The sequence below is a fragment of the Haemorhous mexicanus genome, chromosome 2 (genome assembly GCF_027477595.1).
Source record: "Haemorhous mexicanus isolate bHaeMex1 chromosome 2, bHaeMex1.pri, whole genome shotgun sequence".
In the NCBI taxonomy this organism is placed as follows: Eukaryota; Metazoa; Chordata; class Aves; order Passeriformes; family Fringillidae; genus Haemorhous; species Haemorhous mexicanus.
This window is the reverse complement of record NC_082342.1, coordinates 14,860,163-14,918,952: the sequence shown is the minus strand read 5'-3', so window position 1 is coordinate 14,918,952 and position 58,790 is coordinate 14,860,163. Positions and strand designations below refer to the sequence as shown.

Genomic DNA, 58,790 nt, shown 5'->3' with positions numbered 1-58,790 from the left:
AGCCAATATTAAAAACGAATTTTTCACACTTACTTATGCTAATTTCTTCTGCTTGTTTATGCAAAACAAATTCCTTGTTTTGAAAGGGTTAAGGCATTGTGTGTAGTCATTCTTGGGCAAGAATAAGATACACGGTAACCAATATAGAAGCTAGATGAAATTTAGCAAGATATAGGGAACAAAACTTGAAAAAAAATGGATGGCAAAGCTTGCTAAAACCAGTGAGGAAATCACTGAAACAGCAAACAAGAGACAAGCATGCCTTGAGGAGAAGGGTGAAAAGGGCACGGCAAGGAAGAAGTCCAGCCTTCATCAAAGGAGCACCAAGGAAGATGTGGAGCCCTCCTCAGTGCGACCACCAGGGTGCCCCATGCCTGCAGGGGGGGCTTTACGTATGCTAACAAAATGATGAGTTCTAAGAAATAGTTTGCCTAACCACACCTTTTCTAAGGAAAACAATGAATATGCATGAATTATAACCATATACTGTAATCTGCTGTGTACCGGTGTGTGTGTATGAGGGGGAGATATTCCCTGCACAGCCGGCACACTGAATAAAGCAAATACCCACTTCTTGGACTTTGTCTTGGAAATGTCTCTTGGCCCTGTTTGGGGCGATTCAATTTCCAGGCACAAAATATTCAATAGCTCTTTTTAATGCCTAGAATTTCATGTTGGGTTTGGTTGGTTCCCTCCCCTCCACCAGTGATTCCTAGATGACTTATGGTCCCTTGTTTCCTCAAGACTCTTATAAATCCTAATCTGAATTATTTAACCCCCATTCACACCCCCTTTCCTCCACTGACTTTTATATTTTCTTTCCTTTACCTTGATTTGTTTATTTTCTGCTCTGTCATTCCATTAACTTCATTTCTCTTTCTACCCTTATGAATCTTTCATAATTTACCCCACTTTGCTCTGGCAAGGGGCAGGTTTTCCTGCTGGTGGAGTCAATTTTTGTGGCATATCTAGGTTACTGTCAGGACTTCTTTCCTGTGTAAAATGTCTTTCATTTTGTATGAATCTGCTTTAATATTTTATCCTACATCAAAGAAGTATAATGAAGTGGCTTTTCCTGAAATGGCTTTTCCATGTTGAGGTAAAGGAGCAGAGATGGGCTGGAAGGTATTATGCCCAGATAGTTCAGGGGAAGGAGAAGGCTGGAACAGCTGAGAAGATGCTCATGTTAGGGGTCTGGATTAGAAGAGAAAGGAATGGATCCACCAGTACTTTGCCTTATAGTGGAGCACATCAAAAGGCTAAGAACAAAATTATCCCTATCCCAGCCAAAAGCAGGTCAGACGTGAACCACTGAAATACTTTCACTGATGACCTTTGTCTCAGAGCTAAGCAGCACAGAGATGAACTACTTTAAAGACAAAGACCCAAAACATCTTTGCCAGAAAATCTTATTCACACATCTCAGGATTCCAAAACCACTCGGGATTCCATTACTTACCTTTCCTGAGCTGCGTATTTCCCCAAGCTGGTCCAAAACGGATCACAAGATGTAAATGAGGCTTATGACCCTCATTCATAGTGATGGGAGATCTGCTGTAGTCCTGGTGATCTAGGGATACCTATGAGGCAAGGTTGGTAGTTGTCTTATCTTTTATTGGAAGAGTGTATTTGATCTGGCTGAGATGGAGTTCATTTTTCCGTAGCAGCCTTCACAGCGCTGTGTTTTGCATTGGTAGAGAGAAAGGTGCTGATAACACAGAAGTGTTTTGGCTACTTCTGAGCAGTGCTATCTCTTTAACATTCCTCGTCAATGGGCTGGGAGTGGGCAAGATCCTGGAAGGGGGCAGAACCAGGCCAGCTGATCCAAATTAACCAAAGGGATATTCCACACCGTATGCTGTTAGCTCAGAAAAAAAAAGCTAAGGGAGGGAGGAAGAACAGGGGGTATTCCTTATCTTACAATGTTTGCCTTCCAGAGCAACTGCTATGCATGCTAAAGTCCTGCTTCTGGGAAAGTGACTGACCACTGGAAGTAGAGATTTAACTTTCTTCCCCTTTGCTTATGTGCAAAAAAAAATTTGCTTTCTTTTTGCTTTAGTAAACTGCCTTATCTCAGCCTACTAGTTGTCTTTTTGTCTTATTTTCCCCCTCCTGTCCCTCTGGGAAGGGGAGTGGTAGAGCGGCTTGCTGAGCACCTGGCATCCAGCCAAAGTCAACCCACTACAAAGAGGAACAAGGGTTTGAGAGGACACTTTCTTAGGATCAGAACTGCTGCACCAAATTGAATTGAGGATGTTGGTCCAGACCCTTCCAGTGTTCTTGGAAGGATTGATTAAGAAATCATATGCACACATGCAATATTTTAACAGGGACAACCAATTATAAGGCACAAGAAAAATACTCTTAATTTTCAGGATAGTGAGGTCTGGGCCCAGGCTGCCCACAGAAGCTGTGGTCGCCCCATCCCTGGAAGTATTCAAGACCAGGTTGGATGGGGCTTGGAGCACCTTGGTCTAGTGGAAAGCATCTCTGCTCATGGATGAGAACATGGCACTGGAGAGAGATAAAGATCTATATCAGTTTGGTCCAAGATAGTTGATAGAAGGTAGCTTGAAGAATGCTGTGTCAGCAATAACATACAGAGGGTTATGACTTTGGATCCTGAAAAAACCAACAGACTGCTGTGAGGGGATGTCATGGGTTTTTAAGGCTGCCCAGCCACAAAAACCTTAGGATGCACTCAGAATTGCAAAGCAAGTTAATTTTATTAGTCACAGCAGCAATTAATGCATACTGACCCCTGGATTATGTAGATGCCACTGAGCACAAGAAGGAGATGGAGCATGGATTCTGAGTGGGAGGGGTAGGAAGGCAGTGCACTTTCAAGGCATCCCCTGGATGAAGACGGCATGCATCTTACCTTCCTTGCTTCTCCACTCCAGGACCACACCTTACATCTCCTCCTCAGGAGTGGCCAGTTCCAACATCATCTCATGCAGGGCCAGTGCATACAATGAGGTTACAACAGTCCATGATACCACCTCCATGCCAACAACAGCTTTATTGTGTATTATTCCCCTTTCACAGGTTGAATCCCACTCCCACCAGGTGACCAATGCATAGTTTCAGACACAGGGGGTGTTGGGAGAGACGTGAGCTGTGTGGGTAGTGGCACGTGGAGAGGGCCTGCCTGTGTGTTCTCCTATGTACATAGACCCCCATGTCTAAAGGAGACTTGGTGTCTGGAGACACAAGTTGTCTTTGTATTTCACTTTTAAGTACAAAGCAAAGTTTCTGGCTATAAATCTTAATCACATCCCACAACCCTTGTTATTCTGCCTCTACTCTCTTCTTTCTTATCTATCATCCCACTCTCCCACTGCTGCTGATGGAACTTGCTGCTGGTTGAAGAAAGCTCTGGAGAAGAAAAGCAGGTCAGGAAAAAGTGGCTTCCCAGCTGCAGGTTCCTGGTGAGCCATGGAAGTTATCCACAGTAGGAGTCAGTGCTTTAGAGAGCAAACCTGCTCTTCCCCACTGTCCCTGCAGAGTCTCGCTCTGATGTGCGTTTAGACCCTGTCACACTTACAGGCCTTGTAGAAACCGCTTTCCATGCCATGCCTGGAAAGTGCTTCTGTGGATCTGTGTGAGGTGATTCCCAGAAAGTTTTCTGGAGAAAGAGAAGACGACAGAAATGAGTCCTACAGGAAGCTGGGGCAAAGCAGTATCCACTTGCAGTAAATTTGCAAGTCCAAGGTAGAATAGGGAAGCAATTTCCATTTTCTCCATCTTTCTAACATGTCCAGGAAGGGAAATGAAGGGCACAGGTGCTTTTTTTATTTCTGTTTCAGGATACAGCAAAGCCTTCAAGAGAGGTCTTCTGTGCTGGCTGATTGTGGACAACCTTGCTAGGATCTGTTATCCTGGCATGGGTCATCCAGCCACCTGCATTGTTCCCTTCAGCTCAGCTGTCTTTTAGCAAGAGAAACAGTCACTGTACTGGAAAATGCTCCTGATATTTTTAATAAATAAAATGTTAGAGATGCAAAAAAGCTTCTCCAAATATACTAGAAATGTTTATAACTCCTAGACGTTGCAAAAAAAGGCAGTGGCTGAAAGGCACATTACTCAATCAGCTTGATCTTATTGCCAGATAAATCCCTGTTACAATTAGAACACCAAATGTTAATTCCATTTGCACTATTGTGTTTACTTTCATTTGCTTTGATGCTGGCAGCATCCTCCCTGTCTCTGATTATTCTTGCAGTGTTTCTCTCTGATCTGAGTTTGCAGTGGTGTGGAACCTGCGATGACCCTCCTGCCCAGCAGGGGCTTTCATCTCCAGGATTTTTGTTCTAGCTCTGATCCCACCAAAATTATTTTAGGGCATGCCTGGATCTTGCCTTTCTCGGTGGTTCTCACCCCTCAAAATGTTGGTCCTCAAAAAAAACAGGAATTCTCCCTCTGGACACTGCTGCAGCATCAAGAGCCCAGCGCTGCCCTGCCTGCATCCAGAAATGCGGGAGGGACAAAGCCCCCTTGCTGGGTGGGCTGAGCAGCAAGGGGCCAAGGGGAGGGGGAGGGAGCAGCCCACTGTGCTTACAGGTGCTTCAGCAGGAACAGCCTTCCAGGGAATGCTGCTTCACTGCCTCTAGGTCACTGTCCTTGAGGATTCTAGAATGACACAAACAGATTTAGTTACACCAGCTGCTTCATGGGAGGAAATGGAATTTTCATAGGATGTCCTGCAGCAGCTTTACTGGAACATCTCTTTGGGTCACTGCAGGGATTGTCCCTGCTCATGCCTTGAGCAGGCAGTTGTTCCTGGATGGTGGCAGCTGACCATAAACTCATCCCTAGGGTAGCAGACACAGGGAAGATCCAGTAGGATGGAAGACAACTCACAGATCATGGCAATTCTTGCCATACCAGGAAACCCTGGGGGTTCACAACCTCCTTGCTGAGCAGTCCAGCTTTCAATTCACATGGAAGTGGGTTGCATGGGTGCTCAAAAACCAGACAAAAGGATGGGAAATACTTGAAGTCCTGACATTTTAGATGCTGGAGGGTACATACAAGGTCTCAGTCCTCTGGTACTCCTTCCGTGTTTGCTTTCCAAAAGCAGAAATAGAGTTGGCAGTTGTCAAGATCCAGTAAATAAAGTTCTAAGAAATGCCTCTGCTCAAAGTAACACAAAAATGAGACCATATGCCAGTGACAACAGTTTGGATTTTATTTGATAGTAAATATGAGAGAGAGAGAGAGAAGGAAAGAAAAGAAATAAAAAATGGGGGTTGGGGGGCAGGGGACAGAAAGGAAGTGACAGGGACAGAGTAAGGAAATACCACTGCTCTGTGGATCCCAACAACGTTTTGTTGATCCTCTCCAGATGGTTGTATTGGTGGTGAAGGTCTCCCCAGAATGCACAGAATCTGATGGGTTAATTTACACTCAGGCTGGGTAGGAGAACCCAGGCACCTCCCTAGGGCAGGGGGGAATTTGCCATTGTCCCTTACAACAGACTCTGGGTTCGTTGCATGACATGCAACAAAGTCCTGTGGTGAAAGGCTTCAGAAGTGACTCTGGTGGGGGCACTTCAGGGGTCTTTGATGGATTATGGCACTCCCTCAGCTGCCTCTCACATGAATGTCCCATGGATCTTACCTGTGGGGTTGGGGGTTCCACAGCTGGGCCAGTTTGTGTAAGGAAGGATGGGTGTTCACTGCCTCTGACCAGTGGTTACACCCAAAACCTCCTGTCCTCCCCTCATTTCGGGGGGAGTCAGTGAAAACCTGGCTTTGGCAGGCTGTGGTCTCCCCCACCCCAAACTCAGCCAGGGAAGAATCTCTGTTGAATTTGGCTTTCTTGTGGATGCATTCCCCTCCTTCAGCCTTGTTTGTTTTTTCCTAGGCCTGTGATGATTAAAAAATGGGTTTTCCCTTTACCTAGTCTTAGTAGTTTAACTTATAGGTCAAAGTCCCAGTCAGGTATCTTCAGGAAGGCTTCTTCGGTTCTAGCTTCTTTATAGAGTTTTTGTTATAATGAGCATAACTTTATATCAGTGTTTGAGGCCTGAAGGATTTCAGTCTCTGACATCAGTGAAATCTCTACAATGAAATTATTTACACTGCCACCCCTCAGGAAAACGCTTTTCCCTGCAAATTCTGCTGCTGAGATAGAAACAGGGTTTGCCTGGAAATACCATAGCATGGCCAGCCTGGTTTCTCCCTAGTAGTGCAGCACAAGCCTCCCAGAACTACCAAGTCTTCTGCCACGTCTCCCAGCTGTCCCAGAAGGAGTTAGCAGCAAGACCAAGCCGAGGAGAGGAATTTGAAGGGGATCTGTGGGGTGGTGGGAATTGACGATTGGAGAGATGGGGAAGATGAGTCAAGGGATCAGCTGGAAATACATTTAGGATAATTGAAAACTGCAGATGAGTTGAGGGGCCAGCTGGGAATATAACTGGGATAGTAGAAGATTGCATATTTAGTTAAGATTTTAAAATTAGTTAAGAAGCTAAGGTAGTAAAATAAGTGGCAAGAATCAAGTACCTTTGTTAAAGAATGACAATTACATTAGGAAAGAGAAGCTAGGAGTGACAGGGATACATGAAGGGATAGATGAGTTGTGAAGGAGCAGAGACCACAGAAACACCTTGCCTTAAGAATAATCAAACAGTTAGGAGAGGCTTGAACCATGACCAGCAGATCAAAAAGTCCTGCCAGCTGGCCATGGGTGAAGAGTTCACAGTGAGGAAGACAGCTTTCTTCCTCCCATACACCCACTCCCTTATTTCAAAATCCCAGTGACCCAATTAAGGGAGTACATTTGCGCAGCCACAATGGATATTCAGCTGATTACAATACAAGGGCGGGTAGGTAATGATAATGTATTATGTGTCCTTAGAAACTGCTTGGGTGTGTAAAACCTTTTCTGTATAAACAGAGAGCAGGAGTCTGTGACTCCTTGCACATGTACTTGGAAATTATTCCACGTGTCCAGCGTGTTGCAATAAATACCCTTCTTTTCAACTTTAATTAGTTGAAGAGTCATCTGTCTGTACATCAAAGACTTTGAGATGGTCAAAGAATCCAAATTTATTGTGGAGTACAAATGCTTATATACTATTTTAGGAAGGCTGGTAATGTTTTACAACGACGATTTGGTTAATCATCACATAAACAAATTTATACATTTTACAACATCTCTTGCTTGCAGAGCTTGATGTAATTTTTCTTTTCTGGTAAGTCCGTCTGATTTAATCTTCTTGCAATCTTGAAAGCTGTCTGTTCATGCCAAGGCATTTTGTTGCCTTGGCAGCAAATCTCTTATGCTAACCAGGTCCAAAGTCCATCATCTGTCTTGTGTATCCCAATAGGCAGGTACTCACAAGATGGTGAGATCCCACATCCACTGGTGGCTGGGGGCACAGGGGTCAGGCCAGCATGGCAGCAGTCCAGCAGCTGACACCATGGGGAGACCAGGGCTGGTGGAAGGGCTTCCAGGAGTGCCTTGGGCACGGGTCCACTGCCAATAGCAAGGCCAGAGGGACCAGAACACACATGGGATGTGTGAGCAGGTGTGAACAATGACTGCCTGTAGTCACCTGGTGACAGAGGAGGCAGAGCTGGGGCATTGCTGTGGCGGTCATAGCTTGGGGGTGGAATGTCCGTCACCAAGAGACTATTTCATACTCATAGAACCACAGCATAAGATCCTACAATAGTCTGGCTTAAGAAGAATTGTCCAATTCCACCCCCCTTCCTTGGGAAGGAACACCTTCCACCAGACCAGGTTGCTCCAAGCCCCATCCAGTTTGGCTGCGAACACTTCCAGGGATGGGGCAATCACAGCTTCTCTGAGTACCTTTGACAGGTCTTCACCACCTTCATACTGAAAAATAAAGATAAAACACAGCAGGACCTTTTCCCAGAACCTTTTCCAAACAAATGTCTCTGAAAGTCTTCTTTGGGGATACAAGCCTATTCCACCTTCTCTTGCACTTTATTCTTTATTGCACTCTGTTCCTTCAAGCCTTAAATCCAACCATCAGTGCCAGCTCCACATGTTTTGGTCCAACTTTATCCCTTTCAACCGAAAATCCACCTCCTCAAATCTATCCTCAGCACCAAATCCAATCCCCAGATCCACCCTCCTCAGACTCAAATCCACACTTCAGCACCAAATCTACTCCCAAATTCCTCCCCAGCTCCAAATCTACCCACAGTCTCAAACCTACTCCCCAGTACAAAGCTGTCCTTAAATCTGAATCCCCTATCCCTCCAAGCTCCAAATACACTTCTTTAATCCCAAATACACATCCTGAGCCCCAAATCCACCCTGTCCCATTGGCCACTCCTCCCTCCCAGCCCCTCACAGTAGCCTGTCCCACCCCAAAAAGCAGACATGTTGGCAGTAGCAGGTTTATTCTCCAGTTTTCTTTCAGAGGAGTAGGGCAGCCATGGTCAGCAAGAGGCTGGAGCAGGAAGGGAACTGTCACCGGTGTCAAATGGTGCAGTTCCCCTCTCCATAGCGCCGGCACTTCATCACCTTCAGGTAGGTCTCCACTTTGTGCAGGTCCTTCTTGAAGCAGGAGAGCAAGCCATAGTTCTGGAGTAGCGCGTCCTCACTGCGCAGGTGGATGTCAAATTTCTCGTACACGGCTTTGAGGATCTGGGGACCCCGGGGGCTTCGGTCCTGCAGCTCCTGCAAGAGGATTGCAAGGTGCTGAGGGCCTGGGAATGACATGGGTCACAATAACCTCATGCAGTGCCCCAGGCTGGGGCAGAGTGGCTGGGAATGGCCCTGAGAGTACTGGTTGCCAGTGGCTGAACATGAGCCCATGTGTGCCCAGGTGGGCAAGAAGGCAATGGCACCTGGCTTGTGTTAGCCATGGTGTGTTCAGCAGGAACAGCCCCCAGGTCCTGGGCACTGCTGGAGTACCTCCAGTCCTGGGGGAGTTATGGGCCCCTCCTGGCAAGAAAGACATCGAGGTGCTTGAGCATGTCCAGAGAAGGGAACGGAGCTGGGGAAGGGTCTGGAGCACCAGGAGCAGCTGAAGTAGCTGGGGAGGCTCAGACTAGAGAAAAGAAGGCTCTGGGTGGACCTTCTCTCTCTCCTTAACTCCCTGATAGAGTGTGGAGTCAGGTGGGGGTCAGGCTCTGTTCCCAGGGAACAAGTGACAGGACATGACATAACCTCAAGCTGTGCCAGAGGTGTTTCAGGTTGAACATCAGGAAGAATTTCTTCACAGAAAGGATTGTTAAACATTGGAAGGGACTACACGGGGAGGTGATGAAGTCACTGTCCCTGGAAGTGTTCATGTGAATGGCTGTGACATGGCACTCAGTCCTCTGGTCTGGCTGACAAGGCAGTGGTCAGTCTGGGACTTGGTGACCTTGGAGGTCTTTTCCAACATCAATGATTTTATGATCTTCCACAGGCCCAGTGCCACAGTTCCCCCTGAACATTAAAGGAGGTCAGGGGTTTCTCCCTCCACTCTTAAAGAATATTTTTAACATATTTTTGAATGTATGTGTTTGCAGGAAGAGCAGTGATGCAGGGGTGATGCTACAGTGAGAAGGGAGCTGGACACAGGGCTGCAGGGAGCGAGGAGCGTGTCTTTGGAGTCCTAAAATAAAGAGTAAGTTGCAGGGTCTCTCTGTACCTCCTCCAGTCAAGGAGACAGAGCCAGGCAAATAATTCTCTCTTTTCTCCCACTCTGCCAGAAAACAAAGCTCTAACCCAGACCCAAGCCATGTACATCTGGAGCTGAGAGCTGCACTCCTCCTGCCCTGCTGTAGTCAGCAGCTGCCACATACAGGAAAGCTTTGGTTAAGAAAAAGGAGCCATAAATGGGTGAAATATGATTGTTTGGCTGATTTCTGTGTACCATTTCCTAATGCCCAAGCACACACCAAACGGGGACCAAAATCATAGAATCGTGAAGTCACAAACTGGTTTGGGTTGGAAGGGACCTTAAACACCATCTCATTTGAAGCTTCCCTGCCATGGGCCAGGACACCTTCCACTAGACCAGGTTGCTCCAAGCCCCATTTAACCTGGTCTTGAACACTTTAGGAATGGGCAGCCAAAGCTTCTCTGGGCAACATGTGCCGTGGCCTCACCACCCTCACAGTAAAGAATTTCTTACCCACACAAAAATCTGGATGTGGTACTGTTACCTATCCCTTTCTCCTGCTGAAGGGCCACGACAGAAGTCTCTGTTTACTCTCTGAGTCTGACTTTCAGAGACATTTTAATGCTGGAAGATATAAACAATATTCCAGACTCATTTCTCACAGCTGCAGGTCTCAGAGCTCTAGCTACAGGGTGAGCCTGCCAGATAAACTTAATTATGGAATACACATAACTGAAAAGGTGTCCTAGCAGGTAATACACAACTTCATTTAAAGCAACAAAGCAAAAATTAAGTAGATTATAAAGGGGACTTAGAGCAAAGTTAGAGAGTGACTTTTTACATGGACAGAGACAGGACAAGGGGGAATGGTTTTTACTAAAAGAGGAGAGATTTAGATTAGGTATTAGGAAGAAATTCTTCCCTATGAGGGCAGTGAGGCCCTGGCACAGGTTGTCCAGAGAACCTGTGGCTGTCCCATCCCTGGAAGTGTTCAAACCCCAGCTGGACAGGGCTTGGAGCAATCTGGTCTAGTGCAAGGTGTCCCTGCTCATGGTGTGGGATTGGAACGAGATAAGATTTAAGGTCCCTTCCAACCCAGACCATCTTGTGAATCTGTGATTAGTTCTTCCTTGAAGAGGGTCACCCCACAGCTTTCAGCTCTGGATGCTGTATTGATGTATGAGGGAAACACCAGAGTGCAGGTTTCCATCTGTACACAGATGTTTTTATAAAATATTGTGAATCATCACAAAATTTGCCACATTTCAAAGTATTTTGCATGGAGATGTAGCAAACATTATTTTGCTGTTAGAACAACTGAATATTTTTTGTTGCTGGGTTTGGGAAGACTTTGTGTGTGAATTGTTCTGATTCCTGAGCAGTAGCGCTTTGCGATGGGTGTTAACATCTGTTCTGTGTTTTCTTATCCTCCCTAGTAATGAAACCCAATGTGCAGTATCAGGATCTCATTATCTAAAGGTAAACAAAGTCCTAAGGATGCCACTGGTCTTCAGAGTGGAAGGTGGTGAGATTTCTGAAGGATCCATGAGATATGAGTGCCCTCTGTGTGGGAGATCTCTGCAATTCTATAGTCATGCTACATGCTGCAACTTACCCTCATCAGAGCTTGGATCCCTTCTTCCAGGTCCTTTAGTTTTTCATACACTCTGTCTGAGGTGCCAAAAACCAGATTGTTTGTGAACATCTTGCTTAGGTACTGCACCGGGGTCAGCCAGGACTGGATGAGAACCAGGGAAAACTGAAGAAGCTCGATGTCCTGAAATTAGGACAAGAAAGGGTCAAAGCTGTTCAGGGGTATTTGTAAGCATGTCCTGCTCCCTCTGGAACACCTGGAGATGTGCCACCACTCCTACAGCTTCAGCAGACACAAAGTTTTCAGGCTGAAGAGCACCACACAGACCTGTGTCCTGTGCAAACAATAGTTTTTCTCATGCTTGGGGTGGGAATGTGATTTACAGGGTAGCCCAGAAAAGTATTTCTTTCTTTATGCAGGGTTCAAGTAATCAAAAAGGGAGGAGGGGGATGAAGCACTCAAGTGTGCACAGATGAAAACATTCTGTTCCTGCAGTGAAGCACAGCGGGGCTCTTCAGGCAGGTCTGTGCTTGCCCTGAGGGTGAAAAAAACTTACTGATTTCTGCTGAGCATCATCCTTCTTCATGGGAGCAGGGATGGTTTCCGAGTAACAAAATGCTACCTGGGAATTCTTGTTTGTGTGTCTTTGGTCCTCTGGAATATAGGTGCGTTCCTATGGAGACATCCCAAATACACACAGATCTATTGCCCATGTCCTGGAGAAAACTCAGACACTTCCCAAGCTGTTCTGAATGCTTTCTCCTTGTAAGAAATAAATGACAAGGTGCCTTTGGATAGGGTTGGCAGGTAGGAATATTGTGTTGGCACAATAGCTACTGGGCCTACAGGTCTTCCTAAGCCAAGGTGTTGGGGTGGACAAAAACCACATCTAAATTAGGTTCTCCCAAGAAGCAAATGACCCCAAAGGACAGCTCATGCCAGCTCCTGTCAGTGGAAGAAACTAGATAGTTTAGTTTTAAGTACTCAGACTCTTCCCAGGGCCAGAGGTGACTAACAGAGGAAAGTCTTGTCACATATGTGTGCCATGTCCCAGCTGATCCTGTGCAGCCATAGTCCTGAGAAGGGATCAGAGCAGGGGGGCAGAGGGCTAAGAGGAGGAAACAGGATCCAGTCTAATGGGATAACCTGTGCTATCCTGCTTACACCCTCTCTCCTCATCAAAAGAGGACAAAGGAAACACCAATAGATGAAAGGTGTCTGTTACACAGTCCTGAAGCCATCAAACTAAAGCAGAGGAGATGACCAGAGAGCACAGCACTTACGAACTCCTTGTACGTCTCGGCAGCCAGGAGGTGCAGGTGCTGAGCCCTCAGCACAGCGTTGGCAAACAGGCTGGAAAGGGGCACGGTCGGGAAGGCAGCAGCTTGCTGTGGCCACTGCAGTCCCAGAGTGATCATGGCAATGGTGAGAGAAGAGAACCATGACCCTGCAGCAAAGTACAGCAGAAGGTGTTAGCCGTCCTCAGGAAACTGGGTTGAGGAGGGAGTGGCACCAGGGAATTAATTCCCAGTCTTTTCTGTCCATGCTGTCTGAAGGCCCATCTTCCTTGGTGCCTCTTGGCACCAAGAGTAAGCTTAGCCTTCTCCAAAATTCTTTGAAACCTTTTCCCCAAGACCTGCCCCCACCAAGAGCTTGTGCTTCTCCTAGTGTTACCAGCAGTCTGTTCCTGAGTGGAGTCGTGGTTGATCCATAAAAACTAGTATGTGTCCCAATGTTTTTCCCTGATACACTCATGGTTTTCCTTTTCTCTTGAGTCCTTGCCCATGTGAAAAGAGCATGGTGCACTCTGGTTACATGAGCAAGCAGGGGATGGTGAGTGCCAGTGAAGGCCTGGGAGCACCTCACTGGTACATGGTTTATGCTGTACTGCTGATGTGATGCTGGCTGTCTGCCTCGCTGGGGTGAGAGATGGTGACATTACCTGTGCTCTGACTGGCTCTCTGGGATATGACTGCAGGATTTGGTGATCTTTGTCAACCTTAAATGTTTTCAGCCTTTGACACTTGGCTCACACTAGTGTCTGTCTGCTGCAAAGACCACAAACTTAATCTCAGACAAATACCCCTTGGAGGAGAAATGCCCTGGAGCCTGTAGGACTTGGCCTATTTAGACTACAGATTAATTCATGAATTAAAGTCACATTGCAGGGAAAGGTATTCTTTTTCATTGGTTTATAAATTGCCATACTTCAAGTTAGGGCTGTCACAGAGTGTGTGTATCCCACCACATACCACCCCATCATCATCTCCTCTCGCCCTACACACATGGCAGCACTGACAAATCCTTTAAAACTGTAATAAAAAGTACCTGGAGCCATTTCTGCCTGGTGAGTTGCTCAGGTGTTGCTTGACAGTGAATATTTCGTCCTTTCATCTGTCCAGGGGAACTGTTGAGCCACCCTTTATAAAGCAGGGAGTCTGTTTAAAATGGATCTGTGTGTCTACGACCACAACAACTGTGCATCTTCTCCGTGCATAAATGCACAGCTGTTCACAGTGGTGTTGCCTCATTGCAGTAATTTATACACAAATGTATAAGTTGGAAAGGTTGTTTGCCTCAGGATAAAATCAGTGCTCAATGATTTTGCCGTATCCTGCTTTTATCACAAACAGAAGTTTTCTGGTCATTGGAAGACCCATCCCAAGTCACATCAATGCTTTTATATGGTGGAATTTGCTTTGTCCACCTGCTTTTTCCTGTCTGGCTCTGCAGCCTTGGCTCGCAGTTCACAGGCCCGACTGGCCATTTTGGGAGATTTCTGACTTAAACCAAATAGCAAGCTGTGCCAGGGGAGGTTCAGGTTGGATATAAGGGAAAATGACTTCCTCAAAAGGGTTGTACAGCCCCGGCACAGGCTGTCATGGGTAGTGGTGGAGTCCCCATTCCTGAAGGGATTCAGAAGCTTTGTTTATGTGGCACTTGGGGACATAGGTTAGTGGTGGGCTTGGCAGTGCTGGGGGAACAGTTTGATTCTGAGATCTCAGAGGGCTTTTCCAACCTAAACAATTCTGTGATCCTATGTTTTCCCCTTTATTGTTAGTGGGGATAGAGCTGGATGGATGTTGTCAGATTAATCCTATTTCTTTCAATTTCTACAGAAATAGAAAATATTCAGCAAATAGTATTGCTGAGCTGGTTTGCTGTGGGTGTGACAAAGCTGTCATGCCTAGGCGCTTGTTTGGGTTCCAGCCTACCCACTGCAAATCCAGCTGCCAGAGCTCTGGGAAGTTTCTCTCATTCTCAGTCTGTGAGAAGATCTGGTTATGAATATCTTCCTGCTCCTAAACAGACTAAGCAGAGGGTTCCTGTGGAAAGGAGGTAGAAGAGATAGGGAAGAAAAGGTGGGGAAGAGAATCTTAGAATCATGGCATAGTTTGGGTTGGAAGAGACCTTAAAGCTCATCTCATTCCAAGCCCCTGCCATGGCACACCTTTCACTAGGCCAGGCTGCTCCAAGCCCAGTCCAGCCCGGCCCCACAGCACACCTACACTCTCTTTTGAGCAAAATGAAACAGAACCTCAGTTGGCCAACTACAAGGAGGGGGGGTCTTAAAGGCTTTTTACTCCCCATAAGGCATTGACTACCCCAAACCACACTGATTTGAACTCTTTTTGGGAGTTCAGGGTCTATTTGTATCTGATCAAGTGGGATTTATCTTCCCCAGACCCTGTTTTTGCCATGCCTCCCACTGTGGGTCCAGTTTCCAAGAGGCAGCATCATCCCTGGTGCAGCTGGAGCGTAGGGTGGAGAGGTGGTTAATAAACATGCTGTGGAGAGTATGGTCTGTTCTGAAAAGCCCCTGGGGTGGAGATGTGGTGGTGTCACAAGGTAAATGTCAGTCCTTGGACAAGTGGGAATGGCTATCAGGTAACCCGTCATCCAAGAGCCAGCAACATCTGGTTGTGTTTTTCTAGTCCAGATTATGTTTAAATATATCAATATTTGTCAGAGATGAGCAGAGCAGCAGCACCTCAGCACAACCCACGCACTGCTGCCTGTGAAGGATGATAATGTACCACTGCAGCACCTTGTACCCATGTTCTGCCACTGCAGCACCTTGCACCCATGTTCTGCCACTGCAGCACCTTGCACCCATGTTCTGCCACTGCAGCACCTTGTACCCATGTTCTGCCACTGCAGCACCTTGCACCCATGTTCTGCCACTGCAGCACCTTGCACCCATGTTCTGCTGCCTCTCGCTGTCTCTGGCTGGCTCTCTAGTTTTGTTAGTGAAAGCCTGGAGCTAAGTCAACATTTCTTATGTTGTAGCCAAGCATGGAGATGCTTGGATGATCAGCCTGTGCAATTCCCCTAAGCCTTGGGTTGTCCCCAGTAATTTCTGGGCATTAAATGAGAAAGAAGCATTGTGGGGAGAGGGTGTGACTGAAGTGTTGGGCTGGGCACACCACTGGCAAAACTATAGTTGCATAAGCTCTTATATCTCAATTTAGCATTTTTCTAGATTTCAGACACAGGCATTAGCAACCTAAAGCAGTATCGCTTAAAATCACGTGTCATTTCCAAGTTCCTTTTCTTTTCTGAAAGAGAGAAAAACCCCACCTCTCTTCAGCATGTTCACACATCCACCCACCTTACCCTGAGCATCAACTACTATAACAAGTTTCACTAAAGAAGTGAAGTAATTCTCCTTGCAGGTTTATGTGCTTCCTAATTCATACCCCCTTTTGGGGTGGCTGTGTGGAGAGGACCTTCCCAGCCTGGCCTTACCTTCCTACACCAACTTTTCTTACCTGGACCTTCCTGGGTAAGCACAGCTGGTAAATCCTAACCAAGGAGCCACTGCCAGTCCACAGCCTGGGCTCTGTACATTGGAGGGCAATGACAAGACTGACAGAGGATTGAAGGGGCAGTTGATACCTCTTCTAGCTCACTGCTCAGAAGGTAAATTCCTTCTGGAATTTATGGATGTTGCTTCCTGGAGGTAGGACTGCACAATTTCGCTGAACCCATTTGGAAAGATTTTAGAAACATAAATTCATAGAATGACGAGGATTGAAGGGGACCTTGAAAATTATCTTGTTACAAGTCTTTCCACTAGACCAGGTGGCTCCAGGCCCCATCCATTTTGGCCTGGAACACTTCCAACCAACAGCTTCTCTGGGAAATCTCTGCCAGGGCCTCACCACCCTCACAAACAAGAATTTCTTCCCAATACATCATCCAACTCAGCCCTCTGTCAGTGTGAAGCCATTCCCCCTTGTCCTGTCAGTGTGAAACCATTCCCCCTTGTTCTGTCACTATACTGCCTTGTAAATGGTCTCTCTCCATCTTTCTTGTAGTCTCTTTTATGCTAAAAAGGTCCAGGACTGCAACTCAGTCTGTGCAAAACCAGCCACCCTTCTTCAAGCAGCTCTGATTCCAGTTTCCAACATGTGGAAATGTATTTTACAATTATTTTTTCTGAAAACCCTCCTGTTTTCTGCATCCATAAATGTTGGTTGGGGTTTTTAGCCTGCTTCCTTACTAAACCAATCTAAAACACGCTGTTTTTCTGCTTTACCAGTCAGGCTGGAGGTCTCCTGCTCATGCTCATTTGCCACATGGACCATTAGCTCTCCCCTGGTTCTGCAATTGTTTTTCCATAATAATCACCCGTAAGAAAAATCATATAGAGAAAAGTGTGCAAAAGCAGTCAGTAAGACTTCTATTTATGAAGTGTAATTTCCATGTGACTGGCTTGGGGCTGCAGCACAGGAACCAGACAAAGGGATTTCAGGTCCCAGGAATAATCCTACCCATGTCCTGGGGAATGTCACTGTCATTGCCCATGCCTCAGTTTCTCCATTAGTAAAATGATGGTCCTGACACTCATTAGCCACACAACTGGAAAGCAGGTAATGATTGCAGAGACACAGGTAGATTAAAAAGAAATCTCATCTCTTCTGCTGAAAACAAAGAAAAGTCAGTAAATTTTGCCCCTTTCCAGTGATTTTTTTAAATAAGTCTTTTAAATTGAAATGCAGCAACAGCAAGTTTTCCAGGAACAGGCAGCAGCAGGGAATACAAATGGACTCTGGGAAGAGAAATTCATTCCCATTTTTTTAGCCTCTTCCTCCACCAGTGGATCTGGCATCATCATGTGTCTCCCAGCATGAGCTGCCACTCAGGAACCATCAGCCTTAACCTTCCTGGGCTGAACTGCTTGGTCAGTGTCTCTCCAAATGAATGCACTGTCCTAGGGGATGCCAGTGGGGTGGAGAGGGAAGGTGCTGAGGTCAAATCCCAGCTCTAGCAGTGCCATAGTGTCATGGAGATTCCCAAAACAGCTTCTGCTGAAGCGTTTTCTGTAGGGTGTGGAGAGGAGCCATCCCAAGGTGCACAGTATGAGGAGGACCAGAGCCTCTCTGCTCTGGGGATAGACTGTGAGAGGTGGAATTGTTCAGCCTGGAGAAGAGGAGGCTCTGGGGACAACTTAGAGGCCCTTCCAGTGCCTAAAGGGGCTCCAAGAGACCTGGAGAAGCCCTTTGGACAAGGGCATCGAGTGACAAGACAAGGGGGAATGGCTTCATGCTGACAGAAGGCAGGGTTAGATGGGATACTGGGAAGAAATTCCTGTCTGTCATGGTGGTGAGGCCTTGGCACAGATTTCCCAGAGGAGCTGTGGCTGCCCCATCTCTGGAAGTGTTCCAGGCCAAACTGGATGGGGCTTGAGGTAATCTCCAATAGCGAAAGGTGTCCCTGCCCATGGCAGGGGTGTGGAGGATGATGTTTTTTAAGGTCCCTTCCAACCCAAACCATTCTGTGATTCTGTGGCTTAGAGTGTTCAGCACAAGATGTCACAGATCTGCTGACTGCTGGGTGCTCAGTTTTGGCTTCATCTTGGTGGCTTCCATTCCAAAAAAGGCACTTTCCACTCCAGTGGTGCTACTGGGGGTGGTCAGCAAATAGAGAGACTGCCAGAATGGTTCAACTGCAATTTTATAAGCCTGAAAAAGGGCTTACTCAGTTTGTAATTTAATTTTGGGAAAGTCATCTTACTGCCTGCCTCAGTTTCCCCATGTATGAAAGGGGGTTTTGAAGAGGAGTCATTTTCAGAAACATTCCCCACTGCTTCAGCTCCCAGCTGTCAGAGTAAGGAAAAACCATTTTCCTAGGATGCTCAAGAGGTGAATAGGACCAGTTCTGAGATAGAAAGGATATTGTGTGACCACGTACCTGACTCCTGTGCACTTCTCAACCCATTTACAACAACAAGCTCAGAGGTAGTCATATATTACCCTTTTATTATAATGTATATTTTTGGGGAAAACCCACAAAAGTCAAAGATTTGGTCCTTCAAACTGTGTTCTGGGTAGACTGCTTCTTGGCATTAGGGTTGTGACTCCTTTCCTTTTTGTTGCTATGGTTCACTAATGCATATTCATGGTCTAATATCTGCTTGGTTTTGTGTTCTGATTTTCTTCTTGCTTCCCTGCATCACTGCTTTCAATCTGACTCCATCTCATCAGACAAATTAAATATGAAATGCTGGCAAATGTTTTCAAGTGAATTAAAAATTTGATTTATTTAGTGTTTCTGCTGCTTCAAGAAAGGCCATATATTCTCCTGATACTATGGGGAAATTGCTTTGAATTTATGAGGAAGCCAGGCTAACTTTATGATTATTGACTATTTCCATTAGCAAGACTCTCTGCTATGAAAAACTATGAGATTTTTCTTCTTCTTTGCTTAGGGAGAAGCTTGAATGAAAACCCTGGGCTGTTTAGAACTTGACATACACAAAATTTGGCCCTTCCTGACTCCTCGGGGCTCTCATGCACCCGCCAGATCCCGTGCAGCAAGAACTCTCAGTTACTGATCTCTTAAGGCATTATTTATTTGTTACATTTAAATCCTTAGCTGAGATTTCCAGGACCTTTAATTGTCTTAATTTTTGCTGTGAGTTTCAACCCATTCCCCAGGAAGAGGCAAGGAAAACACCCTGTTTTACTGCCTTACTCTTCAACCACTGTTTTCTGAGCTAATTTCCTCTCTCTTCCTTGCACATCAATATTTCAATGTGCAGCTCTAATTTCAGTACTAAAATCTTGCAACTACAACCACTAGTCTCCACAGGGAAAAGCTATCTGAATTTGCATGACACTGGCAAATTCTTGGGGCAAACCCACAAGATTTGCATTGGTTATTGCATCATTCAGTGGGGAAACCTGGCTGCTAAATTCTTCTAAGATGCCATCTTGAAGGAACCATGGAATCACAGAATGGTTTGGGTGAGAAGGGACATGACAGTTCATCTCATTCCAATCCCTGCCATGGACAGGAGCACCTTCCATTAGACCAGGTTGGTCCAGGCCCTGACCACCTGGTCTCAATACTTCCATCTCTGGAAGTATTCCATGCCATGGACATGTCATACTCCCACTGTGAATCCCAAATGCATGGCTCATTTCCTCTGGACATGACAACTAAATTGCTTGGGGACTTCATGCCCCTGGCTTCTCCCACCTATTGATCCCTCTTTTAAGTCCTGACTGTGACACTCAGGCTCGGTGGTAGAAGATGCTTCGTTCCAAATGTTCTGTAAGGGCATTAGGGATTTTCCAGATGTTTTTTAATCTTAAGAGCATCCAAGCAATTTGGAAATACACTGTACTTTGTATCTGCTGTTTGGCAATCAATGAAATCGTCTGGATGAATTTGGGGAGAATAAACAGAATATTCCCCCTTGGGCGAAATAAGGTTATTGCTCTAGAAAAGCAAAATTATACGGTGATGACTATAAAAAAGTAATTAAATAGGGATAATTGGTATAATTCTGCATCAGCTTTCAGATACTGATGATAGTCAGGACCAGCTGTTGATGATGTCTCCAGGCTTCAGCTATGTATTAATACACAACACACGTGGTTTCTGTTCTGTGAAACACCTCATGGCTTTATAGCTCACTCGTGGTCTATTGACCACAGGTTAACACTGGACCAGTGCAGCAGAGCCTGTGCTTTACCACATGAGACACTTCTGCTCACATCTGCTTATTATTTCTGGGGTAATTTCATTGATGATGTGTCAGAACAGAGTCATAAAGCCATCCAAATGCTATTGAGCACAGCCGACACCTTTACAATGCTTTTTGCAAGTTGATCACTCACAGCTTTAATGACTGAAATGGTCATTGCTTTTATAGTTAGGATTTCCTCTCCCTTTGAAGGAGATCCTGAGTTGCTTCTACCCCCACAAGAGAAGGCAAAAGGGAAGCATTGACCTAGCAGAGGCTTAGGGAAAACCAATAATCTAATTCTGAAATTTTTCCAGAAGAAACATATTTATTACATGACAAAGCAAGGCAGGATTTTCCCAAAAGTGAACTTGGCCCTTGGGGCAACCCCAAGTTGGGAGCTGCTGGTGACTTGTTTGTGCATCCAACATCTTGTAAATGTCAGACAGTGAGCAAATGTACAGACGCAGACTGCTGGACCTCTGCCTGCATTTGCAATTTTAAGGATACTCATAGCTGTAGGGAAAAGAGGACAGCACATTTTCAAGAAATTCCTATTGGAAAGCACAGCAAGAATAGACTGAAATACAACCTGGGTAAAGCTACAGAGTCCAGGACTGGTGGTTTTAAGATGACACCCAATGGTGTGGAGCAAGACTGCAGCTAAGGTGTTCTGGCCACCAGGCCAGGAATTTCCTTAAATGTACAAACTGTTCTTAAAAGATACCAGATTTAACTGGAACATCAAAATAAATTTTTTTTAAAAGTGAATGCAGGTGTAATTTCAGCCTGTGGTTGGTCTGGAACTGCCAGTTCTTTCCATCTTCAGAGATGTTCATGGTGGTTTTGTAGTGATTTTTATTATATTATATTATGTTTTATTTTATTTTATTTTATTTTATTTTATTTTATTTTATTTTATTTTATTTTATTTTATTTTATTTTATTTTATTTTATTTTATTTTATTTATTTATTTTTATTTGATTCATCAGAACATTTAAAAGACCTAGGCAGGAACAATGGTCCTCACACTGTCCAATGGGGATAGATGGTCACCCTCTAGTACAAAACAGGGATTCCTGCTCCAGAAAGGCTATAAGCAAGGAGAGAACAAGTAACCACTTGTGCATGATTTAGAAAAAAAAAGTAGGGGAAAATAATGAACCATTAAAAAACATCAAGAGGGACAATATTTGGGCAACCTTGTCTAGTAGAAGGTGTCCCTGCCCATGGTAGGGAGGTAGAACAAGGTCTTTAAGGTCTCTTTTAACCAAAATCACTTAGTTGCTCTGCAAATACTTCCATCAGTAACAGCTGTAATATATGAGCCCGGGGAGATTTTTACATGCATGGGAATGTCAGCATTCAAAGTTGATTTTCCAGATCAGGGAACAAACTGGACAGAGGCACGGGGGACCCAAGCAGAGGTTAAACCCATAAGTGACACTTTTGAATCTATCTAGGGCTTTCATGGGGAGTTCTTAGTGGCCAGCTGGATTCCACAGTCCCCTGTCTGCTGCACAAACATACCATGGGCCAAGTAGAGGTTGTCAGCATTTGTGTGGCATATTGAGATGTTTAGATAAGAGGATTTTGGAGCCCTTTAAGATTTTTGAGAACTAGAGAAAATGTTTTCATTCTGAGGCTATGTCCCTCAGTTTCCTATTTGAGTTGTATTGTGATGAGCTGAAGTAGAATTCTTTTCCCCACTTTTTCTTTCTCACAGAGAAATTCCTGACCTCCTCCAAGTCCGAGACGGGATCATTCTTTGAGCTGTATAGCCTGATTTCACCTGTGTCCCCAGGAAGCTATTTGTGTGCTCCCATCCCAGCCAGGCAGGCAATTTCCAATAATGCAGATTTTTACCCCAGAAAACCCCAGGTTTATTTGACAAAAAGAGAAGCTTAGCATTCAAGTCCACTTTGACAAAGGGAAAGGAATGGAAGGCAAGGCAAGGTTGCGGGAGGCAAGGAAAGCAAGTCAAATGAGAACAAAAAGAGTAAGAAAGTACAGGTGGGAGATAAGACAGCAAGGCAATGCAAGGCAAAGGAGTGGTAGGAGAGGTGAGGGAAGGATGCCACAGTGTCAGTAAGGCAATTCAAAGTTGGGGCCAGCAGGTCAAAGGAGGAGCAAGCAAGGCAAGGCGGGGCAGGCAAAAAGAAGTAGAGAAGTCAAGCTGGGGGTCAGGTGAGGAAGCCAACTGGGGGAATGTTAGGCAGTGCAAGTAGAGGAAAAGTGTAAGTATGCAAGGTAAGGGACGTGCTAGATAAGCAAGGCAGTGAGTGTCCTAAGAGGAAGAGGCAATGCACAGTGGGGTGAAGAAAAAAGTGGTAGACAAGCCATGGTGGGGGATAGGTGAGCAAGTCAATGCAAAGCAATGGAGTGCATCAAAGAGCACAGAAAAGACACAGAGGGTTTAGTAAGGGAATGCAGGCTTGGGATAAACAAATTTAGACAAACCTAGAGAGGTGCAGGCAAAGCAAGACCAGGGAAGAAAGGGCTAGGAAGGTCGAGGTGGGGGAAAGTCTCTTGAGAGATAGAATTCGGCATGTGCTTTCCACTCCTCAGAGGTGGTCTTCTGAAATTCTGGCAGTGCCCTTACTTTGGACAAGGTAAGCGCTCTCCAAGCTCGGTCTTGGTATGCAGCTGATAAAGGCCCGGGGGCAGGGAATGCTCAGTAACAAGTGTTCTGGCACCTCCGCATGGGATCAGTCCCTGGAGGCTGAGTGTTTAGGAGGAGGGTATGCCATTTCTTTTGAGAAGGGCTTTTGAGAAGTTCCTCTCTTTGATGGATGCAGTTGGATGGGTTTAGTTGAAGTTGTAGGTGGCAAGAGCTTTTTCAGCTGACATATTTGTGAGCTGAGTTTTTTGCCCAGTATGTTCAAGTTTGTAACTGACTTTGAGAGAGTGGAAAGATTTATTAGCCCAAAGGAGTTCCTGTTGCCGTTTGCTGTGGTGCAAATACGAGTCTGCACTTGGAAGGGGAAGATCAGCGAACTCTTTTTGTCCTGACACAGTTGGAGAGCAGTGACATTTTCAACCTGGATCTACACTGGGCGTGGATTAGAGCTAGGTGAGGTGCATGTCCTTTTTTAAATTCTTTTTCTTTTCAAGTCAACAGCGTCATCGTGTGGCTGTTTTTATGAGTGCTCACGGAGCCCAGGAAAAAGCCAAGTGTTTATTTGTCCCGTTAGTGTGGGAGCAGTTAGGGTAAGATCTCTGTTGTGGATCCCGGCTCTTTTGAGACTGAAAGAACGTGACTGCGTGTAGCGCTGGGAAGGAAAACGAATCCGTTTATTGTTGGCTGTGCAGCTGGTAGGCTGCAAAATAAAGAGAATTCTAGCTCGGCTGATTTTTTCCTAGGACTTTTTTCTGTGGGACCAGCTGCTGAACATTTCTACTTCTGTAACTGCTCTTTGGCCTGAGATTTGGATTGTTTGTCCTTGGTGCCCAGCTAGAGAAGGAATTGTTTTGTCTACCTACACTATGAAGAGAGCTTACTATCCCTTATTACGAAGCTCAGAACTGCACATTACAGCAGTACAGAATCTGAAAAATATAAAAGCTAAAACCCAAGGCATCAGGCCTACCAACTGAATTCACCGTGGCAGTCGTAAGGATTAAAATTCAGCAAGAGCTACTTGTGCTGCTACTTATGCCTCTTCCAACCCCTCTGTGGAAACAACCGTGCCTACCTTTAGGCTCCAAGATCCAGAGAACACAATGGTAAATGCAGTGGAGAAGGGAAGAACAGGTGAGTTTGGTGTGGTTTACATGGGACACGCGGAAGGTGCAGCCCTGCACTGGCTTTTACTTCCAGAGCCTTCTTCTATTAGAGTAGCTGCTGGATGCTTGCAACAAAGACATGAGAGTGAAAAAAATGTGACAGCAGGTCTGTCTGGGAAAGAAGATTCATTGTATGTTTCTATGTCAGCCTTCCCCTCGGAGCAGCCAACAGCAGGAAACCTTTTGCAAGCGAAAAAACCTGTGGATGTTTTTCATTTTTTGTGTGCATATTTCAGCCTTCCAAAGCACATTCTTCAACCTGCAGCTCTTCATGCGAAGTCAGAGCTAACCCTTCTGATTTGTGAGATCACAAAGCAAATATTTTGGCCTCTGGGCCCCATCTGTGGAAATTTTTACACGGGGCTGAGTTATGGCAGCATTTAAATAGTTATCAAAAATCACTCCTGAAGAGCACTTAGGAGCATTGTTCTGGCCTGGTCACGGAACATATTCATTGCTGGGCAGTATGGACGAGCCCATCTGAGGTTTGGGAAGATGCCGTGGCCCCACGGCAGCCGAGTGCTCCCAACCTGGGCTGGCAGCACCTTCAGCAGCACGGACCCAGCCGGGCACGGCCACTCGCCTGCCCTTACAAACACGCCATGCCTCTGATCTCCAGTCACAAACAACCTGTGAAAAGTGCATATTATATGGCTCTACGCAGGTATTTACTATATGTATTTTGTTGTATTGATTAGTAGTGTTGTGTTAACATTTTAATAGTATGATAAATTAGTTTTGTAGTTAAAAGGTAGCTTTAGTAGTTAAAATAGGAACCATGTAAGTGGGATCGTTTTTAAAGAAAGAAATGTGGTACTTGCACCAGATAGCAGCCACAGGACACCTAAATCTTTCCGAGAAAAAGAATTTATTGCTCTCTTATCAGAAGAAGCTGACTTCTTCCCGCCTCGCTCAGGATCCAAGACGCCGTTAGGATTAAGAGGAAGAAGTTGACGATGACCAGACAGAATCCTTTGTTTGAATGGAATTTATGCATCATGTATGGATATTCAACGGGCTATTGTTTTTAAGGGTTAATCCTCTGTTAACGGGTGTCCTTTTTTGTGCTTATGCTGCACAGGAGAAGGTACCTGGACGTCCCTAACTCTTTGTTTCTGTTGTCTCATATTGTCCTAAATCCTAATTGTCCAAATTATTATTACTCTAATTGCATTACTACTTTTATGACCATTTTATTGCCATTAAACTTTTAAAATTTTAAAAACAAGTGAATGGCGTTTTTTCACACAACCACAGTTTCAATCCCACTTTAAAGACAATCTCCATTTAAACCACGGCAGGAGCCCCCTCGAAGACCGCATGACCAAGGCGGCGCAAACAACGCCCGGCTTTCACAGCCCTCCGGTGTGACACCGGTGCCGGTCACCCCGCGGCTGCCGAGCAGGACAGAGGCGGCGGGAAGGCAGAAAAGAGAAAACCCGAGTTAAGACACAGGAGGCGCCGGCCCCGCTCGGGGCGGTCGCAGAGCTCAGGGGCCCTGCCCGGCCCCGCCTGCCCTCCTCCCCCGCCATGAGGGCTGGCCCGCCCCCGCCATGAGGCGCACGGTGCCTCCGTGCTGCAGCCGGCATGGAGCGGCGCGGCAGGACGGAGAGGTTCCCCGCCTTGGGGGTATTGTTTCCCCCTGTCCTCCTCCTCCTTCTGGCAGGTCAGCGGGACCGGCGTGGGGCGTGGGGCGGGGGACGGGCGCGGAGCTGCGGGCAGCGGGTGTGAGCGGGGCCGGCGGTTTAGGTCCGACGTGGAAGCTTTTCCTCGTCCGCGATTGAATTGGCATAGGAGTGGGAAGGGGGTCCCCGAGGTGTCCCAGCAGAGCGGGAGCCCCTGTCTGGCTGCAGGGGGAGTAAACCTCGAGGAGACAGCACTGAGAGAGGACCTCATTAACGTGTGTAAATATCTGAAGGGGGTGTGCCAAGAGGATGGAGCACAGGCTCGGTGGTATTGAGCAGTGAAGCGGGGGGGCAACGTGCAGAAGCTGATGCACAGGAAGTTACACGTGATCTTGAGGAAGAACTTTACTATGAGGATGTCCACACACTGGAACAGATGGCCCAGAGTGATTGTGGAGTCTCCCTGAATAGAGATACTCAGGAACCGACTGGATGCAATGCCGTGCCGCGTGTGCTCTAGGAAGATTCAGGTTGGACCACTGTGGTCCCTTCCCACCTGACCCGTTCTATGATTCTGTCATTCTGTGAATCCACTCGTGTAGGATAGACCTGTAATGTGCAGGGTGAAGGCACCTTGGTGCTCTCCCGCCAGGGCAGAGCCTGGAGGTGTGCTGGCATGGCACAGCTGGAGCCATGAGTAGCCATGCCAAAAAAGAGGTGACATAGCAAAAGCCTGGAGCTGCTGGCACAGGGGTGTGCTAAAACCTTGGTATGGGGTGTCCTGAGATGGCAGCCCTGCCAAAGCCCTGGTATGGGGTGTCCTGAGATGGCAGCCCTGCCAAAGCCTTGGTATGGGGTGTCCTGAGATGGCAGCCCTGCCAAAGCCCTGGTATGGGGTGTCCTGAGATGGCGGCCCTGCCAAAGCCTTGGTATGGGGTGTCCTGAGATGGCAGCCCTGCCAAAGCCTTGGTATGGGGTGTCCTGAGATGGCAGCCCTGCCAAAGCCTTGGTATGGGGTGTCCTGAGATGGCAGCCCTGCCAAAGCCTTGGTATGGGGTGTCCTGAGATGGCAGCCCTGCCAAAGCCTTGGTATGGGGTGTCCTGTGTGGCAGTCCTGCATTGCTGCTTCCTATAGAAGTGCCTGTGCTACCCATGGCCTGCTGTTCTCCTTTTGGAGATGGTGTCCTGCTGGCTCCGATTCACTCATTGGTGGGGCTGGTTTGGCAGGATGATGGGGTTGATTGTTCTGTTTTTTTCATGTGTTTCTTTAATCCAGAGGTCATCTCACAGGATTAGGGTGTGTCTGTCTGGGCTGACCTATGTGCTGTGTTGCACATCCCTCTCCAGCCCTCGCTTGGTGCTCATTTTCAAGCGGAGACCAAGTGTGAGCAGGTTCAGAGAGCTGACCTGCTAAAATCCTGTGAGCAGTCAGGCTGTGAGATGGGTCAGCAGCATGAGTCAGTGAGCAAAGGAGTCTCAGGGCAAGGTGGGAACTTTCACCTACCTGGGGCAGGAATGGGAACGTGGCAGAACCTGAGGTGAGGTAGGGCTGCCCAGATCCCAGAACACCAACCAAAAGGATTGGCACAGATGAAAGGCAGTAATGGCAATGGAAGAATTAGAACCTCTCCAGTCAGTTGCAGCCTGGGAAAGGGGAGCTATAGTGCATTGGAAATGCAGAAGCATGGTTTGCCATCTTTGATTTCAAGTCTCTGCCAGTGCAGTATGTGTCCAAATAGGTCATCAGGGGTGGTGGTGTATGGAACACAGAGTCCCTCTGAATTTATCCAGGCTGCAGCTGAAGCCTTGACTGTGGGGACAGTGATCCCCAAGAATGTTTTTACTGTGCAGTGGCAGTACAGTGTTATCTTCTTGGTGGAACCTGACTTAGGGCTTTGAAAACACTAAATGTCATGTCAGCACAAGAGGTAGATACTGTTAAAATAGCTTCTCGTAGGAATAAAAAGATAAATGCTCTCCCGTGTTTCTTAATTGTAAAGAGCTCTCTTATTGTTGTTTCACAGATTGCTTTGTCCAGCAGAGCATTTTGGCTGGGAGCACTTGAGGCTTCAAGTGTCCTCAGGGGGGCAGAGAGGGGACTGCTGGCCCCTGTGCCAGGCACTGCCCTGCCACACTCCCCCTGGTGTTGGAGCACAGTGAGGGGAGCTGCTGCCAGATGGCAAGGGTTGAGGGAGCCCCATGCTGGGACTGGGCAGGGACTGGGAGAAATAGCCTGTTCTCAGACAGCTTCCTTCTCTCCTGCCACCCTCCAGATCAAAAAGACAGGCAGCCCAGACTCGGGTTTCTTCTGGACTCCTTGCTGGGATGGAAAAAGTTAGTCTGTAGTATCTTAGTATTTCAAAATGTTCTTTTTCACTTTAAAGGGTTAACTATAAGGAGGAACTGATATGGCCAGCTACAGAATACCCATATAGAGAGCACCTAAGTCTGAAATGCAGAATGAGTGGGAATGGGCTGCCATTAGGATTACAGTCAGATCACACCTCAAGGGCAGTGCTGTGATTGTATGAAACTGTTAGACTGCATTTTCTTCAAAGCTGTGCTGTACAAGATTTTGATGTTTGACATCATGAGTGTTATTTTTATTCAGCAGAAGATTGTTTGGCTCAGTGTGATAATGACTGCAAGGCTTACTGCTGTGATGGGACTACTCCCTACTGCTGTTCATATTATGCCTACATTGGGAATGTCTTTTCGTGAGTATATTTGCACTTAAAAAAAAAAAAGGTGTGCTGTGTTCATGAAGTCAGTGTAAGTTTGCTGTGGCAAAACTGTTTTGGCAATAAACTGAGGCAGTGTTTTGGTTTTTTTGGTTTCAGTTTGGTTTGTTTTTTTCCTTGCTGGTAACAATCTTTGGTATTCCTTTGAGGTCTCATGTTACATGTATTTTTGAAACATACCAGAAAGCTTGGTAAAATTTTAGGTTCTGTCCTTAGTTTGTGTACAATAATATAATTTATGGAGCTAAGCTTTAGAGATAGAGAGAACTTTGTTTCAAGCTCGAGCTGAAAAGATCTGTGAATACAAATCTTGTATGTTTTGTTGAAATGGTTTCTCACTCTGAGTGGATAGTGATTGAGTAGTAATTCAGATTACTTGGATTTGAAATTCATATTGCTTTGAGTACTTTTTTTTTTCCATTTTCACTTTTATTTACTTGTTTGTTTTTGTTAAATGGTGTTTTGTCTGTTGGTGGAATTTATTGAACAGATTCTAGGTGAGAATAATCTGACCCTTTAACAATGTTGTATGAATACCATGTTTCACAGTGCTTTAAAAAACAGGGCAAATGAAATGAAGTGGTTACAAATATTTTCTATCTAGAGAAAAATACATGAATAAACTGTTGATTAAAAAACATAGGCTCTAGTGCAGCTGTGTGTCTTTGCAATGGTGAGGAAGAAAAGAAGCTTGCCTGCTAATGGACCTGACTCTGGCCTTAACTGAAGTCACATGTGAAAAACGCCAGTCACTTGTTTTTAAAATTTTAAAAGATTAATAGTAATAAAATGGTTATTAAAATGGTAATACAATTAGAGTAATAATAATTTGGACAATTTGAATTAAAACAATATGAGCCAATAGAAACAAAGAGTTACAGACATCCAGGGTACCTTTTTCTGGGCAAAATAAGCCTGAAAAAGGACACATGGTTAACAGAGGATTAACCCTTAAAGACAGTATTGCCTGTTGCATATTCAAACATCTCATACATGATGCATAAATTCCATTCAAACAAAGGATTCTGTCTGGTCAGTGTCAACTTCTTCCTCTGAATCCTAACAGCGTCTTCAGGGCTGAGCGAGGCGGGAAGAAGTTCATTTCTTCTGATAACGGGGCAATGAATTGTCTTTCTCTGAAAGATTTAGGTGTCCTGTGGCTGCTGTCTCCATGCGAGTTCCTTTCTTTAGGAAAAAAGTATCCTACATAGCATAGCTTCTATTTTAACATTATGTTATAACCTAAAACTATATTTAACACACTACTTAAGAGAATTAATACAGCATTACTTTCTAACACAACACATATAATATTCATTTTAATATTTGTGAAAAGCCAATCATAAAATACGCATTTTTCACATCACGTCTCACAAGTTGTACATTCATGTGCAAGGGCAAACCTAAATGAAACATAAAATGTGGTTCTTCAAGATAGGGCATCTTATTTTCTATTGCATCAATTACACTAGTAATTTCCTTAGCCTTTAGCATACAGTCTGTGACTTATTTTTGGTTTGTGAGAAATGGCCACTCACTTTTAATAATTGTAGAAAGTTTTATTAAACCTTATCAAAAAATACAACAGAAGACTGAACAGAGAAAATGTTACAGTGCTAGGAGCAAAGGATTTTTCCCACCATATGCTCGCCCACACAATGAAGGTTTTGCCTTTTAACCCTTTAGCCCCTCCCAGGGTTCTGTCCATCAACCCCTTCTTTGCTGTCCAGTGGTGGAGATCTCTTCCTCAAATCCTGGTCGGAGGTCAGGTGTCACCATAGTGACCAGCCAACCCTCCCAGATGTCCCAACTCCAGCTGCTCCTTGATAACCACTCAAAGGGGTACAACATAACTATAAATCTATAAAACTTTTCTTAACCTATATCCATGATATTTGTCTGTTAATTGCGAGAGTCAATCAGTGCATTACTCATCTATCACAGGTTTATATTCTTGACTAAAACCAGAGAATATAAAAATGACATGGCATATGGACTGCCTGGTACTTGGGGAAGACTGAGTGGGAAGGTGGTAGTTGCTTTTTTTTTTAGAAAGACTCCTCTGATGCAAGTTTTGTTTCAGCCATGGTACCTGGGGAATATTCCAGTGTTCCCATACGTTTATTTTATAGCACTTTGAAGGAGTAGGCACAGTGATGGTATTTTAATACAGAATTGATCCACAGTTTTTAAAACAGATCACATGCTACCCGGGCTTAAGTAAATAAAATTATGGTAGAATGCCAGAATCCTTCATTCATCTGGAAATGACAAAGCATGTATTTAAGCTGGGTGTTGTAGAATGACAAGAGATTTTTTTTTCCTGATTACAGAATGAATGTTTGCTTTGATTTGTTTTTCTATTTTTTCGTTTCAAAATTGTTTTTCCATTTACAAGCATCACAGGAGTTTCTCATTCTGAATACCTTGTTCCAGACCACATGTGGTTAGGAATGATGGACACAGGAGCATAGGACATCACATTATAAGAAGGAGGCTTCCTGTAGAATAAGTGGATTTAATCTCTCACTTCTGTGAGTGCATAGCTAGCATTTGTCTAGCCTAATGTCAGAGCTGTGCTTTGTGAAGGCCTTGACCAGGGGGTTCTTTAGAGTGACTGCTGAAATGCTGAAACCATGCCTTCAGCACCAAGTTGACACCTTGTCTTTGGTATGTTTCTTTAACAAATATAAATAGGTATTGAATAAGAGCTGAGTATGAGTGGCTCTGACACATTTGGAAGGGTTTGTGTGTATCTGGATGGATTTGAATACTAGAGGAGGCTCTTGCAAGTGCTGTTTGCCAAAACACATCTTGACGAAGACATTTGATCCTTCTAACTTTTTATGACTAAATACTCCAATGCAGAGACTTGAAGATCAGTCAGCAGTTGTTGTATTCCTTTGACCCAAAATTTTGCGTGATTAAGTCACAGATTTTTTTCTTTTTTCCCTAAAAGCAGGTCAGGACATGTCTTCTTTACACATGTAATCTCATTTTGAAAAACTTTTCCCTTCCCTCTCCTCCTCCCTCAGGCTTTATCCCAGTCTCAATTTCACTCCTCCATCCCCAGCTCCTCTTCTTCCCCACTCTGAGTGGCACAGTCCATCACAGCCCATCTATGCTGCTTCTCATGCTGTTCCTTGGTTCAGTCTGTGCTGGGTTGCAGTGTGGTTATCTCCTTGGTACAGTGCTGTAGAACTTGGAGAAATTATGTCTTCTCTGACTTACTGCAGTTTTACATGGACAAAGTACAGTAAGGGTCATTTGTATGCTACGGAGAGGAGAAATTATTTTGAAACTCTCTAAGGGAGATCCTTGGCTGGCAAATATCTGGGTTAATAATTGCCAACTTTCATAGACTTACATTCTCTCAAGCCAGCTGGGGATCCAAAACAACTTTTGTCCTCTGGGAAGAAAGAAGAAGCTGTTTTCTGTATTGTGAATGCTGTTACACAAGTGTGGTGTTGATTAATTAAAAAGATGTGAAGCTCTTTAGCAATCTGGGAAAGAGATCATCTCTTTCTCTGCCCATGTCCACTGAGGCTGAGCACGAGCACAGTGCAGAATGCCAGTCCAAGGCAATCCAAAATGCAGCCTTGGTGTTCCTCTGTGGAAATCCAGCACAGCTATAAGGCTAGGAAAAGCAGATTATGTGATCATGACTTCTGTGTTGGATATGAATTTAAACTCAGACTTAACTGCTTGCCAGTAGTCTGAGCTGTCACAGCTTGAGCAGGATTTACATTTTGATTTTGTTGAGCTTGATTCTGTAAGGAACTAAATATGCTACATGAAACAGCTCTCTGTGCAATTAATAAATGAGGAAAAGGCAAAATTAAAACATGGTTGTTTCCTTTGACAATTAAATAGGAACAAAGGATCTCTGTGCTTTAAATCTACGAGTTTTCTGCTAAGATGCTCATTAATAATGAAAAACTTTTCCTCTGAAATCTCTTGAACCTTGTTTTTGAAGGGATAAAAACAGGAAAAAGAACTTAATTAAATTGCTCTTTAGAAATGGAAGGATTTCATTTATCTGTTTCTCTGCATCTCAAAAGTTGTTGTTTACAACAGGGTCTTTCTTCATACCACATAATCTGGTAATGAGTCTAGCATAACCTTCAGTTTCTAAACAGATGTTTGTTTGTTGTTTGAAATTAAGGGCTTAGAAAACATGAAGACATGTATGTTACTATATCCTCATGAGTTCTCTGATCAGAAAAAGAGAAGTGGTAAATCTCTTTCTTTTTAATTATCTATGCATTAAAGGAGGGTAGAAATAGAATGTGAAAAAAGGATTATTAAACAACTTCTAGGCAAAACCCAACTATTGAAACATTACAATAATTAAGTAGCTAGAAGATCACATACTTCATTACTCACAAGCTGGCAAGTCATAAGAAATGTGCAAGAGCCTTTTTATGACAGGAAATACATCCATTCAATTACTCCATTAATCCATCTACACCAGTCATTGTATTCTCCTTCTCTATGGGTTTTGTATCGACTTTACCTTCTATTCAGTGCTGCAGACAAGAGGATGCCATTGGAAACAGGTAAAAATGCCTTTCCATGACTGATAAATCATATTTTTTTTGTTCAGACAGACAAATGTAGCTGAAGTATGTAATAGCAAAACTGCAAAAAAAGCCACTCAGAGTGTAGGCTGTCCCTTGGATCCAACTGTCCAAGAAGTTTAAGAATCGAACTGTATGATGAAACACCTTCATAGTTTTCCCTGTTTTCTCTAGTTTCTTCATTACACACAGTAATGTTTTGCTTTCCTCCATTCTTCTGAAGTCTTAATTTTTTTTTGTATTCCTGGTGGTACTTTGCTCTTGTGCCATGATTATAATTCCTCATATATGTGAGTGACTTATTTGCTAATTAATACAGCTTATGCCTTACTCAGCTGGTGTTCCTCTCTCCATCAGTCTTTTTCAGTCTGTGCCTGGATGTGTCTTTGTCATGTGGCCAAAATACTGTGGCTTCCCATAATGGGATCTCATTCTGTAGTGGGAATATGTGTGTGCCAGGTGATAAAACCATGGCATTCTGCATGCTCTTGTGTCAGGTGTCTGGAACTGACTCCTATCACCCCCACATTGCTGTCCTATTCCTAAAGTGTGCCTGTCCCAAATTTCCTGTTTGGAATGTTCACTATTGTCCTAGGGTGACTTTATGATGCTCGATCCCCATTTGTCTGCCCAGAAATAAATTTTTGTCTGTTTAGCCCCAAAATAAGTTTGCATGGTTCCAAGAAACAAGGGGGTGAGAGAAGAAGTGCAGTTCGTTATCAGAAGCTGCTCTTGCTCCCATACATCCTTCTCCTGGACTGTGATGTCTGCAGCACAGACAACGATAGAGAGCTCTCCTTTGCTTTTAGTTAGTTTTTAGCTAGCTGAGGCAGAGAAGCTCCCTGCGCTGTAGTTTTTCTTTTTCTTGGAACTTTTTAAACCTGCTCTACATTGAACACCCATGTAAGAGAAAGTCTGAAGTTTCCCTCACTTGCCTCACGACCACTGTGACTGACGGAGATTGAAGCCCCCTCCCAAAGACTGAGACTTAAAATTCTGACACGGGGGCGCTGGGCTGGCTGAAGTGGGATGTCTGCCAAGTGTTACCTGCAGATGTGTTCAGTGGACCAAGACTGGTTTCCCATAGAAACCAGTCCTGAAACAATGGTTCCTGCTCACTGCTGGGACTGGTTTGTCCTGTTTCAGAACTGGACATCTATACTTGTTCTCAATGGATTTATTCTCCACTGTCCTGTACCTGTTTCCCTCCCAGTGGAGGACTATAAAAGACCTCTGAGTTAACCAAAGACTTTGAGATTCTCCCTTATGTGACAAGGCAGATCTATTGGCTGGACCACGAGGATTTCGTCTCTCCATTGGTAGCTACATCCCCTCCTCTTTCTCTCTCTCTCTCTTTATCTCCTTTCTAATCCTTCTATCATATTTGCTGTGAGCACTCAGTAAAAGGTGCATTTGTTTTGATTAGTACTGAAATCCCCTCTGTGTTGTTTTTGCACTCTGAGATCAGTTAACAAACCATCACAGCCCCTGCTTGTACTAGCACATTGTGACATTACAACCCAGAACAGCACTGTCAGCTCACAGGCCTGGGCTGTGGCATTTCCAGCACCAGAGGGACTGATAAGAGACTGAGTGATCTGAGCTACAGCCCACAGAGGGACTTTCTGAGTTTGCCATCTCTTTTGGAGTGGCAAGAGGTTTACTGTTTAATATTGTTCATTTTTTGTGCTGGTGAATGCTTTGCCTGTTAAATAAACAGTTTTATTCCACTTTTCTCCAAGGAAATCTTTTTCTAAAACCAGTTAGGGGAGGGGCCACTTGAATTTTCTTTCTGGAGGAAACCCCTTTAGAGGTTTTCCCCCAGATTTGCCCTAAACCAGGACAACTATTCATATAAAGGATGAGAGACAGTGAGGCTATTGCTTGAAAAGTGAGGTACAATCAAGAGGTGTGTCACTATAGAGCGTGACACGGCACAAGCACCAAGACTCATCAGAAGGCTCTATAGGACTATTTATTAAAGCTACATGTTGCCTTTATAGTTTTACAGGATATTTAAATTTGCTTAACAAACACATACACTGCCCATTGGTCATGAAAAAGAAAGAAAACTCTCAATAGGTGAAAAGGAACCACGTCACTCTGTGAGCCAGCTAAAGTTCATATCTTTTAACTTTCTCTCTTTCTTCACGTTGTCATGGGGATAGCGTTGGTACCTTCCTTGAGAGAGATACGGGGCTTTCCTTATCTTCAGGAAGCCTTTGCTGGCTCAAAAGAACAGCACAAAAATGTCTTTCCCACAGAGGTGGGGCACCACTGTTAATAAAACTATAGAGATGTCAGTGAGCCTCATTAGTTTGACATAAGGATTAGACCGGATTGTGTCATCTAGACTGTTGGTTCCTAAAATCCTGTTAATTCTTGCCTCTCTCCCCAGCTCCTTCTGTTTCAGCATATGTCACATACCAGACTCCGGGTGTTCTGCTGCTTCTGCCAGGTCCAACATACTATCACTAATTTTAATTTTCCTGCTTTCCTTCTTCCCCTTAGTTTAGAGACAAGTTTATGAGAAAATCACTTTAGAATGACTGTTTCCTGTTATATTGGTTTTGCACGGCCTGGTTTTTGGTAGTGGAATGGCCACAGAGGTGACTTCTGTGAGAAGGTGTTGAACGCTTCTACCGTGTCCAGCAGAGGCAATTCCTGATGGCTCTGAAGATGGACATGGTGCTGGCCAAAACGGGGCCAATCAGAGAGGTTGGTAATGCCTCTGTGATAACATATAAAAGAAAAAAATCAAAACAGAGGTATAGTTGATAGTTCCCTCTGGCCTTGGACCAAACCAGACCAAACAGTTCGGGAAAAAAAAGCCAAAAACAAAGGCTGCCATAGTCTCCAGGGCCAGGGAAAGGGAGAAAACCCCACCTTCTTGCCTAAGCTAACAAAAACCCAAGCTAGCTAAGCAGCAGAGGAACCACCATCCTCACTGCACCATGGCTGCCTGGGGAGTGAGGCTTTGAAAAAGCCTGCACAAGAGCCCCAAGGCTCCCTTCTTCCCCCAGACCAACCTTAAAGTTACAGCAACCATTTTTGGGCATAGAGCAGATGATAAGAGAATAGAAAAGCAGCCCAAGACAGTGCTGGAGAGCCCATGCCACATTTAAACATGTTCCACTCTTAGTGATGAAGTGTTTTGTTGAATCAGGACATTTGCATTCAGCTTGGCTTTTGAGTATGACTAGCCTTTGAAGTTTGAGAAGCGCAAGGAGAAATCTTTATCTGCACAGAGAGGACCAATTAACTCTTTCTTATATTAGCCTCTTTGGTTCTTCAATGTACTTGCTCTTAGATTCCCCTTTTTTACTTTCTTTGTCTTGTATAATTTGCCTTTTTGCTTCACATCACTCTATTCTTTCATTTACCACTTGCCTTCCCCAGAGTGGGAAAGCGTGATTCTCCTTCGTACCTCAGAAAATTTGCTGTACAGTCCAATTAATTTCATTGAGTTGGCAGTTCAGACTGCCAGATCTGTGACACGCTTCTGGTACCACCAAGAATGCCACTCCTATGCCATGCAACCAGTCTAAGGGTACTATCTCATCTCCATTGGTCCTGATGGGACAAAAATATCTGTACTGGAGTAAATATTTTCTTAAGACAAGAGTGTTCCTGTGTTTTCTATGGGACTAGCTGATTAATGCAGTTGCTTTGAAAAAAAAAAAAAAAAATTTAAATTAAGATAAATTTGGAATGGAGGCTGCTAATCCCTCTCTCAATCTGTGAGCTCAGATGCAACATATGAGGCACAGTCCCCAGATGTGGTGTGTCTGGAAACGTTTATTAAAAGTGTACATAACTTTTAGAATATTTTTACTATCAGGTTAGAATGGAGTGAGTCTGGATAGCCAATAGTATAAATGTTCTGATGACTGCTAACCAATAATATTGATATATTGAAATCATGATCGATTTCCTAAGAGCAACATCAGCTTTTTTCCCCCTAAAACAAGCATTGTATAACAATTTCTTCTGCAAAACGACTATGCTTCTGCTACTTGTTACATTTTAGAAACCTTGTTACATCTTTCCTGCCTTGACTGCATAGTCCTTTCATCTCTTACTAGAAGCTGTTTCCTTTTCCCACATCCAGAGCTTTCTCAGAGCTTTGGTGACTTAGCACTGACTCAGAGAAATGTGAGTCTTTTTGATGTCTGTGTATTTTTTTTTCATACCTACCGCAGCTTAGCTCTGAATTCAGAGGTTTTGCTTGTGTTGCACTGCTAGGTCAGTGCAACCAGGCTCCCACTATTACAGGCAACTCATAAATGTGCCAAGTTCAATGTTCACAGTTCTCAGTAGCTCACCCCTGCTGCATCTACTGGAAAGCTCTTCCAGAGCCATATTTTTCTGGTCATCAAGAATCTTTTCTTTCACAAGCTTTTTCTACAAGTCTTCTAATTATTGTAATATTTTTTTAATTGACCCTTCATTTTGATATGAAATTGTGAAATAACTTTTTTCATCCATTCTCTAAGTGATGGATTCTGGACTGAGTTTGTTTTGGGGAGCTCCTATATGGCAGAATATACATCCATTTTATGTATCACATGTGATTCTTGGAGTGTCCTGTGCAGGGCGATGAGTTGGACTTGATGATCCTGATGGATCCCTTCCAACTCATCTCATTCTATGATTCCCATGCACTGTATTAGTTAACTGTGTACATTTAAATATATTTCTGGATTCAAAAGTATAACTCTCGTTTAGTCAGTGGGGTATGTGGTTTGCACATACATAGAAGGAAAATAATTGCCTGCTTTCCTGGGTAAACATTTCTTTGTGTTACTTGACTGTGCTGTTGACCAACCTGTCTGCTCTTTCCAACAGTAGCACATTTTTCTGAAGTGACTATAATGGACTGTGATCCTTGTGGGAAAAAATTGGACATCTTGAGCATATATCTTAATGAAAATGGGATTAATATGTTGTTTAGTGGTTGTGGATGCTTTTGATGTTTTGAATATTTTGCAAGCCATGTAATGGCATTCAGTCATTTCCTTCATGCTGTTGCAAAAAGGTGTCAAGTTTAGATTAGTAACAGGTTGTGACATAACAGCAGGATTTACCTCAAGGGAAGAAACTTCACAAAATGTTGTGTTTATAGATTATCCTGTCAAAATAGCTCAGATTGTCACTCCATCTGGTTTTGCTACCAGAGATATTTTCATGGATAGGTTCCATGAAATAGGATAGCCAGGTCTTCTGGCTTGTGGATCCTATTGTTTCTTCCCATGAGAAACACCAGCTCTGGTAAAGTGCATGGACTTACTACAGCACATAGGATGGCAAAGGGCAGGGCAGCTGAAGGCTGGTTGCACTTTGGTGTTCCTGGTTGTGTTTAACTACTGTCAGCTGTGATAAGAGCCTTCTGCCAGGCTTCCTTGTGCTTCAACGAGGAGGGAGCAAAGCCTTTCTTTTTTGCTTTATCTCATTAGCATAAAAGCAAGGTAGCATGTCACCAAAACTGTGAGGAAGGAACTAGGGTGCAGGGGGTGTCTCTTCTGCACAGTTCTACAGGAGTAAGAAGTGTCCCATTTCCCTGGAAAGGGGAGGAAGGAACTGGATCCTCTGTTTGCGTTACCCCACTGTGTGGGGTTTCTCTATCCTCCACCTGGGCCATGCAGGTAGCTGAGCCAGGATGTCATGCATTTCCAAGGGAAATTATTGCTGACTTATCAGTCACTGGCTCTTCTCCAGGCTCCAGTGATCAACTGAGGTGGAGGAGGTCAACCCTAGCTCAACATTACTTAGTGTGCGTGTGTGCATGTCTGTACCGTATGGTGACTTCTGCATCCTCAGCATAGCTGCACTCAGATAAAGCAACTTTCATCATTTTATGGAACATGTAGAAGCCACAGCATATTTCTCCAACTATAGTTTAATTTTCAGTTTTTTTTAGTTTTCTGACTCATAGTCCTCTTCTCCAGAAGCATAAAATGATTCATATACCCAAGCACTTAACACCTTTTCCATTTGTAAATGGCATTTCATGCATGCTTAAATGAGGATATTCCAAACCACTAAAACCATAATTTGCTTACGCTTCGTAATAAGGTTTGAATCCTGCAAAGACTTATGTTAATACTTTCAAGTTCATTGTAGGTTTTTGCAAATGGTGATTTAGAATCAGAGCATCCTCTGGCTTAGTCTCACTGGGTGTTTGTGCTCCTTATAAGCTCTGACACAGCACCTGGGAAGAGAGAATGGGAAAGAAAAATGGAATTGGTGCTGTAAATCTGACAGAAAGAAAAGAGTGCAGAAGAGGCTCTATTATAGCTTTCACAGGGGTAAGACTTGAGTATTAAAGTACATTAGAAAAAGAAAAGATGAAAAACATTTTTTTCATTTAATCTGCTTTAGAATTTCTAAAATTAAACTCTCAGTATCTTATTATTTTCATATGAAGATATGAGGGAAAAATCCTTTTGCTGGGTAATTCAACTCTCAGATTTATTTAGACTCAAAATATACGTTTCTAGTTAGCACTACAGGTTTAAAAAGCTATTGCATGGTTGCTCAAGCAATGCACATATTTTATTATTTTAAAATGGAATAAAATAATTTATAATGTTAGGTTTTTAATGTCCTAATTCACACTTTTTCTGCCAGATCATCCAAGAACCAGTCCAGATTATTCAATGTCAAAAAAACCCTAAATATTTTTCCTTTGTCTAACATAGAATTCTAAAAGCAGTAAAATCTTCTAATCTGAGCTGAAATTTAATAAATGCATTTATTAAATGCATTTTTGAGGAAAAGTTTATATTCTCAAAATCAGATTTGTAAAGAGGTCAAAAGGCATTTTTTCTGATCCTTAAGATAGTGTTATTTGTTCGTATTCAGATATTTTATTATTTTGTTTTATTTAATGTTATTTTCACTTTGTTGTTGTGAAAAGGATTTTTGGTTACAATTTTCCTCTCCTTTGTTGCATTAAATGACAAAATTCTCTCCTCTATCTTCCCTCATTCTCCAATAACTTAAAAAAAAAAATAAAGGAAGAAATGTCAATAATCTTCTGCTTCAGGAGTGATTTATCACTCATTAATGTCAATTAAAGAGTCCAACTGATGCAATTCTAAGAGTTAGGAAAGGACCATGAATTCCAGTTCCTGCAAAGCTCAATGCATGCCATGTGTGTTTAGCTTTGTAGAATCAGAAATGGCTTGGCTCCTTGGCAATCAAAGCTGTTTTCCACGTGCAGGTGTTGCCACCAGGGAACTGGAAACAGCCCTGGCACTACTACAACAGGTGGGTCCCTGTGCTCCCTCCCTCACCATGCTGGTCTCCGCACAACATTCCATTACAATGAACAGGAGCATTGCTGGACTTTCCAGAAGGTGCAAGATGAGCTAAAGCTTCCAATTTGGTTATACTCCTTGAATGCTTTTCCAGTGATGTGGGCAGTGCAGGAGCCTCTCAGAGGCTATGATATAGGTGTATAATGTGGTGGTGTTGACAGGGGTCCTAGGATGAGGGAACAGATGAGAATCTTGACTCCATGTTTCAGAAGGCTAGTTTATTATTTTATGATATATATTATATTAAAAGAAAATTATATACTAAAACTACACTAAAAGAATAGAAGAAAAGATTTCATCAGAAAGCTAGCAAAGAAAAGGAATGGAAAGGAATGAATAATAAAATCTTGTGACTGCTCACAGCCTTGACACAGCTGGCTGTCATTGATCATCAAGTAAAAACAATTTTACATGCTGGGTAAACAATTCTCCAAATCACATTTCAAAGCAGCAAAACATGGAGAAGCTGAAGCTTCTCAGCTTCTCAGGAGAAAAGATCCTAACAAAAGGATTTTTCACAAAATATGTCTGTGACAGTATATACAAAATCACAAACAGGACGGGACTGCTGTGGAACACACCTCGAGCTGTTTATTTTCCAGGATCAGTCTCATTATATGGTTAGGACAGTGGGAAGATGCCAGCAGCTCATGTCCTCAGCAGCAGCTGAAGAACTCAGTGTTACAACTCACTTTAAAAGTTTTTTAACCAATCACACAAAGCAAAAGCATACTGACAGTAGTTTTATCCAACCAGTGTAAGCACACGTACCTTTGGTTAAAGCAGTGCTTGCTTATTTTGAATACAATACCTGCTTGTAAGCCTTAAAATACAATTTTACCTCTGATTTTAAGGATTCCCACAGCCTAAACTCAAGATGGATGACAGTCATGAGATTTTTCAGGCAGATATAAGTTTGGTCTGTTTTCATATCAGGGGTTAATTGTCCAATTGCAGCTTCAGGTCATTAAGTCACACTCCTCCAGTTTGCTCTCCCCAACTGACTTTTGTTTATACTTTTCAAACCTGAGGCTGTGATGATAACCTTGATTCTCAGGCCTGGAAGGATTGTTTTGTACGACCAAACTATGATGAGAGCTTACTAACTGTGACAGCTACAGCCAGTCTGTAGCTGCACAGATAAATTGGCCATAGCAGACACCAACTCGACCAGCCTAGCTCATTAAAGAACAGGAGTAAACAAGTCCCTGGATGTGATCATCAATGTTGATAAACTCAGAGGACCTCAGCCAATCCCATTGAATCCTGAATGCAGATGTATCATTGGCCAGTGAGCTGGGCGGTGCTAAGACTCCAACCAATCAGATATTTAAGTGCAGGAAATTTGAAGCCCCTATAAAAGGACAGCCAACAATAAACCTCAGCTGCTGCTGTAATGAACTCACTGTGTTCTTATTGCCTGCCTGTCTCTGAAACTGTGACAACTAACACTCTGTATGAAGTTCTGAGTTAGACACTAATGCAGTACAGCATCCGAAAATGTAAAAGCTAAAAACTTTAGGGGTCACTGCGCTTTTGAGCCACCTGGCCCCTGCTGTGCTAACACAGGCCAGGCTGTGAAATGCCTGGGGGATGCCCTGTTTGGGGATTAGGTCCCAGCTCTAAATTTTTTCACTCTGCCCCCTAAATGAGAGTGTTGCTGCCTTTTTTTTTTTTTTTTAGTGTTATTTTTCAGAAACTGCAATAAGTAGGTACAAATATAATGTTAGGAGCTGTAGGGTTTTCTGCAAGCTACCATTTAATTCCCTTTCATTGGCTAAAGAACCAATGAAATAAAGCTGTTCCAGGTGAAGGAAATATGGCAGCAGAGGCTGGTTAACTCTCAGCTCTGCCAGTGATGACTTAACAAATCTAGAAATAAAACAACACACTTTCAAGATAATATCAGTATAGGAGGTGATACAAAGGTTGGTCATTATTAGAGGCCTCCAGGGGCAGATATGGAAGTTTCCACAAAATGCCCACCCCCACATGGGGTGAATACAGTTTTGTAACTTTAGCAAATCAGCATCATTGACAAAAATCACCAATTAGAGACATAAGTGTTGATGCAATTTCTCCTGGTTCAACCTTCTCTGAATCCTCCCCCCTCAGATGGAAACTAAACTTAGTTCATGAAAATGTGTCTTGAAGAGCTGGTTTTCAGCCTTAGTTCCCAGAAAGAACCAAGATAGGATATAGGGCCTTGTACCCTCTGGGGCATGGAGTTCTGAAATATGTTTTGTCTTTCTGCCTAGGGAAAAGGTAGGGAAAAGTACTGGGAAAACTAGCCACGGATACAACAATAGGCTACAGAGCTACAAATAATGTGTAAGGAATACAGAAAATATTAAAAGGAAAAGGCAAAAATTATGTGGTATCACCTGCGCCAGCAGCTCATGCCACAATGCTTGCAGTAAGGGCTGGATGGCAAAAGGCTATCAAGGAATTGGTTTTATGTGGAGAAAATGAAATACAAGAAGGACCAGCCTTTGTTATGCAAAACTTTGCAGCTGAAGTTGATTGGAATAGATAGAGAGCTGTGAAACAATGAAGACAAGATAGCTTGCTTGTTGAAACAGCAAGATAATGAAGGACATCTCTGAAGAGCCTTGAAGCATGGCAGAGTTCTCTCTTGGTTTCCATATCTAGCATTTACTTCTCTTTTATAGCCCATTGACTTGGAAATCTTGAGGAATTGCTACTTTTTATTACAGCAATTGCAGTTCTTCCTTTTTAAAAAATCAGTTAATCTGTGCATCACTTGCATCCTGCCTTGGTGAAAGTGTTAAAAGCCCCATCTCTTGACCCTTTCCCTTAGTGTCTGCACAGTTGTCTCACTGACTACTGTCTCGCTGTGTCTTTGTGCAGAATGTTCCCTGGCACACCAAAATCATGTCATGTGTGGCTGTTCTGGGGATTTGTTACAGGCATAAGGCAGGCAGCAGATGTGCCAAAAGGTGCTGAACTATCATTACTTCTTGCAACTGTGACTCTACAGGTTTGGCTTCAGGCTGGGAAAAAATACCATCTCAGATACACTCCTCGGTGAAACAATGCAGGTTTGACTGTCAATAGGTCAGAGATTTCAGGATCTAAGTGGTAAGATGTCCAGAAGTCAGAATAGTAACTTAGGCTGCTCCAGCAAGAGCTCTGCAGAAGAGGAGCTGCAAGATTCACCTGCATTGAGCTCATGGAATTTGTAGAAGCTACTATAATTAAAATCAGTCTTAGAAAGGATGTGTTAAGAATTACTAGAAATACCATTACCTTGTAATTCTCCTATATTCAGTAACCCAGCTGCCATAAGTGATCTGTAACTGGGGTTTAATAACTTTCTAGAAACCCACTTTGTCATCCTGACTTCTCTCATGCTTTGATTCTTAGAGGGGTGAAAGTTGAGCAGTAATTTCAGACCGTCCTGTCTGAAATTGCCATTGATTCCGAGAGTATTTTATATGGAAGAGTCAGCCAGCAATTCAAACTGCAATCATAAAAAATAAAAATCCCTAAATTAAAGCAAATAGTTGAGCCATATTTTCATATTTTTAAATAGTTGAGCCATATTTTTCTATTTAGGTAAGCATCATGTTGGGTCTTGAATTTTTGAACATGCAAGGAATGTTTTGGAAAGTGAGAATTGTGTTTTGGCTTCTATTTCCTTTGCAGGGAAGCACATAAAGCACATTAAAGAGCAAGGGGAGGTCATGACTGCAGGGAACAGGATGTCTTGAGAGGGAAAGGTGGGGCAACAGGTGCTGCTGCAACAAGTGGACAGAGGAGAGCACGAGGGTGAAAGGTGTTAACTGGAAATCTTGCAATATCCTAATCAGAATTCTTTCACATGAAAGGTAAAAAGGGGAAGGTTTCTTCTTCATTACTTGTGTATTTCTGCCCTTTTTTAATATCTTGTTTTAGTTCAAATTTTTGGCTTGGTTTTTTTCCCCTTTCCAACAATATTTTGAAATTTTGGAAGTGCCAAGACAGATAGATTCTGTGTTTCAAAGACAGCATCTGAATGTGTGCACATGTTGGTCTGATGGAAATGCTGGACAGGGTGGGCTGATTAAAATATATTTGCTTAACCATGTTCAGTTAAGAACATTGCTGTATAGCAAGTATTGTGCCAGCTGTATTGCATCATGCTCCTCATGCATCATTCCCTCTATCCATGAAATTATTTCTGGGCCAGGCCTGCATTGAGTCATAAGCAGGGTGGAAGCAATGGCATCCCTCCCTCTAACCCCTCTGTCTGGGGGGCGCAGGAAGATCTTGGGCAGAGGAAACAGCTTGGGAGCCAGCTAGAGGAAGTTTCTACTCCCTGTACTGTGGCAGCTACCATGGCTTTTCCAGGGCTGCTTATTTGAAGCACATTGCGACACTGCTGGCAAGCAGCGCTGCTGGCAAGCAGCACATCTGGCAGTGTGCTGGAGAGAAGAGCATATGCTTTGACATAAAGGAAGTAAGCATAAAATGTCTACTTATTTTGCAAAAGGCAGCTTTTCTGAAAAGTCTGTCTGACAATAGCCTAAACCAGAACAAGCTGTAAATACATATCCTTTTGGTTTACAGATTATCTAATTTTTCTGCTTATTTTTTGCAAGTGTGCCACAGTTACACTTCAGTCACTCAGCAGCCTTTTAAGAAGCTGTAGAAGTTGCTCAGGTCTGGCAGTACTAGTGGGCAGCATGTCTTTTAACCTTTTGTAAGATTATGTAGGTTATGGAGCAGTCTGAGAGTGGTGATCTGTCCACATGGAGCTGGAGGAGAAAGGTGAGGAACCAGGATGATTGCCCATCATCTTTTCATTGTACAGCTCCTGCTGAGGATATTTTGGTGCTTGAGTCCAGCAAATATAACATGGTAGAGAGGGATTGGCATGGAGGAAGCTATCTGGAAGGAATTAAACATTAACAACACACCGTAAATACAACCAAGTAGGAGCAAAAGAAGGGAAATGCTGTTCAAGTGCATTCTGTACCCAGTTTTAACATAGGCATACAGGATTTGTTTATGGAAGCAGACAATCGTCACCTTTCACCCTGTGGTAAAAAGTGTATTTAAAAGAAGTACTAAGTGGAATTTTGTGTAAATACACCTTGCAGAGCCTCAAAGGCAAGCCTGGTCCATTTGTGTTGCCACTCTGTAAACTATTTTTTTAATTTAAAAGAGTAATTAGCTGGCTTGACTGCTTAACTGATTTCTGGGTTGGATGTTTTTCCGACTGTGTTACCCTGGTGTATCCCTTTTTCTAGGGCTGTAGAACTCTGCTGAGAAGGCTGCTGGCTCAGCCATGGAGCACCCCAGCTGATTCAGTCTCTCCTCCACCAGCTTTTGCTTTGAGGTTCTCAAGGTATCCCAGCCAAAATACACTGGACAGCAAAATCAGTCTCTCAGAGTATCAGTCACTGTGTGGTTTTGTCCCTATGAAAATAAAGGGAGTGGGGAGGGGCAAATACCCCAGAACAGGTCTGTCTGCTCTGGTGGAGGCTGGAGAAAATGGCATGTGATGCTGCTGCAGTTCTGTTACTGGTCCAAGTAACCAAGGGGTTTGCCAACCCAATTAGATAAATAGTCCAACACTGCCTCCCTCTGAATCACATTGAGTCTGATTAAGAGTCCGAAGAGTATTTTTTTCTAAACAAGAATATCTGGATCAGAGTGCCAAAGATCATTTATTTTTTGGTTTTATTTTATCTAGGAAAATGAGTTTTAAAAAATCACTTACCAGCTTTGTCACAGTTTGACACTGGCACAATGCTTCTTTTCAAATTGAAGGGTGAGAAATTAAAGGGCTTTTATTGATATTAGCTGTAGTTTTTCGAAGTGTATTGCATGCATTGTTACTAATATTATTCTAGAGATGCAGTGCCAACAAATCATAAATACAGAGAGTTGGCAATAAATTAATTGGGGAACTAATAAAGTACTGGAACTAGGAAAGATGATGAAATGGAAGAGATCAGCTGAAGAAAGTCTGAGAATGGCACATCTTTCTTTCAGTAACATGGTAATGAATATTGTGAAGACAGAGTGGGAATACTGACCCTCCCATGTTTCTAACAACATGCCATACTTGATCAAATTGTAAAATTGCTAATGTTAGCAATTATGGGATGAAAAGACCTTTATGCCAGTATAAATGCATCTCTGGTGCAGAGCACTGTCCTTTCTACAGTGAGAGTTTCTAAATTGATACATGCCGTCCTCAAGTCCCTCTCAGTGTTGCCCGCGATCTCCACCAGAAATGCGGGAGGAGAAATGCGGAATGCGGAGGTTCAGGGACATCACACCACAACCAATATGATCCAGTGAAGCCAAATTTATTATCCCTAAAAAGACTATATTTATAATAATTCCTATTGTCCACACATCTCTAGCTAATACATTATTGGTTAGACCTAACTGTTCACGTGTCTAAAATAGGATGCTGATTGGATCATCTAATTTTTTATGCATCTGGCTGTAGTTTTCTCTCCCACCCAGGAATCGTCTTTTTTCTTACTTTTGCAAGCTCACTGACAAACTTGCTGAGTCCTGATGAGTCTTCTTCTTGTATGTTTTTCAAGGATATACCAACCCCATTTTCTGAATATGTCCATTATTCATTGTTTGTGAACGTGTCCCTTGTCCATTATCCCAAGCAGGCTGGATTGTGCATTGGCTGAATATGGCCATTGTCCTGCAAAAACTCCTCAATCTGCAAAAAATCCTCAACAGATACAGTATTATAAAGTGAGCTGGGCTTTGGCAAAACTGGTGGCTCAAGCTCACCTTTGCTTGAGCCTGTGTCCTGCAGCAGAGGACAGGAGTCCAGGCACTGAGGCAGAAAATCCAGGGCCCATAAACGCTACGTGGTGTATCCAGGGGGAAACAGCCCAAGCTCACAGAGAACTTGGTGGGCTCTGGACTGACATTACTTTCAGAAATGATACTTTGTAGTTTGGTAAATTGTGCCAAAAAACCTTATTTCCTGACTGACAGTCAAGAAAAAACAAATCTAATAACATGCTCTCAGAAAACAACAAAAGAGCTTGAGAAAAAATGCAGTGAGGCGTGGCCAGGGCTTCAAGGCATGAAGCAGTCCCTGTAGGCAGAACAGCCAAGAGGGACCAGGTTTCTGCAGGGGAAGAGTTGGCTGGCAGGCATGATTCTAAATGTCTGTAAAATTGCATGCAGTGCAGAAGGAAGGGGTAGCTGGTAGGTGATGAGCTGAGGGCTAAGATCCCCAGAGAAAACTGTTGGGTATTCAGTTAAGAATAGTCACAGAGGGGACAGTTTGTCAGACATATAATGGTTTTAAATTGACAGAAGGCAGGTTAGGGAAAAATTCTTTACTGAGAGGATGGTAAAGCAACAGAACAAGTTGTCCAGAGAAGTCCCATCCCTGGAGGTGTTCAAGGTCAACTTGGATGGGCTTGGAGCTACCTGGTCTAGTAAAAGACATCCCTACCAATGGCAGGGAGGTTGGAACTAGATGGTCTTTGAGGTCCCTTCCAACATAAACCATTCTGTGACTAAATGACTCTTTTATAGTTCAGCTGGGAAATTCTTTCCACCTGAGGCTGTGGGTCCTAAAATTTACCTGAGCTTAGGTCAAGGCTGGACAGGTTTGCAGAAAAGAAATCCATCAAGTGATACAGTAAAAAATTACCAACCTGTCTGGGCCAGAAATGTTAAGCTGGGAATGAGATTTATATTCTTTCCAGTGGGATGTTGCTAAAAACAGGAGGAAAGCTGCTTCTTTAAATAGCTGATTTTTATCTTGACATTTCTACAGCTTTAAAATTACTTTTCCCCTCTCAATCTTTACTTTCCCATACATTATTTTTCTGTAACAATCCTCTTCTCTTCATTGGCTTTGTTTCTGTGAAAGACTTTGTAGGCACACAAAGTCCTTCACAGAAAGGACATTGTGGAAATGGGGAGCAGAGCTGCAGCTGAACCTCTACAGTTTGTGGAAATTGGGAGTGGGGCTGCAGCTGAGCCTCATCCCTAATGGGCTACAACTGTGCAGGACAGGTGAACAGTACAGAAGGTAAAGAAACATGGAATTGCCAAGGTGTACTGACGAATCACAAAAGGGTACAGAGGGCACACAGGTGTAATGCATGTCAGATGAAGGGTATGAAAGGTTGTACTGAAGAGCAATACAGAGCTGATGCTTGAAGCCTTCTTTAGTGTAAGTTGTACTTCCCTTGTCAGGACTTTGCATAATGTTTTCCTTCAAGCTGTTCCATTTCAAAATGTTACCTTTTTTTAAAACTTCCTAGTTTCTCTGTGACTCTGTGTAGTTTCTAAGCCTTCTTTTAGTTTTTAGACTTCTTTTGCAAAAAATGTCACTTTTCTATTGGGCACTTTCCCTTGAATAGCTCTAAACCCCACCATATCCTTCTGTGCCTCTATACAGAAGTCTAAAATATCAATGAGAGAAAGAGGGACAAAGCAAGCAGGCTTTTATCAAAAGGCATATTTGCTTAGGTATATTTATAGGATATTTATTTTCAGAAATTCCGTAACAGGGCAAAGAGAAACCTTAACATTTCAGAAAAAAATACATGCTTATTTTTCTTCATATGTGTGAAAAATGGAGCTGTGAAGGATTCTCCAAACCTGACTGAAAGCTCACAAAGCTTTTGTACATTTTGTACATTTTTTGTACATTTGTATGCAAACTCTGAGATAAGGTGTGCTGACTTAGAAAGGCCATGGAATAGAGATGACATTGTTGAGAGAGAGATTGAACTAGAAACAACTTTCAAACAGTGACCTTGCATAAAGACCAGATATTTTGGAGAATTAGAACTGTGAAAAATGCAATGTAGTTAGACCACATGGGGTAAATAATAGGTGATTGGTGTTAGAAGTATTAGCAGCATTGTGTGGCAAAAGCTAATAAGCTGAAAAATGTTTATAAGGTATTGTAACCAGGAAATAGGTTGGTTCCTGATGAAATGGCATTGAGTTTTACATCTCTTATGTCTCACCCTTCAACGAGACTGATGTTGGAATAAAATCTTTTAAAATGCCTCTCCGTTGCCCTGTCTCTGTAAAGCTGGGATTTCCCAACACATATATTCTAGTCATGGGCTTTCCACAAAAAACAAACATTTCTTTTCGTGCTGTGTGCCCAGAAAAGCTGCTACATGACCACTGTCTTGCTAGGATTTGATGCTGAGAAGATACAGCCTGATAAGTGGAGGCAATGTGCCCCTGGTTTCACTGGGGCCGTTGTGAGGGGCTTTAAGGGCAGGTCTCTGAGTCAGAGTGAGTTTGCATTCTGACTCACTGTTAGCTGGTGGTATGGAGTTACCTGTATTCTGTTGTATACATTTGAAAGAGTAAATTTCCTTGAGTCCTCTCAATCAGTATAGTTGTGCTTAGGCTCAAAGGCCTTTTCCAACAATGGACTTCAGCCCTTTTTGAGTTTCAGGTGGAGGCAGGTGCAGAGGGGCTTTCTACAGCTGTGTCTTGCCAATGAAGAATGCAACCCATTTCTCAGCACAAATGGAGTATGGAAGTGTTCTGGCTGAACACTTCTGGAGTAAATGGGATACCTTTGCCTTCGAAAACACTGGAGGCAAACTATATAAACTGTGTTACACAATCGGCTTTATTAATACAGGAATTTTAATTTAGCACTGGGAAGGTAACATGTGCTGCATGTTACATGGTTCTAGGATGAGGGTTGAGTTTTCATCAGGGTGCAGCTTGTTGGAAGCACAAGAAACTATTGTGGTTTCTGGCAGATCAGCCAGGCAGAGTGTACCAGGGATGCAGGAGCTGGGCAGCAGTGGATCATGAACAGAGCAATACAGGACTGGAGGGCAGTGGTCAGCAGTGACTGGTTCTGCTGCTGGGAATCCAGCTGGGAGAGGGATTATTTCTGCATAAGGGAGTTCCTGCAACTCTGATGCAGTGCTCACAGTGCTTCATCCACTAAGTGAATGTAGCAGAGGCAGTAGCGAATCACTTGTTTGTGAAAGGGGTACCATAGCTTTTTAATTGTGATATTATTAGAGAATCTTCTGCAATGAAGATAGTATTGTTTTAAAGCATCTTCTGAATCAAATTATTGTCTCCTATGACAGTTTCTCTCAAGGCAGTGATAATGTTGGTCACATTATCCAAGAGCATATTTGAAAGGAAAAGACTTCTTTTTTCTTAGATGCCAGTTACAGTGGTTGTGTTTATCAGTTACTCATGGTTGTTAATACAAAGCACTTGATCTCGTCAGCATTTTGAGCTACTGGTTTTACAGCCAGGTGTTTGCTGTCCTGAGTTAGGCTTTTGTTAATTAGGTCTTCCTATATTCTGCAAAACATTAACAAACTTGTTCTCCCTGCACACTCTTCATTCATTGCTACAGAACAGCAGAAAACAATTTAGCTCTCTGGCAATGTATTTATTACAACACCATATGTTCTGTGTTTACCTATGCTGTACAATTAAGTGATTGTACTGCAAATCATGGCCAAGTTCCTAAACAGCTGGGGCCTAAAAACAAGATCTTAAATTCATATTTAGGTTCCCAAATAGAAGGTCTCATTTTCAAGCATTGAGTCCATCCTGACTCTTGCTGAGTTTTTTGAAGCAAGCAGACTATCAGCATTTTGAAAAACAGGCCTGCTATGTTTTCCCATGCTTCTGTGGGGAATCTAAACTATGCTTTAGCCTCCTCTTAATATTTGTGGTGTTACAGTGCCTGTTTTATTCTCTACATTGCAATAATTCCTAGTGAGGCTTGTTCATGCTGACAAACTATCAATTTGGATTGATTAAAATATTCAGTAGAAAGGTTGCCAGCAAGGTGGCAATTTGAAGTCTTTGCTGAAAGATGAAGAGATGCACATAGTATGAATATTTCTGTCAAGTCACTGGGCTTTTTTCATGAAGGGGTAGGCTATACATACCATCTTTCATATAACATGCTTAACTGCCTGTAGCTGGCAAGTAACCTGAGTGAAGTAGGGTTCATCAAAAAGGTTGATTTTTCTCTCAGTATTATTGGAAGCTCTTCAGTGTCTCTTAGTTACTTTTTTTTTTTTTGAGGTTTTCCAAGGTTTTTCTCCAATGTGTGAATACAATAAAGCTTTCTTTCCTTTCTCTATGTTAAAATTTCAAGGAAATTCAGATTAATTATTTCAGGAGCTGAGTTAAATTCTTTCCTCTGGATCATTTTAAAATAAATTGTTTAAGCCTCAAATATGTGTGCTGGCTGAAGCAGCAAATGTGTGAAATAGTGGTGTTGCTTTGCTTTGTGCTGCTCATCCTTGAGAAGAGGATGCTGTCCTTAATCTGTGGGCTCAGAAGCACAGCAGAAGGACTTTTTGACCTAGAATAAAACAATGACAATATTCTGTGAAAGTATATAATGCACATGGATGCTTCTGAAATATATTGCTGGGGATAATTTTGATTTTCTTTTGAAAAGAAAGCCTTAGCAATGTGTCACCATGCTATTTTCTGAAAAATCGCTTTGCCAGGATTTTTCTCCTGAGAAGCCTCAGAAAAGAAATGTAAACAATAATTATCTGCTTGCTTTGGAATGTGGTCTGGAGGTTGTTTACCAACAGGTGCATCTTTCATTGCTTCCATGTGGATTGTTTTTAATGAATGACCAATCACCATCAGCTGTGTCGGACTCTGAGGAGTTAATCACGAGCTTTCATTATCATTCTTTTCTAGCCTTCTGATGTATCCTTTCTCTTTCTTTAGCAAAGTTTTAGTATATAATTTCTTTTAATATAATATCATAAAATAATAAATCAGCCTTCTGAGAACATGGAGTCAAATTCTTATCTCTCACCTCGTCCTGAGGACCTCACAACACCACACCAGTGCCTTTCAGGAAAAAAGAGAACTTACCTGATGAGGGGAAAAGGAAGGAATTATTCCTCATAATGTTTAAAAGTAGATAAATTTAAATGGCCCTACCCTAAAATGGGAGGATTTAATATATGGTAAATCAGCAGAGTGATCTGGCACAATTGCCAAGGTGACTTTGAAAGAACTTCTCATTTTATTTTCAGATGTCTTTTATTTTTTTCTACTCACATGCCTTGATGGATCAAAATCTGAGGCATTTTCAGTAATTAATATGCATTTTTTCTCACATAGAGGCTGATCTTGAGAAAATAATTTTGTTTTGTAAACATTATTTGTCTTAGTCTGACTGCATGTTTCCATTTCCCTTGTAGAGGCACAGCAATAGCTGGAATTGTTTTCGGCATAGTATTTATAATGGGAGTGATTGCTGGGATTGCCATCTGTATCTGCATGTGCATGAAAAGCACCCGTGAGACTCGAGTAGGGGTCATCCGAGCAACACACATCAACACCATCAACACATACCCAGGTAAGGAGGCAAAGTGACAGCCCTGCAAGAGTGCCTGTGGTCATGGCAGGAGTGTAATCCTTGCATAGTTATAGCTCCACACTCATGGTCTGATTATTAAAATTCTTAGAAATGCCTCTGCCCAAATTAAGATGCAAATGAGACCATATGCCAGTGAGAATAGTCTGGGTTTGGTCTGATATGAGAGAGAGAAAGAAATAGAAAATAAGTGGGGGGAAAGAAAGATAGGTGACAGAGACAGAATAAGGAAAATATCACCACTCCGTGAATCCCAACGATGTTCCATTCATTGATCCTCTCCAGCTGGTCTTCTTGGTGGTGATGGTCCCCCTGAAAAGTATAGACTCCAATGGGCTAATATGGCTATAGGTAGGAAAACCCAGGCACGTCCCTGGGGCAGAGGGGAGTTTGCCATTGTCCCTTACAACAGACTCTGGGTTTGTTGCGTCACATGCAGTCTTGTGGTGAAAGGCTTCAGGAATGACTCTGGGGGGCACTTTGGTGGGGAGGGGTCGTTGATGGATTATGGCACTCCCTCAGCTGCCTCTCACATGAATGTCCCATGGATCTTACCTGTGGTGTTGTGAGTTCCACAGCTGGGCCAGTTTGTGTAAGGGAGGATGGGTGTTCACTGCCTCTGACCAGTGGTTACACCCAAAACCTCCAGCTTCTCCTCATTTTAGCTGGGGAGGAAACCTAGCTTCTGTGGGCTGTGGTCTCCTTGACACCAAACTCAGCCGGGTAAGAATCTCTGCTGGGTTTGGCTTTCTTGTGGATACATTCCCTTAGCCTTGTTTGTTTTTCCCTAGGCCTGAGATGATTGAAAGATATCATCTTATCTAGGTGGTTTAACTTACAGTCTAAAGTCCCAGTCAGGTATCGTCAGGGAGGCTTCTTTGGTTATAGCTTCTACATACAGTTTTTGTTATAATGGGCGAAACTCCTATATCAGTGTTAGAGGCATGAACTATTTCAGTCTCTGACACAAAGTAAATGGGGAATGTGACTACAGCAGGAGGCTCTTCTCAGTCTGGAGGGTAAGAGCACAGCTCCTGCTGAGAAAGGCAGGACAGCTCAGTATGCAGTGTCTGGCAGCGCCGCTCTGTCTGGGAGGGTTTATTCAGCTGCTGAGTGGGCTAAGGAGACCTGGCCAGGGGACACACTTCACAGATGGGTGGCTCATGGTGCCTGCAGGAGTGTGTCAAGTCCTTGCTCAGGGCAGTGCTGCATTTTACAGGACAAACTGTCTCCCTGTGCCAGAGGCTCTCTGGCAATGGATCACTTGTTCTTCTTTAGTGTTCTGGTTTTTGTATTTGTTCTTGTTCATTACAGCTGGCCTCCTTTGCATTGTCCAGTATAATGGAGGGCAGGCATATCACAGAAGGGGGAAAACCTGGGCAATAAGGTCTGTGGACCATAGTTCAAAGGCTTTGAGTGGTGATGTGGAGTCTAATGCAACCTGAGCTGACTGTTTTTTGCCCAGAGCTCACAAGCCGTGCTGGGTGCTGCAGGATCCCAGGTGACTTCTACAAAAGCAACTGAGCATCTCTGCAGGGTGTTCTGTACTGCATGTCCCAGGAGGGACTGCTGGCTAGGATGCAGTGCTCGATCTCTGCATCCATCTGGCATCATGCCTGAACTGGAATTTGGAATACAAATTTGGAGAATGGTTGGTTGTTAAATCATAAAATGCCTTGGGTTGGGGTGGAGCTTAGAGATCACCTAATTCAACCCCCCCCCCATTAGTCCCAGGTGGGGACATGGTGCTGAGGTACCTGTTTGTGCCTTAGTCAAAGTTAGCCAAGTGTTGGACATGCTCAGTGCAGGTTTCTCTGTGAATTAAAATTGTTTTGATGTAATTTTTTTGAGGTGCAGGCAGCAGCAGAAAGGCACAGGGTCTAAGCCAGAGGTGTCACAGGGTCTGCAGCATCCCAGGGGACAGTAGGGACCCCTTGTACCTCTGGGACAGAGCAATTGTGTCCAGAGTGAGTGTGAGCTGGTACATACGGCTGTGTGTGAGCCAGCTTGGTGTAGAGTCACCCACTGCATCACACTTGTCAACTTGCACCAGTCTAGGAGCACCAAAGGAGGTGGCACCAAGCCGCCTGGGGTCTGCAAGGCACATTTGCCTCGATTCCACATCTACCATATGAAAATTGCCACATTGTTGAAGAGAAAAGCAGACCCTGGATGCAGCATAATGCAATTCAGTGATGTTGTTAATTACAAATTCAGGAGCAATTGCCTTGGGATAACTTTGGGAGTTCATTGTAATAAAACGCAGAGGTGTTCCATGCATGAAGTCTTGTCATCCCACTCCTAGAGATCCCTACTTTTATATTCCCTCCTGTTGCAGAGAACCTCAGGTGCATTATATATACTTATCAACAAGCTATGCAATACTTTTTATGTATTCCTTTATTATACCAGCTCTAATGTCTGTTTTCTCCCTCACAGTATTAGGTTCCAGTTAGACTGAAAGCATCTGTAATCATCCTTATAATTTCAACATTATTTTGTGTACAGAGATGAGTATGAAAGAAAATGGCAATATTCTCAATCGTGAATTGCTGAAGAGCTACTTCAAAACTAAATAGTTGCTGCAAACTGTAAAAACAAGAGCAAAATGAAAACTCCAGGGCTGTAACCTTTTCCTCCCCAAGTCTGCTCCTGCAATGACACCCCCTTATCTCTCAATCTCTAGGCAGTTTGACTCTACACCTCAAGGCCTCTAGTTCAAGCATCAGTTTGAGCAGTTCTTCCTCTCAGCAGCAGCAGGATTTGGAGGATGGGGAAGCTTGGAAATGTCTCTGTGTTCCCTGCTGTCATGAACACTTATGGAATAGTGACTGACCTGATTTGGCTGCATGGCTTGTGGCCAACACTGCCCCTGCCATTACCTGTTTTGGACAGGAAAAGCAAGTGTGAGGATGCTCTTGCTTCTACCTCAGCCACAGCAGCAACGTAGTGTTCAAGAGAGCAGAGCATGCTTTTCATGGCACAGTGGGATTTGAGTCTCTTCCCCCCATCAGAAACATCCTAGGTTTCTCTTTCCACTCTTTGCTAGTACTGTTTTGTTGCCTGAGACATCTACAGAGGGGACAGCAGAGGATCTGTGGTGACATAAATGGAGACATGAGCAGACTCTGGACCTTAAAATTTGTAGAGAATACTCTATTTGGATGGTGATACAGAGCCTTTAGTTCTTACCTGCTATCATTCTGCAGCATTCATTGTCTTTTTTGTCAGTGAATGAATCCTTTTTCTTTAAAGTTATTAGAAGTAATTGAGAACAAGTTTTCAGCTACTTCTGAATGTTTTTGTTGCCTCCTAAATGCCTAATCCAGTTTATGAATGCTGGGCTCTCCTCAGATGTCCCCATTGGTGTGAACAAGGTGAAAGCTTTGTTCTTCCTCAGCCCAAGGTATGCTAAGATGTCTTGCCCTGGGAAGTATGATGCTGCTGTGTTTGCCATGCTGTGGCAAACACAGCCACCTGGAGATCCAGAGGGTGTTTGAGGTGTCTGTGGAGATCAAGAACCCTGACTGCTGTCATTTTGACATGACATAAATCCCTGTTGCTGCTGAAGGAGAAAGGCTGAGTTTATCAGCTCCATTCCCTTCTTTCTCCCCCAAAAATGTTTAGCTCTACCACACTTGCCTGGTATCATCTGCCATACAGGCACTCAAACACTGTTACCAGCACAGCCTGTTGGTAGGCACACAGCTAAGGAGGGAAGTAAAGGGCAATAAACAATGACTCACATTGATATAAATTGACTGTATAATGGCAGCCTGGACAAAAATGAATGAATTGCCAGGAGGTTTTATATCAGTTGCATGCAAGTCTGGATATCAGCAAGAAAATACTTGAAGGCTGCATATGAAAAACAGTTTTTTAACTCTGTGTTCTCTTTTCTCCCATTTCAGTGGCTCCACCACCATACAGTTATGAACATGAAATGGAGTACCCAGCTGACCTACCTCCACGTTATACTCCAGCCGCACAGACTGTGATACAGTATCCCCCACCCCCTCCATACCCTGGATATTCAGGGAAATAATTAACATGGCTTCACATGGATATTGACTGCTTCTTGAAACAGCCAGCACTGCTGGGACAATGCTGTTGGCTCAGGGACAAATAGGATTGGGTTTTGCATCAACACATATGGCCAGGTGTTGAAATAGACTGGTTGCCAAGGCTCAGGATGAATAAAAATACTGTCCACTCTGGACCATCACGTTTCATGATTAAACAACATGTGACCAAAGAAACAGTTCCTAAAAGTTAGTGTCTGATGAGTAGTGCTTAACACCAATTCTTAGCTTCACCTGCAGCACATGGGAGTGGTGGTTTTCCCATGTAGGAATGTGCAAGTGGTTCAAACAGTTCAACAAATTGTTTCAAATGCACAAGAGGGTGCTGGGGCTTATTCCGGAGGCAAGCATCAACTGTTGTTGTCTTGAGGTAACCGCTATGCCTTTCCTTGAAACAAGGGGAATAAGCAACAAGAAAGATTGAAACTGTTTTCTGTTTCTACTTCCAGCTGATAATACCTAATGATCACTATGCATATTGATCTGATAACCATGTTACAAGGAGAAGTGCTGGTAGAATTTTCTAGTAATTAAAAATTTATGGATATTATTTTTGGCCAGGTGCAGATTTTTTAAGTGCCTCTTTTTAAGCAGTTTGTGTCTAGTTAATGAACTGAAATGTTAACATAAGGAGAATTTTTGTATGTGAAATACACTTAATTTATAGCTGATCTATTTTTACCTGGACTTAAAACCTCTATACATTGAAAATATGCTAAAATGCCTTTTATACCAGCAAACACTATTTTGATTTTCATATAAAAATACTGAATCTGCAGAACTCACAAATGGGAGAAAAAATGCAAAACAAATATTAAAAGGTCCTAGATTTGATATCAGTTTAATTGCTTAAAGCCAGGGTTTTAAAATTTTATTTACCGGTAATGAGGATATCCAGCCTTAGCAAAGAGATGAGGGTGGAGACTGTGAGCATCTGATTACTTTTAAATGTGTCTTGGGCAATTTAAAACTGTAGGTCATCAAGTAACATTTTTACATTTGCCATGCATGTTGTTCAAACTTATTTATTCTCCACTACATGCAGTCCAGATCTTCATGATTTAAAATGTTCCCTGTACTTATGCAGGTAACTGTAATTCTGCAGCAGCTATTTGACTTCAGAATAGCGTATTCCATTACCTAAAGCATCATCTTTCAGTGTTAAGACTATTATTTTTCTCAGGTTTATATGCAAGTCACAAAGAGTGGGTCTCTTCAAGAATTTAAAAGTGCTGAATGCTCTTGGTTTGAGGTGGTTGTCTGAGCAGTTTGAGAATGCTACAGCTGTGGCATCAACTGCAGGTTGCTGCTGGTTCACAGAGATCAGAATGCATTTAAATGTTTTCCAGTGTAGCCTTTCTCTTCTTTTCAAGTGTATTGATATAGTAACAAATAAAAAAGCAGCTTGCAAAAAGGAGATACTGTATCCCAGTGAAATTAACCTCTCATAATCCCTGAAGTCTGGTGGTTTTGGTATTCAGTCCTGATTCAGGGAAGAACTGAAGCAACATTTAACTGAGCATAAAATTTATTCAGAGGCATTCTTGAAACAAGACCTTACTGACTGTTCTTGCTCAGATTTTGCAGTTGTATTTGTCCTTTCCAGGCTGACTAAACTTACCCCCTTGAAACTCCACTTAAAAGTGCAAATGGCCTCAGTCCCTGCCAGTGTAAGTTCAGAAGATCTGTGTTGTGGCCATTGGCCACACTGAGTCCCCAAGGTACTTGTGACCTAGGTAGAGGAAAACTGAGCTGTGTCTCAGGTGTTTGGTTGCTGTTTGGTTACTCCTTGGAATCTTCTCCAAGAAAAGAGAGTTTCATTCTCATTTCTGTTTTGCTGTTCAGAGGTGACGAGTCCTGAACTGGCTTATCCTGACAATTACTTCTGCTCTGGGTATGTCCTGTGGCATTTCAGCTGTTACCCTGATCTCTCAAGAGATCCCAATTGAAATCCTCCCATGAAGGGCAACCCTCTGTGTGTGGTGTTTTGGCATTCCCTACTCAAAACCATATGCTGGGGTGTTGATGTGCCTGCCAACATGGTGACCAGCATGAAGAACAGAATAAACATAGTTTTTCCCGCAGAGAACCCTGTTCTGACTGCATCA

The 58,790-nt window shown here is 43.4% G+C and overlaps 2 protein-coding genes across 4 annotated transcripts; one reads left to right on the top strand and one right to left on the bottom strand.

Moving 5' to 3' along the window:
- Positions 1-8,463: 8,463 nt before the first annotated feature.
- Positions 8,464-17,003, bottom strand: LOC132339757 (somatotropin-like). The gene is made up of 5 exons (XM_059870247.1): positions 16,970-17,003; positions 12,476-12,639; positions 11,749-11,865; positions 11,214-11,375; positions 8,464-8,664 (listed from the first exon to the last, which is right to left on the bottom strand). Exons 1-5 carry the CDS (start codon positions 17,001-17,003, stop codon positions 8,464-8,466), a joined length of 678 nt encoding a protein of 225 aa, XP_059726230.1.
- Positions 17,004-25,491: 8,488 nt separating this feature from the next.
- Positions 25,492-58,099, top strand: CYYR1 (cysteine and tyrosine rich 1). 3 transcript variants are annotated; one of them, XM_059873162.1, is made up of 4 exons: positions 25,492-25,622; positions 28,196-28,298; positions 52,425-52,582; positions 56,512-58,099. In XM_059873162.1, exons 1-4 carry the CDS (start codon positions 25,544-25,546, stop codon positions 56,643-56,645), a joined length of 474 nt encoding a protein of 157 aa, XP_059729145.1. In that variant the 5' UTR covers positions 25,492-25,543; the 3' UTR covers positions 56,646-58,099. The 3 variants fall into 3 exon arrangements, with proteins under 3 accessions (XP_059729145.1, XP_059729134.1, XP_059729154.1); XM_059873151.1 differs by having other exon boundaries at positions 28,193-28,298; XM_059873171.1 differs by lacking the exon at positions 28,196-28,298 and having other exon boundaries at positions 25,494-25,622.
- The last annotated feature ends 691 nt before the right edge of the window (positions 58,100-58,790 follow it).

Excerpts from the sequence above, each read along its gene's own strand:
- LOC132339757 (XM_059870247.1), bottom strand. The coding sequence starts at position 17,003 with ATGGGCAATGACAGTGACATTCCCCAGGACATGG. Across the intron at positions 11,376-11,748 it reads ATGATGCTCAGCAGAAATCA|GACATCGAGCTTCTTCAGTT; the intron begins GTAAGTTTTTTT and ends TCCTAATTTCAG. Across the intron at positions 8,665-11,213 it reads GGATCCAAGCTCTGATGAGG|GAGCTGCAGGACCGAAGCCC; the intron begins GTAAGTTGCAGC and ends ATCCTCTTGCAG.
- CYYR1 (XM_059873151.1), top strand. The coding sequence starts at position 25,544 with ATGGAGCGGCGCGGCAGGACGGAGAGGTTCCCCGCCTTGGGGGTATTG. Across the intron at positions 25,623-28,192 it reads CCTCCTCCTCCTTCTGGCAG|CAGAAGATTGTTTGGCTCAG; the intron begins GTCAGCGGGACC and ends ATTTTTATTCAG. Across the intron at positions 28,299-52,424 it reads TACATTGGGAATGTCTTTTC|AGGCACAGCAATAGCTGGAA; the intron begins GTGAGTATATTT and ends TTTCCCTTGTAG.